The following is a 69,432-nucleotide window of genomic DNA, read 5'->3' on the forward strand; positions in this document are numbered from 1 at the left end:
CTAGGATTTCTTCGCAGTCTGGAGCCATCCCTACACCCCCAATCAGGACCAGAGCTGCCAGGTACCTGCAAACATCTCCTCCCATAGTAACAAGACCGACAAAAGCTTGTGAGGCTTTTGGCAGGAGTGTGTGCCTGAGTATGGTCTGCAGCCCCTTGTCCACTAGTCCCTTTAGAACAGCAAAGCCTCCTGCCTGGGGCTCTCAGGGAGAAGGAGTCTACCAAAGGGACTCCCCCCCCCCCATGCATCCATCCATCCATAGGGGAGCAAGAATGGGCATTTAGGGGCATGCTGGTTTGGGTGGGGTAAGCAACAAGCTAAGACACAGCAAGCCTATGTGTGGAATGATAGGGAGTGTGTTCACAAGGGTGACTGTCTATTCCAGGTTCTGGGGGTACAGGAGGGACACCGTGAGCAGGTGTGAACAGGCACAATCAGACCACAGTAGGGAGACTGGGAGTGTGTTGTGATCAGGGCATTGTCGAGTTGAGTATGCTGTGATCTGTGATGGCTAATGTGAGTGCTTAACTGTGCCTGAGTGTATACTCAAAGCTCCCACTCGGTGAATTGGGTGGGTACACAGGTGGCTGTGTGTATGAGTCTGATGGAATGACCAAGGGCCACAGCGGGTGTGTGTGTGTGTGTGGACCTGTGGCCTGGCCCAGGGATGGGGTGATCTCCAACGCAGTGTGTGACCGTGTCCCAGAGTGTGTGCCACACTGGGTGTGCAACAGCGAGTGTGCTCAGTGGTGCCAGTGGAGCCACTCAAGCACCGCGGAGCTCACTCTGGGGAGGAGATGAATCAACGCGGGTGGACCCCCTCCCCCCCGGTGGCGGGAAGCGCCCCCTCCCGCACTGCCATGCGGAACAAAGCAGCCAGCAGCGTCCAGGCCGGACGCGGGGCCCCAGTCCTACACGCACCGCGGCCAGGCCCGCAGGGCCCCTCGGGGGTTCGGGCCGAGGATGCCGGACCCGCCCCCGCCCCGCCCCAGCGAGGAGCCTGGAAACAGACACCTGCCGCCCCCAGCCGCGCGAACACACCACCCGCCCCTCGCCTTGCGCGGTGCCAGAGCCCCCAGCGGAGGGGCTTTGAGGACCCTGGACAGCGGCTGCAGAGCTGCCGCCAGCGAACCAGAGGGGTCAAAGCCGCGCTCCTGGAGGGAACCGCAGGTGCGGGCGCGGCGCTTACCCCGCGGGGCCGATGCTCCGGCTCTTCGGTGCGCCACGTTCGGGCTCCCGCTGCTGCCGCCGCCCAAATGGCCTCGGCTGCCTCGGGCCGGGCTGGCGGGTGGACCCGCGGACTCCTCGCTGCCGTCCCCGGAGCCGGTCCGCGCTCCCGCCCCGCGCCCCGCCCCGGGCATGCGCGCTGGCCGACTCGCGGCCTCGGAACCCGGGAGGGGGCGGTGCCGGCGGGGAAACGGGAGCTGGGTGGAGGGAGGGGCGCCCCTCGCCTGCCGCCCCTCACCGTCGGCCCGGTCTTCCAGAGTGCCCCGCCCTTCTCCTCCGGGTTCCCATTTCACAGACCCGGAGACTGAGGGGCGGAGTGGCTGCCCATTTGCTGCGCGCCAGCAGAAGGCGGGGCGTGTTGCTTCTCAAATCTCAATAAACGCATCCCCGCGAACGCTCTGTAGTTTCACCGAGGAGGGAATTGCTGCTCCGAGAGCGGCAGCCACTGGTCCGAGGACCTGCGGCGCCTGCATGGGGACCCAGCTCGTCGGGATCTCCAAGCTCCCTCGGAGAGGAAATTTCCCGCCTCCCCCTCGGCCGCACATCCGGCCTTCTCGGCCCCCGCCCCCGCCCCGCCCCCGGCCCTTTGTCTCGCCGCTGCCCACGCTCCAATGGGTGGAGGGGACGCCAGCGGTGGTGGTGCTGGAGAGGAGCCTTTCATTCCCCCTCTGCCGTCCTCCCCAAACAGGGTGTCCGCCCACTCTCCGGTCTGTGTAAGCTGGGTTTTCCTCCTCCTGGATACTCCTGAGCAAGTCATTTCACCCCCTTTGAGCCTCAGTCTCCTGATCTGGAAAATGGGGCTAACATTAATCAACTCAATAGTTTTGGAAGGCCGAAGGCGCCCGAAATAGGAGTCCAGGGACTTCAAGTTGAATCTGAATTGCCAAAGACATGAGGATTCGCTGCTCTCCTCCTCCACGTTTCCTGGCAGAGAAGTGGTCCCCTGATCTTTCAATTTCCCCGAAGAGAAAATAACTGTAATTGTCCTGGAGGTGATAAAACCCTCTCTTGCCTGTACTATGAAACCATCTACTAAAAATAGTAACAATTAATGTAAATGAAACTCTTAGGCACAAACACAAACACTGTATTAAGATTTTGCTTACAGGTTTCATCTAATTTCCATTTCCAATCATTCAGGAGAAAGATTAATGTATTATATCCCCATTTTCAGATAAGAAAACAGATACAGATAAGTGCCTTGTTTGTGGTCACACAATTAATAGTGGAAATGGGATTACAAATGTATGCAATTTAACTCCTGCAACTTCACGTTTCACTGTTTTAGCCTTCTCCCTTATCCGGTGAACCATAAGTAACTGTGACCTTAAAAGAAATTTTTATTTTTAAAATCCGATGGCAAATGAAGAAAATCCATTAAACTGGCATCTTCAGCCTGGATCCCAGGAAAGGGAGAAAACGGCGAAGTGCCAGACCAATTTTCAGCACCACGGACAGCACACACACAGCTGGGATGCTTCCTTGTATTCCTAGTCCTAAAAATTATTCACTCACTGGTACAAGGGCACCCTTCTGCATCCATCATTTCATTCCTTCCAGTCCTTCAAGGCAAATATTATCGACTCCATGGTGAAGATAAACACATCTTGGGGAGGTTCACAAGACATGAAAGGTGGCAGGAACTCAACTGATCTAAAAAGTTCCCCCTCTGGCAGAAGGAGAGTGGACAGGAGCAGATCCCACACACAGATGAAGAAGCCATGGCAGGTGAGGTTCGCTGACACATGAATCATGGTGACATTTCTTGGTATGGAGAAGAGGGGCCAACTAATATACTTGATCATGGGTTGGAGGTTGGCATGGAGGAGAGAGGGTTCTGCTGCCCCTCTGAAGTTTTGCCTTAGAAATCCCGGTGGATGGAAGATCTATATCTCATGAGCCCAGGGGAAAGGAGGGGCTCATGTTCTAGCCACAGTGAGACATAAGAGCCCAGAGCTGGACTCTGAAGTGGCCACTGCTGAAAACGGACTAGGAAGCCCACCCCCTGAGACTGTTAATGGAGGCCAGGAGAGACATGTCAGCCTGTGGAGGGAAAGTATCAACCAAATAGGGAGACGTGCAGGGCCTGGGTCAGCCGGAGGAAGGAGCACGGAGGGAACCACTGAGAAGAGGAGACTGCAAAGGATGAGAAGCACAAAGTCTGAGAAGCCAGTAGAAACCCAAGAGAGTGTGATGTTTCAGAAGACAAGGGGAGAGAATGTTCCAGAAGGAGGGCAGTGTCAATCACATGGGAAGACAAAATGTGGCCTGCAAGGTGCCCTCTGAATTTGAAAAGAAGGTTAACTGGAAACTCGATCAGAGCCCAGTCAGTGGAGGGGTGGAGAGGAGGGGGTAGAAGGCCAAGTTGGTGTAGGGGAGTTTGATGATCAAATGGGAGTAGGGAGGTGGAGTTAGGCTGGGGACATAGCTTAGTGGTAGAGTCCCTGCCTAGCATGAACCCTAGGTATGATACCAGGCACTGGGCAGGGGGCAGGGAGGAGGAAGTGGAGAGAGCAATTAGATGCCTTTCTCAAGAAATTTGGGCTCTGAGAGAGAAAAGAGGGATGCTGATCTCTATGGCGATACAAGGTTAAAATGGAGGAGACTTAAAGGCATTGAAATCCTGGTGAGAAAGGCCTGGGGCAGGGGGAAAAAGGGAGGAGGCCATCAAGGCAGAGCATGAGGGCTGGGCCAGATACTCAGGATGGAGGGACAGGTGGGATCCAGATCCCTGGGGTGGCTTGCAGAAACTGACATGAACACCGAAGGCATGTGGTTTATTTGTGTGGTGCAAGGACACCGGTAGGGGAGTGAAAAGGTGACCCAGGAAAGGAAGGCAGCCAATGAGAGGTTGTTATTAAGCCAGCCACCACAGTGGGTGAGTGAAACTTAATTCTGCAGGGAAGTCTTGGAAAATGAGGCAAATGTTCATTTCAGAATTCCTCTGGCCAAGGAAAGAGATCTGGGGAATGCATATCCCCACATCTGGCAGATGTTGCTTAAGTGCCATCCCCAGAGTTTGTTGCATGGGGCTGTGCGTTAATTCCTGGACAATTCTGGTCCACAGTGCATGGGGGTGATATGTGTTCAACAGCAGCCCGAGAGTGTCTTGGACAAAGAAAATCGTACTGACTGTTGGGAGTCCTTCTGGGGGCACAGAAATGGTCAGGGCACTCAAGGGGATGTGTAGAGCTCTGTCCATGTCTGCTGCATGGGCATAGCATCTGTGTCCTTCTCCATGCTCTCTGACCCCTCTTGTTCCAAAGGGACTTGGTGATAAAACCATTTTTAATGGAAATCTTCAGACAACAAAATAAATCATTTATTCAGACAGGAATGGAGCTCAAATGGGCAGGGAGGCAGTCTGGGTTCAATCCTGGCTTTGTCAGTTACTAAATGTGCGGCCTTGACTGAGGTCTCTGTGAACTTCACTTTACCACATATAACACTAGCGATCTGAGAAAAAATACACTACGTGCCTGACATAAGGTAGCCACTGTAGAGGATGCTTCTGTTCGGGTGACCCCAGCTCATACACCCTTTTCTGACCACAGCACCTCCATTTTCCTGGGGAACTCCCCACTCTAGTTTATGTAGTAGGGTGGGGTGGACTCCATTGCCAGCTCTGGGGGTGGGTAGTGACCCAGGCCTGGTCAACTGATGTCCAAGGATTTATTCTGAGGGTGGGAGTAGAGCAGGGGACCAAACTCAGAGCAAATTACTCTCTTTCCTGGAACTTTGGGGATAGCTGAATTGTTGATGTGTCCACATGCTGGAGGGGCATCTTTGTTCTCACGGGGACAGATTCTGCCTAGGCCTGGGGCTTGGGACCCCCCTTTGACAACCCACATGGTCACCCGCACCCATATGAGTGTGTGTGTGCGTATAGCTCAGGTTGATCTGCTGCTGGGGAGCCGTACACACGCGTGCGCACAAGAAGATAAACAAGGGCCTGCAGCTCCTTGGCTGGCGCCCAGGCCGGGGGTGGAATAAACAATCCTGGTGACTTTCTGAAAAGCAAGCGTGTGTGGCAACAGGCACCATGGAGACAAGCAGACTGTACCAGAGCAGACAGCCGACAGCCCCCAATGCCACCCCTGTGCATGCCTCTCTGTGCACGCGCACGCACACACACACGCTGTCCTTTCCTCTTTCATGTCTCTATCAAGTTCATATCCATTCCATCAAACACAATTCTTCTTTCACACCAGGACCACCCACTCCTGCGGTCTAGCCAGCCACCCCCATTCCAGCTTTGTTTGATGCTAAAGGCTTTGGAGAAGATCTGAGATTCCCCATACAACAGCAGCCATGATTCCTGACCCCTTCACCTGTACACTGGTCCTTGTCTAGGGTGGAAAGCTGTGTGCTCTGTGTGTATGTGTGTGTGTGTATAGGTAGGGGTTATCATAGTGGTCAGTGACAGATAATCCTAACTTTCTGTAAAGTTCTTGCATAACGTTGTTGCGCTTCAGGGATACAGGTACAACACACATTGACTCCTTCAAGAAACACCCAGAGCCCACACTACCTGAGGGTTGTCCAGATACTCAGATGCATAACTCTACATGCTTGAGATGATGATGTGACGGTAGTGTTCCTTACTGACTCCCTAAGTGTTCTATAGTCATCATCTCATTTAATTTAATCCTTGAGGAAAATCACCTGGGACAATACAATTATTATTCTCATTGAATAAGTGAAGAAATGGACATTCAGTGAAGTTCAGTAAATTGCCAGGGTCACACAGCTAGAAGGGGACCAATCTGGGAATCACTGCAGCCACACTATTAGCCCCACCCAGATGTACATGCAATACCGCATGCCTGGGTGCATACGTGCAAGCACACACACACTGCCTCCTGTCAACCCAGATAACTGATGCCCATGGAACCGTCTTCCCATCCCTGGCTTCTCACTCCCAGGCTCTCACTTGGCTGCCCTCTGATTCATGAGACTCCCTGGCTTGGGACTTTATGAGCACAGCCTGATGCCCACACAGACCCCTTCCCTCCCCTGCTGCAACCCCCTCACCCTCCCCAAAGCTGCAGGCCCTGGCCCAGCTGGGGGCGGCCCCAGGATTTGGATGGGTGACTCAGGCTGAATCACGGCCCAGCTGCTCCTTGGCAGCCCCCTCCCCCATTCTGCCCAGAAAGCCTATTTGGAAGGCAAAGGTGGGCCTTGGAGTGGGGGGCAGGGAGCGGGGGATGGGGCATTTGAGAAGGAGGACAAAGCACAAGAGGGCCTTTCAGGAAGCCCTCACCCTGACCCTCATTCTGCCAGGAAAAGGTGTCCTTTGTTTGGACTGAGACCAGGGGCTCCCTCTCGAATACCGGGGCCCATTTTGGCTTGCCTCCTCAATGTCTGGGTTCTAATAATAACAGCAACAATAACACTGTTCACTACTCTAGTTGATCACTCACATTTCACAGTAGTGCAGTTTACAAAGCTCTTTCTCATCAGCATCACATTTAATTCTCCTACTGGTCTTAGGGGATGGAAATTAGCATCTTTGCTTTGGAGCGGAGGAAACTGAGGCTCAGAGAAGTATATGAAATGACCAGTGTCACATAGTTAGTGAGATGACTGAGCCAGGATGAAAGCCCAGCCCTCTGGTCCATTCTGTGGGAAGTAAGCCCTGGAGCTGCGATTCGGGCAAAGTTAGGGCATGGTTGGGGGGCGTGCAGGGTAATATGGCAATTGCTAGGAGGAAGACATGGTGGGGGTACTACAGGGGCATGACGGGGACATGGTTGGGCATCAAAGGTGCATAGTAGTGTGGCATGGTTGAGCCATGGCAGGGCCATGGCAAGGGCATTGGGGGTATGTGAGAAGGGATGGCAGAGGTATGCCTGGCAGCAGGGTTTGTGGCAGAGATGTAGAAACATTTTTCCTTTACGTTCTTGCAATTCATGAATTATGGAATTATTTATGCTTTCAAACCTTTCATGTTTCAGACTAATATATCAAGACTAACAAATTTAGAGCCTGGAGTTTCTTCTGAGAAAGCATTGGTTGTGGGGACCTTTGCTTCCTGAAGCCTCAGTTTCCCCATCTGAAAACAATGGGTCCAGTCCTGTGGTAGGATACAGGCTATTAAGAGGCACGAGTGAAGCCACTCTCATCAGGCGCTGGAGAAGCTGTGAACGACTCCACAAAGGACTGCTGGTTCTCACATTTTGTTTTATCTTTTAAGAAACACTTGTGGGTGCTGGGCAGAGGGCTGAGTGGGCTTCTGGGAGCCAGGGGGCGGTGCTGCGGGGGGAGTGGGTGACATCTCTTCCTTTCCCCCTGCCTGGGCTCCGTCTGGCTTTCCCCCACCCTCAGCCCAGAGCCCGTTTCTAGGCAACAGAATGGATGCAGGGATGGTTCGGAGGGGAGAGAGCTATAAATAGGGAAGGGAGAAAACAAAAATAAAGTTCCAGAGAAAGCTGGGAAGCCGCATTACTGGGGGATGGGGATGGGGAGACGCGGGAAGACAGACAATGGCAGGGATGCAGGGATGACCCCCAGGCCCCCATTATTTTCTGCTTAGCTGCCCAGCAAGGGTCCAGAGAGGGCTGACGTGGGTGGGAAGGGGACTCTGTGTGCCGAGCTGAGCAGAATGTACTTCTGGTCAGAGGAGTAGGAAAGCTCAGAAGAGGGAAGCATTTCTTCAGGCACGGTTGAGGGCAGCTTGTCTGGATGCGGGAAAGAGCCCAGGCAAAGGAGGAGACAGCACAGGCCAGGAGGGGTGGGGCTGGTGCAGGATCTCAGGAGGCCTGGTGGGGTGAGCCTTGCCGACCACACTCCCTCTATGCACATGCCCAGGCACAGGGGTGGGCACTTTCTCTGGTGTGCAATTCTGGCTGTGCCCAAACTACCTCTTTTCATTCAGGTTTTAATTCCACCTCACCTCCTCAGACACCTGACCCAGCCACCTTGTTTTAGTGTTGCCATCGCCCCCTCCCTGTGACTTTCTATCACATGGCTCCCTTTTATGTGCTTCATAAAACTAGAAATTATCTTGTTGATTGTTTTGTGATCTCTGGGAGGTGAATTGTCAGAGCATTGACCTGCAGGGCTATTCCCCCAAAGTCCCTCACTTCTAAGAGGAGAACAAGTGTGTAAACACACTATTGGAAGACTAAATGAACTCAGCACACACGGGCAACATCCGTGTACACACATGAACACAGATACAGACATAGTCCAAATGCATGTCCATATCTCAGTTGTAAGTGTGAACACCCCACTAACTCACACAGTGTTGCTCCTGGGTTCCATGACATTGCACAAGTGTCTGTAATCTCCACATTGCTGCTTCTCTGCATTTTCCTATTGGTTTTCGTTTGTTTGTTTCTCCACAAAGCCACAGAAAGCCTATTTTGGAAAGGTGTTAGGCTTTGGATTCAGGTTTGGGGCTCAATATTTCTTTTGCCACTTCCCAGCAAGATGACCAGAACATGTGGTTTTACCTCTCTGAGCTCCATTTCCTCATTCACAAATTGGGGCAAATAACAAAGAAGCCTTGAAGCTGGCTTCAAGTGAAATTAATGGAGTTAAGGACCACATGCCTGGGCCCTTGGGAAATGACTTTGTGCCTGTCACATGAGAGGAGACCATGATCTGTGTGGGCTCACACACACATACACACACAGCCAGGACTGCCTTCTGACACGGGCCTGGCATCCTCTGCTGATGCTTCTGGACCTGTGCCTGGAATGCATTTAAAGTAACCCTGGCAGACGAGAACATTGGTCTCTGAGCAGAACCATTCTCAGTAGGACCAGGTGTAGGTAGGGGTTGGCACCCGGGAATGAGGAATAAATTTCCCCACAGACCAGATGGTGAATACGGTTTTGTCATCTAAAAATGGGGATCAGGTGCTGGTCGCTGGATCAGAGGTTGCAAACTTCTTTAGAGGCCAAGCTGTTCATGAAATAGAGGATAGGAATAACACAATAAGGAAAGGACTATGGCAAAATGGAAAAGGTGTGCTCAACCCAAAGATACTCAATTTATTATTTATTTATTTATTTATTGGTACTGGGGATTGACCAGGGGCGCTTAACCAATGATCTACATCCCCAGTTCTTTTTGTTTTTTGAGACCGGGGCCTCACTAAGTTGCTTAGGGTCTTGCTAAATTGCTGAAGCTGGCCTAGAACTTTCAATCCTCCTGCCTCAGCCTCTCTAGTCTCTGACATTACAGGCACACCACCGTGCCCAGCAGATACTCAAATTTTTAAAGTTTAAAACCTTGTGGTAGCAAATTAAACATAGCTAGAGGCCAAATTCAACTAAGGGCCACAAGTTTACAATCCCCTAGGACTGTGGGTTGTAAGTAATGTCTTAATTCAGCCCAAAGGGATTTGAGCTCCTCCTTGCACCCTCAAGAGAATCACAAAATCCAAGGCCACCAGTTTGTTCTACACACACACACACACACACACACACACACCCTCGGGTCTGTCAGATGCCTCCTGCCTCAGGGCATAAAGGCCCCTACATTGCAGACCAAGGTGACCGGAGCAGACTGGTCTCCAACTTCATGACCTTCCCAGGTTTGACGTCGCCTCTCGCCTGCAATAACTCAGGTAGGAAGAGACGCTAATACTTCGGACTTATTAAATAAATCAAGCTTGCGGTTTTGCAGCTGGAGAGTAAGGCTTGGGCTTCGGCTAGAAACAGGGATCTATCAAAGCATAAAAATGGGCGGGGTCTTGCGCAGTCAAGGTTGCGGGCCTCTGCGGCAAAGCCGAGCCGGCTCCCGCACTCTGGGGGTGGAGCCTCTGCAGGACGCGGTGGGGCCTGTACAGCAAAAGAGGGCAGGGGCGATGCACGGATGGGGGCGAGGCCTAGGAACCGGAGTTTTTGCGCCAATAAAGGCTGGGCTTTCGTGCTGGCGGGGGCGGAGCCTCTGCGCAGAACCCGCGGTATCTCCATCCCCTTCTATTTCACTCTGAGGCGGTGTTTGGGGCCCCCTAGTGCCGGTCCTGACCGGCGAGGGCTCCCGGACCGCTTTTCTACATTTCTATCGAGGCTCGCACTCTTCAGCCGAAACCTCAAAATTTTCAGGCGCCCTTCTAGGAGGGACGGAGACCGGAGCTCTGTCCCCTTTTGGGGGACAATGGCTCTTTCCCGCCTGCTTAGGGATTTTGTTTTTGTTTTTCTGCTTTGGGCAGGTGAGAGCAGGGCTGTGTGCGCATTGACATGTCTCTGTGTCTGCGCTGCTGGTTTCCGAAGGTTTCTGCGTGGCTCGTGTCCAACTGCGAGAGCACACGCGTGTCCCCACGTGCGGCTGCCCAGGGTTCGTACTCTTCGGGTTCAGTGCAGGCACCGGGCACGTGCATGCTGGTCTGCGCGAGCGTGCGCATCCGCGCACCCGCGCTGCCTCTGCGGCGTGGAGCTCCCCTTGACCCCGCACCTCAGAGAGCTCTTTACAGCCCAGCAGGTGGCGCCCCAAACCACTTTCCTATCTCACAGTCCACTGCTTGTCTCAGTCCTGTGGGGTCCCCTTTCCCCGGCCAGGTCACGTGCGGGAGACGGAGAAGACAAGGTCCCAGGTGGTCAGCTTCGTGGGCTGAGCGTACTAGACTCCACCGAGTGAAGAGCAGCCTGGGAATCTGAAGCCCATCTGCCTCTGCCCCCCGACTCCCAGCCCAACCCTGCCCTTGCGGCGCTGGCTATAGACAGATTGGCTTTATTCATGGACACACGGGGGGCGGCCACGCCTGCCCGCCCGGGACACGCTCACACGGTGGGGTGGGGGACTTTCCATGCCACAATCACAACACATGACGCCCGCGCTCGGACCGGGCCGGCTGGGGGAGGGGGCATGGCACAGCCTGGCTCCTGGTTTTGGTTTAAAAAAAAAAAAAAAAAAAAAAGTTCTTGGTGTGATGTGGGAGTGGGGTGGGGTGCTCTGGGGCTGCCCGGAGGTCCCTGGGAGAGCCTCTTTCGGGGTGGGAGAGGAGCGGTCGCTTTCCTATTTTTGTTTAAAAATACATAAAACATGCGACATCCACGTAGACACCAGACGGGAGGGGCAGGAAGGGGCAACCCTGGTGAGCAGAGACTCTCAGCCACAGCTGCAGTCCCAGCCCCAGCCGGGTTCACGCCCCAGGGTTGGACGCGGGCAGGTAGGACAGACAGACAGACACAAACACAGGCTCTGAGAGGGCTCCTCAGAGCAGAAGGAAGATCTCGTGTTTGGGGAGACGGGGTAGAAGGACAGCCCTGGTTCTGGGGACGGGCAGGGACAAGGAAAGAATTGTGCTGCTGGTGGGGGGCCGTTCTGGACCCTTACGCCTCTGGCTCATACTCCTGATATTCCTCCTGCATCAGAGGGTTGGGGGTGGAGTAGAGAAGAGCAAATGGGAGAAGGGGTTGGAGACCAAGTGGCCGAACCCTGGTCCCCAGATCCCCACCCCTTGAGGAGGAACAATGCATGCGCCTCCCCCTGGCCAAGGGAGGAACCCCAAGTTGGGGACAACTGGGTATTTCTAGGCAGGGGTTGCCTGGAGCTCAATGCTAGGCCCCATCTGACCTCCCCTCCCTGCTCCCACCTCCTGCAGCCTGGATTCTAAAAGAGGCAAAGGCTGAATCCCCCTGGCCCAACCTTATCATGCCAGTGACCTCCCACCCCAGTTAGGGACGGCAGCAATCATCCTGAGTGCCCAAGGCCCCGCCTGACTCTATCGCCCCCTCACCTGAGGTGGTTCCTCATAATTCTCCCCCTCTGGCTCCATCAGGGGCTCAATCAGCGGCTCCTCAGCAGCTTCCTGGGCCACTTCCTCTGGCTGAGGGCAGAAAAGGGTAGGGCTGGTGAGGGCAGCCAGGATGCCCCTAAAATCTTATGCTGGAAGAATGGGGAAGGCTAGGTGGGGTTGGCAGTGCAAGGAGAATTTTTAATTAAATTGTTTATTTGGAGCAACTTAGAATCAGGGTGGAGGTGTGAAGGGTGAAATCCCTTCAAATTATGGCTTGAAGCTGAGAGTGTGGAGGGGGTGCTAGACTCTCTGCACCCCTCCCTCCAGCACTTGGCAGCCTCCTCCATATCTATCATTTGGACTGGGTGGGGTAGGGGGATAGACAGCACACCCAATCAGTCACCCATTTATCCCTAGCTCCTTTGTGTCTGGCTCTGAGTCAGATGGGGAACTCAGACAGAACCCTGGAGACTCCCCTCCAGGGTAGAAGGGAGATGGAGACTCAGGGACAGGGCTAAGCAGGGGCTCTGAGCCATTCCCCTGCTACCTTCCATCATCCCTCCCCCAGGGCCCAGCCTGGCCTGATTTCTTCGCTGTTGCTATTTTAAGATAAGCTGGAAGCAACAGCTCATGGTGTTGCTTGGATGTGTGAGCTAAGACTCTCCCCTCCCCCCTGCATCTGCTGCCCAGATGGGCGCAGACCAGCGGGAATGCATGTGGGGGGCTGCTAGGCACATGGCTGGCCTCCTGCAGGTGAGTACATATATGTGCACACACAACAACTGAGGGCACCTGCGTGGCTGTACAAAACCCTACAAAACCCTACGTGGGCTAGCACACAGCTGGGACCCTCAGTTGGCCCTGTGATGTTGGCACTCTAATTGCTCTAGCACTATCTAAGTAGCTTCACTCCTTTCTAGTACCTGTTTAGGTGGACCCTGTGGGAATATGAGGTTTTAGATCCTGACCTGGCTTATTCTTCCTGTTGTAGAGATGGGTACACCCAGGAGGTAGGAAAATGTTAGTTTGCCCCAAGTTACCCAGCTCTGACCATAAAGAATCCAGGTGAAAACTACAGTGTTAAAAATGCCAGGGCTGGGGATATACTCAGTTGGTAGAGTGCTTGCCTCACATGCACAAGGCCCTGGGTTCTATCCCAAGTACCACACATACACACACACACAAAAAAAAAAAAAAAAAAGAAAGAAAGAAAGAAAGAAAAAATAGCCAGCTTGAGCACATTGTTTGGAAACAACCAAAATGTGCAACCAACAGCAGAATGGATATGTACACTGTGATCCAATCACACAGTGGAATAGTACACAACAAGAATGAAGAATGAGCCAGGCATGGTGGCACACGCCTGTAATCCCAGCGACTTGGGAGGCTAAGGTAGGAGGATCTTGTGTTCAAAGCCAGCCTCAGCAACATCGAGGCACTGAGCAACTCAGTGAGGCTCTTTCTAAATAAAATACAAAATAGGGCTGGGGATGTGGCTCAGTGGTTGAGTGACCCTGAGTTCAATCCCTGGTACCTGCCCCCCTCAAAAAAAAAAAAAAAAAAAAGAATGAATGAAGAATGACGGCACCTCTAAGAGCAGGGCTGGATCTCAAGAACTTCCCGTTGAATGAAAGAAGCCAGATACAGAAGAGCATGCACTTTATGACACTGAAGTGGAGTTTAAAAACACCACAACTAATTTGTGGTGACAGAAGTCAGGAAGTGTGAACCTCTGGAGGGGGTTAGGCAGGACCAGGACTAGGGTAAGATAAGTGAGGTGCATAGGGTGAGTGTTAGGGAGGCACTCGCTCCCAGAATCCTGCAAAGGAGACCCTATGTGTGAGTGCCCCCATACCTCCCTTGCCTCACCCTAGTATCGGCCCTAAGGGTAGGGACTTGGAAGGGAGCACAATAGGAGGGGCTGGGGGTGCTGATATTCTGTGTCTTGAGCTGGTTGCTGATCATTATGGGGACATTCCTTTTCTGAAAATTTCATGGAGCTGCATGTATGTTGTAATTCAATAAAAAGTCATTTAAGGGCTGGGGGTTTAGCTCAGTGGTAGAGCATATGTGTTCAGCATTAGTGAGGCCCTGGTTTTGATCCCCTGTACCCCCCGCCCCAATCACATAAAAACACATCCCAGCCTGGCCTCACTAGCGATTTGGAATTAGACAAGTCATTTCACCTCTAACCACAGCAGCCTGGGGTGGGAAGGAGGATGCCGTGTGCCTTGAAGGAATGCGGCGAGGACCTCATGGTCATGTAAGAAAAGCATGTTGGAAGCTGGAGACTTGGAAATGCTGACCCTGTGCTTAAACAGGTTCCCCCACCCCAGGGAGCCTCAAAGAGCTGCTGTTTGGACCATGAGCCTGATCTTCACCTCCCTGAGAAAGCAGCCTTGATGTGTCCACAGGCACCACTGGGAGAAAGGTGGCTGGAGAGATGATTCTCTGCAAAGACCTTTCACAAAAAGCCTAGAGGCCAACAGGTCAGGCCCCCATCTGCCTCTCTCTGCACCTCAGCACCCAGCACACACCCTGGCCCTGGGCCAGCACCTGAGCCTATCCTCCCAACCACCTCATAAAGGAAGTGGGCAGGAACTGGGATCTTGGGCAAGTCCCTTCACCTTTCTGAGCCTAAATTCCTCCAGCTATAAAATGGGATAGTTTGGTACCTTCCTCAAAGGGACATGGTGAAGATTTGGTAAGTCACTCCGTGTTAATGTCTAGTGATCAATGAACGGGAGCAACTAGTGCTAACATAATTATTGGAAATGGGACATGAGTTCCCATTTACAGTTGGTAAATGCAGAGAAAGAACTTGAAACTCGAACTTCTAAGCTAAGACCCAGACTTCTGACAGAGGAAGGAACCAACTGTGCAAAATGTCTGGAGTTGGGGGTGTATGGGGTCTCCCCAGCCCGATGGGTATGGTCACAGAATACATACTGATCACCCAGCCCAACACTGAACAAGAAGCTCGACGCCTACAGCCACAGATACACAGGGGCACCCACAGGAGGGATGTAGGTATACGTGAGGTTAGGACCACAGGGCACACTGTCATGGGCACACTTCTCTGCACACCTGTGATGCCATGATCTCCTGCAGGTAGTTAGCTACTGTTTACCTGACCATGACTGGGCACTTACTTTATCTCAATGGTTCTCAAAGTGTGGTCCTAAACTGTAGCATCAGCATCAAGGGCAAATTCTCGGGTCCCACCTCAGATCTACCTAACCAGAAATTCTAGGGATGGGGCCAACCCTATGTATTTTCATCTGGCCTCCTGTGATTCTGTGCATGTTTGAGTTTAAGAATCTCTGATCTATATCATCCCTAAGAGTACTTTTGGGTTTGTTTTCCGTATTGCAGGCAGATAATGAGGCTCAGAGAAATGATAGGACCCACCCAGGGCCACAGAGCCTGGGAGTAGAGGATCTGGGATTTGCACCCAGTTCCATGGGGCTCAGGAGCTCACCACTCTTTCCTTACGGGGTGTCTTAATGAAGCCTTCTGTCTCCATTCATACACGAGTAGCCACCACCACTGTACTGAGGAAGCATATGTGCACAAATGTGTGACAGACAGGTCATACCACTCTGACCCCATCATGGCTCATTCTTGCCTCAGTGCTCCTACCTGCCTGAAATATAATTCCTGCACATCTTCTTTCTCCTCCCTTGGGTGCCAGCTCAAACGTCATCTTCTCAGAGATATTGAGAAGATATCTTCCCTCCTCAAGTAGCCCTCTCTTCTCTTGATTCTATATCATCACCCACATCATCTTTTCTTTTTCTTTATGGAGGTACTGGGGATTTAACCAGGGTCAATTTACCATGAGCTACATCCATTATTTCAAGACAGGGTCTCAGTTGCTTAGGGCCTCACTAGGTTGCTGAGGCTGGCCTTGAACTTGTGATCCTTCTATCTCAGCCTGCTGAACTGTTGGGATTACAGGCATGTGCCATCCATGTTGTCTTTTCTTCATAGCACTTATCCTGTCTGAAATCACCTTATTTATGGACTTGGGTTTTACTGTCTTCTCCTGCTACAACATCAGCTGCACAAATGGAGGGAATGGAGGAACCCTTTCACATGGGAACCTCTAGAACAATTCCATGGATTTTTGTTCCATGAAAAGAAATGAATGAACAGTCAGTGGCCCAGGCAGACGTAGCCAGAAGTGATCTGGATCACACTGGCAAGCAGGGGACACCCAGCCAGCTACATCCATGGATGCAGGGCACCCATGAAGACCTTCAGACTTCATTCCTAGCTGAGCCTAGTGTAGTCTTGCAGAACAGGAGACAAAGACACTTGTTCCCCAGGTTAGCAGGGGCAAAGGGGAACATGGTGGCGGGTTTATTTGTGTGCCTTGTGTGTGAGAGAGAGAAAGAGAAAGAGAGAGAGGGGGCAGGGGGAGGGAGGATCACTCACCTTCAGGTCGGTGGGGAACTCCTCCTTCTTCACCAGGCCTGTGGCTGCTGCGATGTTCCCAGCCCCAGAGAACACGGCTCCTCCCAGATGTGATGCCTGCTCCTTGGTTTTCTCAGCCACTGGAGCAGGGAGGGGGTGAGGAAGGGATTTGGGGGCCAGGGTGAAGGAGGCATAGATGTCCCCACACAATATCCCAGGGCATGCCCTTCCCAGGGAGCACCCCTCACAGAAGCTTTGGGAGTCCCCTCCTGCCCTCTGTACCCCAGCCAGACCACAGGCTGGGTGAGGGAAGGGGCTGTGCCAGAGCTGGATGGGTACCTGAGGCCACACCTTGTACCACCCCCTCTCGGGTCTTGCTTCCTGCAGGGAGGAAAAAGAACACATTTAAGGAGTCTCCATGAGAAAACAGAGGCCAGGAGAGCACATGGTGGACAGGGGGACCCAGGTGATAGAGAGTACCTCCATCCCACTATTTGCTTTCTTGGGTCCCCATTTCCCCCATGCTAACCACACTGAGCCCTCCATACCTACTTTCTCAGGTTTCCCAGTCCCACCCCACTTCCACCACCTTCCCAGGGGATGTTGGTTGAGTGCCAGCACTGTGTAAAGCATGTGACTTGCACCGTTTCATGCATTACTCCCCCCCCCCCCGGAGGGGGACGCTGTTGTCCCTATTTCACAAGATGGGAACGAATTTAGTCAAGGCTCTGCAACCAGTAAGTGACTGAGTCCTATAGGCCTTTCTGACTCTAAAACTCCTGCTACCCACTCTGTTCTGTAAATATTTTAGCCCAGGATGGAGGCAGGTGGAGCTGGGGGACTATGAATTTTGAAAGGTGTCCCTGGTACCCTTGATGTATGACTGCTCATGTGCCACTGCCTCCAACTCCATTTCTTCTAGACTCTTTCTTCCTATCAAGGGTCAAAGCCCTCCTTCTGGCCAAAATGGGGAGTCTTAGGCGCAGGGTGGTTCTAAAGGTGATATGCATATAGTGATTGGCCGTGCCTTCCCAGGAGGGTAGCAACTTGGTCACATCAAAATGGGGGGTGGGCACTGGGAAAAGTAAGAAGGCCTGATCTGCTACAAGGGTCCTACAGGGAGAGAGTGGGGTGTGTTTCATGCTGAGAATTTAGCAATCCAGACAACCTCTGATAAATTCAGAAATGGGCATTTGGGCAGGCGAGGCATGTCGGGAGAGGAGCAGGGGTTCACATGGGAAGACAGGTTCTCAGGGCTAAGGTCCTCTGGAATCAGGAGATGCAGAGCATGGGCTACATGCCCACCCCTCATTCCTCCCACAAGTGCCTGGTTTGCACATGCTCTGAGCCAGGCAGTGGGCTAGCGGCTCACTGTCTGAGGAAGTAAGAGAAGAGCATGTTCAATTTCTGAACCTCAAGTAGTGGTGAGAGGGTCTCCAGCCTCCAGGGGTTGTGTGAAGTGGGAGGGGACACTACCTGGACCTTGAGAAATGAATGAACAGGTGGATATTCAGGAAGGAGATTGGAGAGAGTGATCCAGGCTCAGGGAACCATGCAGGTAAGACTCAGGGAGGCATGATTTTGGTCCTCATGCTAGGAGCAATGGGTATGGTGAGAGACAAAGCTGGAAAGGTAAACTGAGGCAGGACAATGAAGAGCATTGCAATGCCAGGCTACAGGGAGCTGAGCTGAGGCTTTAATGTGTGAGGACTGGGGTCCATGGGGGTTTCTGGGCAGGGGGAGGAATAGAAGTTACCAATCTAAGAAGAAGGGCAGCATGGCTTGGGGGGGGTCTATTTGCAGAGAGAATAGTGCGAGGGGTCAATAGGAGTGAAAGGGCTGGGGAGGAGGCAGAAGGGAGGCCAGAGCTCAAGACTTTTCCTTGTCTCCATCGCCACTGCCACACTCATTTGGTGGCTACCCTACTTCTTAGTGGGCTTCCCTGTAATTTGTTCCATCCCCAGGGGCCTGAGAGGCCTTTCTAATCTGAAGTCAGATCATGTCAGTCTCTTGCTTACAATCTCTCCCCACACTTACAATTAACCACCAGGCCACCTCCCCAGGCCTTTTAAATATTTTATTTAGAGACAGAGTCTCAAAATAAAAGTTGCTTAGGGGCTCACTGCTGAGGCTGGCTTTGAACTCATAATCTTCCTGCCTCAGCCTCCTGAGCCACTGGGATTACAGGCGTGCTCCACAATGCATGGTGCCTTGGTCCCCTCTTGAACTGACTCTCATCCACAAACTTGACCTTATCTCCTATCACTGCTTCCTGCCCTTGGCTTTCCAGACGATCCCCCTTGCCTTTTCTGCCTCCCCTGTTCTCCACTTAGCTCTTTATTATGAAGGGCTCAGCTCAAATGTCATCTCCTCTTTTTATCTTATTCAAAAAATGAACCTAACCAGGTGTGGTAGCATGTGTGTATAATCCCAGCTACTTGGGAGGCTGAGGCAAGAGGATTGCAAGTTTGAGACTGGTCTTTGTAATTTAGCAAGACCTTGTCTCAAAAAATTGAAAGGGTTGGGGTGAAGTTCAATGGTAGAGTGCCCCTGGGTTCAATCTAGTACTGAAAGAAAAAAAAATTCCCCATTCCTGCCTTTGGATATCAAAAATTCCACTACTGAAATGCTCTTTATCTCCATCAAGAGATCAGACACTTGTCTGCTGTTCACTAATAAAGCCCCAGCATTCACACAATGCCTGTCACATAGTAGGTGGTCACTAAATAGTTTTAAGATTAGCATAATCCAAATCTGCCATGACCTTGGGCAAATTATCAACCCCTTTGAGCCTGAACAGGGGATAATTATACCTGCTTCCCACAAGCAAGTCCTGAATCACCATATGGGCTAAGAAAATCAGCAAACATCAATTTCCAGCTTTTCCTCTCTTTATGCAAATGACTCTAAAGCTCCTTTTACACTTAGGGTGAAGATTTTAAGCACTTGGCCTTTTTCCTGACTCCATCTGGTAGCTGCAAGGATGGTGGACAGGTGGAGAGATGGCAATGGTGAACCCATAGGCACTGGGAAGCAGGGGGAGCCTGGAGAGCAACTTGGCCCTGGAGGCAGGTGGAGAGAGCCCATACTAACACAGGAAGGAGGGTCCAAAGAGGAGGGATGGGGCTTCCCAGTCTATCAAAGTAGGGTCAAACCCCAGCTTCAGGTTTTACCAGTTGTGACCTTGGGCAAGATAATTAGATAGCCGGGAGCCCCAGTTTTCCCCATCAGTGGAATGGGCTGGGAGTGTTAAATGAGGTATAGGGTCTTATGTTATTTCACACAGTGCTTGGCTAGAGTAGGGGTTCAACACCAGGTAGCTTGTTATCAATAACAAACAAGAATAAGAAAAAGGAGTCTGTCTGCTTTCTCTGATTTAATCACTGCATTGGCCCCTGGATTTTCAGCTGAATCCTCGCCTCATCACACGGCACTCCCTGACTCCATTGGTCTGTCACTGACCCAGGCTTCCATGGGCAAGCCGTGTCCCCAGTGACCCCTGCTGACCCGCCCCATCTGCTGACTCATATTCCTCTGCCCAGAACCCCTACTCCCTCCGAGGACTCTGTCCTCCTCCCGTAGGGGGACACCCGAACCCTGCAACACCAGAAACTCCGCCCCTCGCCCACCGACGTAGAGGACTCCCTCCTTGGTCTTCTCTGCTGCCTCGGTGACCCCCTGCTTGGTTTTCTCGGCTGCGGCCACGACGCCCTCCTTGGCCATGGACAGGCCCTTCATGAACACGTCCATCCTGGCGGCCTGGGGAGGACGAACACACAGGAACCGGTGCTCTGGCTCCGCATCCTCACTCCAGCCCCTCCCAAGGGACGCAGGTGTCCCCTCCTCTCCCTCCCTGAGACCAGGGCGCCCTTCTGGTCCCGTATCCTCTCCCACTTCCTCCCAGTCCCCCGTGCGAGGCCTCAGGGCCTCGGTGAGTCCTAGCGTCCTTGAAACCCGGGGACGCGGGAGGGGCCACCGCCTCGGTTATCCGGAGCCCTGCAAGCTGCAGCCCCGCGGAACCGGGATGCTGCGCTCGGCGGCGCGAAGACTCGGGACCTGCCTATACACACAAGACAGTGAGTGACACGGTCACATGCACACAAACATACCACGGACACGCTCACGTGCACATACAGGACATGTAGATGCTCAAACGAGCACGGACCCCCCCGCCCCAGCACACACGGTCGCGGACGCAGGTCCACACGGCCACCCAGACAGTTTCAGAGAAGAAGACCCGTCCCCCAGGGTACGTCCACACCAGCCCACCGGTGCCCCGTCACCGCCGCACGATCTCCATTTTCCACCCCCTTCCCCATCTCCAGCCCCAGTGAAGAGTCCATCCTGCCTCATCCCACCCGAGGCTCCTCTCATTCCCGTTCCACTCCCCGGCGCGCGGCCGCCTCACCTGGTTGCGGGGCCCGGGCTGGGGATGGAGCGGCGGCTGCGGCGGCTGCTGCTAGCAGACGCGGGGGCTCGGCTAGGCCGGGCTGGGGTGGGCTCGGGGCCAGTGGGGGTTCTGGCCGTGATCAGGAGCTACAGTCACGGACCCTGAGCAGGGGCGCAGCGGTGCCCGGGTCTTGGGTGCGTTGCCACCAGGGGTGCTCCTAGCGCCCTGCTAGCTCGCGCGCTCCGGCTCGGCGCTGCGGCAGCTCTGAGCTCAGCGCCCCCCACCGGCGGCCGCACCGCCCCCTCGGTCTGACTGACAGGGGGCGGGGAGGGTGACATCTCCGCGGAGCCAACGAGCCTCCAGGGACCGGCCTCTGCCGCGCCGCTGGGGAACCAGGGTCGTGAGATTCGTGTAGTGTTTTAGGGGTGAAGGAGGAGGGACAATGCGGCGTGCTAAGAGTAGGGAAGAAATAGTACGGTTGGCTTTGAGGTGCAACTGGGTGCTGATCCTAGTTGTGCTTGTTATTTAGCTATGGGATCTTGGGCTGCTTAGTTTTTTTTTGTTTTTTTTTTTTTTTTCTGTAAAACACGGTGGTTAATTCAAAGTATGCTTACTGAGCACTGAGGCAGGGGTGCAGGTTCGAGGGTGGCCACAGGAGGAAAGGAAAACATGATCCCCTCCGTATGTATACGTGCTTGCGCAGATGGGAGGCAGAATGGAAAATAGATGCTTCTGCATCAACTCTTAAGCCAAACAAGATCATTTCACAGCTTGTGAGACGTGTTACGAAAATAATAAAATAGTGGCCTAACAGAGTGACCAGAGGAGGAGTGCTTGAGACAGAGTCGTCAGGGAAAGCCTCAGCAAGAAGTTGCATTAGAGCAGAGACCCCAGAGAAACAGCCAGGCCAAAGTGGGTGAAGGCAAGATCTATAAAGAGGGAACTGCAAGTGCAAAGGCACTGAGGTAAAACCTGCTTTGGAACAGTTAAAAGGCAAAGCAGCCCAGGAAAACCAGAGTGGAGAATGAGAACGTTAAGATTGCTTTTTATGGTGGGGATTGTAAAAGTGGTCATAGAATGCCACAGTAGGTCCTCAGTCAGTGCAAGGACAGAATTATTTCTAAGAAAACATAGGATTCTCAAGGAAAGGGACTCTGACAGTTTAGGGGGTTCAGGAAAGGCAGCAAAGAGGAGGCAATGTCTGAGTTGGGACCCTAAAGATGAGAAGACAAGGAAGGAAGGGAATTCTAGGCTATGAATATGACATGGCCAGACATACTGTGGCCAGAAATGCAGGGTATATAAGAGGCAGATGATGAGATTTGGGGGTGGAGATGTTCACAGGACTCTGGTAGGACTGCAAGTTGGCACAGGGTTTTGGAAGACAATTTGGCAATGTTTACCCAAAGCATAAGTGCATGTTCCTTTTGAGCCAATAGCTCCCCTTCCAGGAATTTATCCTGTGGATCTCTACTCACAAAGTGCACACAGATTTTTGTGCAGGAATGGTCACAGTTTATTGTAGCAAAAGAAGAAAAAAAAACTGAATTGAATATTAAGTGCCCATCTGTAGAGGACGGGCTAGTTAATTGGGTTTCAATCACCCAGTGACATGCTATGCTATGGTTAGAAAGGATGAGCTAGACCCATGTGTACTGATATGGGAATGTGTCAAAATATGGTGTTAGGTGAGAGAAGCAGGATGCTAAACAGTTAGGTGTTGAAGAAGCCAAATAAAAATATAATTTTCTACGTCTCAGAATATAATCATATATTAATATATAAGTATATATTGGTATATACACATTTACTTATCCCATACTATACATTATACACAGGCACCAAATATACAAATACATACATATAGTTGACCCACGGTGACAGAGATTTCCCATTTCAGATTCAAACAATTATAGAATGGGGAGCTGGGGTTGTAGCTCAGGGGTAGAGTGCTTGCCTAGCACATGTGAGGCACTGGGTTGTATCCTCAGTACCACATAAAAATAAATAAAATAAAGGTATTGTGTCCACCTACAACTAAAAAAATATTTAAAAAGACAATTATGGAACAAAAATGATTAGGAAAAACTTGCATCTGTATTAAATATAACTGACATTTTTCTTGTCATTATTCCCTAAACAATACAGTGTGACCACGATTTATGTAGCGTTTACACTGTACTGAGTGTTATGAGTAATCTGGAGATGATTTAGAGAGCATGGGAAGATAGTGTAGGTTATATGCAAGTGCTTTGTCATTTTATAGGTCTTGAGCATCTGCTGATTTTGGTATCTACAGAGAGTCCTGGAACCAATCGCCTGCTCAGACACCCCCCAACACACACACACACACACACACACACACACACACACACGGGTGCGGATGCATGTCCACACGGCCACCCAGACAGTTTCAGAGAAGACCTGTCCCCCAGGGTACATCCACACCAGACCACTGGTGTCCCCCTCACTGCCACACGATCTCCATTTTCCACCCCCTTCCCCATCTCCAGCCCCAGTGAAGAGTCCATCCTTCCTCATCCCACCCGAGGCTCTGCAGTACACATCTGCAAAGTCTTCCAAAAAAAAAAAAAAACCTGCAAACAGTAGTTGCCTCTGGGAAGTGTGACTGAGAGGGCTCGAGGAGGGGAACTTTTAAATTTTACCACCTTTCATCTTTGGGCTGTTTTATTCTTTTGCCTTGGAGAGCATTTACCTGTATAATTTTTAAAACTGGAGTGGCAGAAAGCTGGAGTTATTTTTGGCTTTAAGGGAAATTGGATTTTTTCACTTCCGATGTTTGGGGGTGCCCTACCTTAGGAAGCAGGGACTGCTTCCCCCTCTGACAATGCCAGATACCTGCTTTCCCAGTCTTCCCTGTAGCCCAGACACATGGCTGACACACAGCCTTCGACCTATCACCCTGGGTGGAACCTGAGGCTGGTGCCAGGAGGAAGCACGGAAATTGGCCAGTCTATTCTGATGAGAGGAGGTGGGGTTGGTGGTGGCAGCTTCTGCTGGGAACCATGGGAATCAGTGACAACTGGCTCCCCAAATTCCTGAAGCTTTAACCACTGGTTCCATGAGCCAGACCAAGCCAAATTATTAGAGTACTGGATCTGGAGTCATATTGGCAGAGAGGTGGGAGCTGACGTCATGGATGGAAAGTGAGAAGAGAAGAGCCCCCCCCCCCCCCACCCTCGGACAGAACCCTGTGGCACTGCAGCCCTCAGGGGTGGCCAGAGGCTGAGGAAGCTGGGAAGAGACTGAGAAGTGCAGTGATGAAGACAGAAGTAGAGAGTGATAGCTCAGCGCCTAGGATCTGGAGGTCAGCAGAGAGGACCAAGGAGATGATTCAGCTTTGGATTGACAGCAGGTGGGCTGCTGGGGAGCTTAACAGCAGCATAGTGAGTTACAGAGTCCACAGAGGGAAGGGGCACCAAGGGAAAGCCTCCAGGAGAGAGTGACATTCAACGCTGGGATTTGAAAGAGAAGGATCTTACAAGTGGTGCAGAGAGTTCCCAGCAGAGGATCTGGGGAATGGGGAAGTCCAGAGGGCGGAGAAGAGGTTGGATTCCAAATCAGGTGGGAAGTTTGGTTGCTGGCGCAGAAGCTTAAGCAAGGCAGACAGGCATTCCTTCACTTAAAAAAGCCCAGGGGTAAGCAGTCCACAGATGGTGTGGCGGCTTCACAGTCATAGGAACCCAGGCTCCTTCTACCCTTCTGATGCAGCCTTATTATGTGAATTTCATCCTCAAGGTCACTTCATGGTTGCTGTGGCTCCAGCCATCATCAGCCTGACTGTGCGGAAAGCAGGAAGAAGGGAAGTAGGGTACAAACAAGTATTTCCTGAGGAGTTTTCTCAAGTCAACAACTTCTACTTCTGTCCCCTGGCTAACCTGAGCTGCAGGGAGACCAGAAGAGGGTGGCCATTTAGCTGGGCACATGACTTCCAAGAATATAATTGTGAAAAAGGGAGAATGTTTACAGTGAACCACTAGCATCTCTGCCACTGTATCTTTTTTCCTTATTTTTGGAAATTTCAAACCTAGAGAAACATTGAAGGAATAGTAAATAAAACCTACAGAAAAGTTGCGCCACGAGTATAATAACTACCCCAAACATACTTTGCCTAGATTCACCAATTGTTAACGTTTGCCACCTTTTCCTGTCTCTTCATATGTACAGTCCCAAGAAGGGGTCCTGGATACTGGGTTGTCACTTTCTAGCACGACAGATTCCCCATGCCACACATCTTTAGGGCACCGGATGGCAAAGGTCAGTCTTCCTGGTCTCTCTTGGTCAGGCCCTTTGCTTGTGAGTTCTCAAGGACGTCTCATTGTTCCTGTTCTCTCTCTCCCTGGAAAATGGCCCTGTGCATCCTTCTCTTTCCTCTCTCCTTCCTGAGGGTGTTCTAAGGAGAATGACTATTGAAGCTTTGGAGGCAAGAAGTGGGGCAGGATGTGGGGAAGGGCTTGGGAGAAAATCCCAGGTGGAAGAGCCGGAGCAGAGAGCTCTCAGAAGAGAATCGCAGGGATCCTGGCCCTGCCTGGCTTCTGTCAACACCTGTGCCTTTAGGACTCTGTGTATGGTGCTTGACTGTGGGATTAAAAATGTATCAACATTCCTGCTGTCCAGAGACCTCAGGATGGGCAGGAAGACAGGAAGGCAGGCAGGCTGGCACCCTGCAGGGTAGGAAGGATGGGAGGCTGAGAACAGGGAGGAGCATGGATGATGTTTATTGAACATCTACTGTGTGCCAGGTGCTCCATCCACGACATCAGTAAGCACTGAAAGCAATCCTTCCAAGCAGGCATGGTCATCTCCATTTTACAGATGGGGGCACTGAGATGCAGAGTCGGGAGACCACTGGCATGGTTCTTTTCAATCAGTTTTTCCTGAGTGCCCACAAGGTGCCTGGCATAGGAAAGTCAGCAGAAAAAAAAAAAAATGAAGTCCTTTCTCTTCTGGAACTTAACCTTGTATTAGAATGGACAGATAATTAACAAATGAATTAGAACCACATAAGACCACTGGGAGCCAGGCACAGTGGCACATGCCAGTAATCCCAGGTACCAGAGAGACTGAGGTAGGAGGGTTGCAAGTTCAAGATCAGCCTGGGGAACTCAGCAAAACTCTGTCTCAAAATAAAAGTTGAAAAAAGGCTGGGGTAGGGGGTAGCTGGGGGGGGGCAGGGTTGTGACTCAGTGGTAGAGTGCTCGCTCACCTAGCTTGTGTGAGGCACTGGATTCGATCCTTTAGCACCACATAAAAATAAAAAATGAGGCTATTGTGCCACCTAAAACTAAAAAATAAATATTTTTTAAAAAGAAAAAAGGCTGGGGATATAGGTCAGTGATAGAGCACTCCAGGGTTCAGTCTCTAGTACTGTAAAATAAAACAAACCAAAGCGAATTTGGATTGTGTAGCTATTGCCAAAGTTCACAGTGATGTTCCTCTTGCTAAATCTTTATTTTATTTTATTTTATTTATGTGGTGCCCAGCACCTTGCACGTGCTAGGTGAGCACTCTACTGCTGAGCCACAGCCCAGCCCTCATCTTGCTAAATCTAATAGTCACCTCTCCTTCCTCTCCTGAAGTGAAGAAGAGAAGTGCTGGAGTAGGGTTAACCACACGGGCAGGGAAGGCCCCACCTGAGCCAGGTTAGGCAGGCAGAGCAGCCAATGAGAAGTCCTGGGGCAGCAGTGGGCCTGGCCGGTTGAGGATCTGCACACTTGAAGGCCAGTGTGAGTGTGGCAGAACGAGGGAGGGGGACAGTAGGGGAGGTGGGTCTGAGAGAAGATGGGACTGGTGGTGAACGGAGGAGACAGGATGCTCAGGAGCCTGTGAGGCTCAGTCATGCAGGCCCTGGATGTGCACTTTGAATTACATCTTGGGTGTCCCGGAAGGTTTGAGACAGAGAAGTGATCAGATTAGTAATTTAGATGACCCTGAGACGCTCACAGAATGTTCTGTAGGGGACAGGAGTGGAAACAAGGAGAGTGACAGAGGGACTGAGACAGAGGCCAAGGCCAGGGACGCTGAGGCTTCTCTGGGATGAGGACAAGAGGGAGGGAGGGGAATGGGCAGAGCGGAGATGTTTTCAGAACCAAATGGCAGGATTGGGATTCAAGAGCCCCCCCCCCCCCCCCCTGCTTGCTCAATTCCACCGGGAAGGTGTTCCTGTTCCCTACAGACAGGCCAGGGTGGTCCTGGGGAGGGGCCAGGACCCCAGCACCCAGGAACTTGCCTTTAAGGTCTCTTATCAGTCACCCCAACCCCAGACTCCAGGGGCTGCCCCAGGCTGGAAGATGTAGAAGCTGGAGGGAAGGGGCGCTGTGGCTGGGAGGGTCCTTCCAAGCCAGGCATGGGGCCAGGACTCTAAGGCAACTGAGATGATGCCTGTGATCTCTCCTCAAGCCTGGCCTCTTCCGGGACTGCTTCTGTCCCCTGCCTTGAATTTGGGCCCTCTGACTCTAGTACAATACAATGGAACCGATGATGAGCCAGGTTTTATTTTAAGCCCTGGCCTTAAGACACTGGCAACGTCTACTTTCAGTCTCTTGGGACACTCACCCTGGGAACCCAGTCACCACGCTGGAGGAAGCCAAGCAGCCACGTGGAGAAGCCTCGCAGAGCTGTCCCAGCTGACATCTCCAGCTGAGGTTCCAGGCGACAGCGTCAACTGCCCCATGTGTGAGTGACCAGATGCCTGCAGCTTCAATGAGTGAGCCAGCCCAGCTGGTCTCGCTCCAGAGTAGAGCATGCTCTCTTTCTTTGGTGCTCCCCAAATTTCAGATTTGTGAGCATAATAAATGATGCTTGTTGTTTTAGGCCACTGAGTTTGGGGCATTCTGTGCTTCCAGGGCCATCTGTCACCAAGTATCACTGAGTTTTCCTTTTCAGTATCTCTTAAATCTGTAATCTCCCCTCCATATTCTCTGTCACCTGGACAACTGCATTAGCATACTAACTGATGTCCTCTTGCTCACATTTTTTTTTTTTTTTGTACTGGGGATTGAACCCAGGGGCACTTAACCCCTGAGCCACATCCCCGGGCCTTTTTATATTTTATTTAAAGACAGGGTCTCACTGAGTTGCTTACGGCCTCGCTAAGTTTCTGAGGCTGACTTTGAACTTGAAATCCTCCTGTCTCAGCCTCCTGAGCTGCTGGAATTACAGGTGTGCATCACTGCTGAGCTCTCCTGCTCACTCTTGCAGCCACCGGTCCCTACATGGCAGTTCAGAGAACTTGCTGAAATGCACATGTGGTCTTGTGCCCAGCCCTGCTGCAACCACTTGAAGCACTCGGTGGCTCTGTACTGATCCTGGCATCAAGACTTTCCCATTTCTTTCCTCCTTTAGGCTTCAGCCACACTGGCCTTTCTTCTCTTCCTCCAGCACCTCATGCTCCCTTTGCCCCAGGGCATTTGCATGTCCAATACAGTTTGTACTCCCTGAAATGCCCTCCCTTGTCCATGTTGAAACCTCTCGCTCGTGCTTTAGGTCTCAGCTCAGTGTAGAAATTGCCTCTAAGCCAGTGATTTTCAAAATGGGGTCCTTGTCTAGCATAATCAAGGAACAGGTTAGAAAAGAAAATTCTCAGGCTCAAGCCCATGCCTAAGGAATCAGAAATTTCTGGGGCAGAGCCCAGCAGTCTCTCTTTAACAAGCCCCGCAGGTGAGTCTGATCCCTGCACTCCAGAATAGCTGCTCCAAAGCAGCTGAGGTTATGGAGTTTGTTATCTTCTCTCATCCCTGAATTCCTGTTCTTCAGAGGGCTGTGCTTGTAAGCACTCAGGTGAAGCATGCTAGGAGAGCACCCCACCTCTCGGCTCCACCCCAGGCTCTCATGTTTTGCTCATTTCATCCTGGCACCTAAGTGAGTGCCTGGTACATCCCAGGGAATGGCTGAGGATGCAGATAGAAAAACAGTGGACTATCAGCCTCCAGGGGGGCATGTGCTGAAGAAAAGGTGTTGTTTAGAAAGCCAGGAAGGGGTGTCCTGAGCCAGAGTGTCCCCCATTTTCCTTCCCCTTCCTCATGCCTCCCTGACCTGGGGTAAACCTCAGCTGACTTCTGTTGAGCACAGAACCAGACCTTGTTCTATGGGCCCAGAATGATTATGTCACACAAGCTTCGGGTTGTGTATTGATATTTCCATTCTACAGATGGGGAAACTGTGGCTCAATGTGGTTCAGTAATTTGGCCAAGGTCAGGGCAGGACTTGACCCCAGGGGTGTGACTGGCTCTCTGCCTCACCCTCAATGTCCTGCTGGACAACACTCAGAGCAGGATACAATGTGGGACTCCATGGAACTCCATGTGCCCTTCCACAGGACAGCCCCACAGCAGATAGTGGACCGTCAAGACAGAGGGCCTAGTGGTGCCAGACCTTCCCAAGTTTACAAGAGAAGGCAAAAGTGTGGATTTTAACATAAAATCTTTTTGTTTCTAAATGTTAGACAATTATTACATTTAAAAAAAAAAAAACAAGTCAGATGCTTTCAGAGACCAGATAAATATCTTGTCACTCAATGCCTTGGATGACATGAGGTGGCTGAATTGAGAGTATGAATGGTACCCAGAGACCCCCATGCTTTTGTCAGTGTGGCTGCTTTTGTCATCTGTGGGGCAGACTGCTTTAAATTCAGGGGTCACCCTCAGCAGGATGCAGACCCCAATTTTCCTAAGGACAGATTCCAAATACTGATCCTTACCTTCATTTTTCAGCCCCCACTGTGAGAGGCTGGGTCAGCCTGGTCACAGGTGTGTCTCAACTCCCCACCTGCAAGCTGAAGTGCTCACTAACTAAATGCTTGTTGATGATGGAAGGATTCTGATAAGCTTCCCACCTCCCCGCATGCTGGCCCCTCCCACAGGCATGCAGGCTCCTCCCTCTCCCCTGCCGCAGGAGGGTGGGGCTAGGGCTGATAGGTTAAAAGCCAGCATCTGGGGACCCCTGACATGCTGGGTGCCCCGTGGAGCTTGAGCCTTAGCATGGCTGCCTCCAGCTCTGTAAGTCCACCGGCTGCCCTTTCTGGAGCAGGGGCCCAGCTGGGGTGATGGATATAGGAGTGGGCTGCAGACAGAGTCAGGGCTCCTAGGTGACCCTGACTCTTCTTTGGTCAGGCAAGTGAAGCCGAGGGTGGACTCCAAACCTTGGAGAAGAAGAAAGAGGAGGAGGAGGAGGAGGAAGAGGAGAAGGAGGTGGCAGAGTCGGTGTGCCTGTGGGAGCAAGAGCAAGAGGAGGCAGCTGTGGCGGCGTGCTTTGGAGACGACGCTCTAAACTTTCCTGGGTCTGGGACTTTGCTGTCTCTGAGGACCAAAGCTCAGGACAAGGGGCCCGTGGAGAACAAACTAGAGTTGCACCCCCTGCAGAACAGGTAAGGAGGAGAGTGAAGAACTGGACTGGACCCCTGTGGCTGGGCCATCCTCTGTGCTCCCTGGTCGTGTGGCCTCGGACTACCCCTTCTGCTCTGGACTCAGTTCCACATCTGTGAAATGTCTGCGCTGGCCTAAGCACTGGGCCTGTGGACTCTTCCAGCTTTACCCAGCTGAGATTCTGGGCTTAAAACTTCACTCCTTCCTCCACCTTTCAGGATAACTAACTTTAGTCACCATGTGGGGTGTGTATGGGGGGGGGTGTGCTCCCAAATCTCCTATTTTGTCCTTAAAGGGCAGGGACCTACCTCCCTGTTAGCCCAGGTGCGGCTGGGGGTAGACATGGGGGTGTCTCTGCTTCCTCTCCCCTATCAGGTGGGCTCTATGGTTCTTCAAGAATGACCGTAGCAGGGCTTGGCAAGATAATCTGCATATGGTCACCAAGGTTGACACCGTGGAGGATTTCTGGGCGTGAGTGTGTGTCCCTTGGGGCCAGGCCAGGGGATTCTGAGCTGGGAGTTGCTCGTCACACATCCGTGACACCATCTCTGGGGCCTTTCAGCATTTGTTGAGGGATGGGGGAGGGTGTTCCTTTCCAGGAGGCATTGGGATTGGGCCACAGCCCCCCCCCTTGAAGCTTCTGAGGGCTTAGGGAGAGAGCTTAGGGAGTAGGAGAAGCCAGGAGCAGCCCACGCTGCCATGCCATGGCTTTGTGACCCTGGGCAAGTTCCTTCTCTCTGAACAGCCACACAGCGAGGATCAGGTTGCCTCAGAGTGTCTGGGGGCGATCAAGGGAGGTTGTTTGAGAAGCGTGGTATAAACCCTGGGGGGCCTTCACTGGAGGGGTGCACCAGGAGTCTCCCCAGGGTGCAGTCTTCACTGGACTTGGATGGTTGAGGAAGCTCCAGGGGGAAGGTGGGCTTTGAGGGAATTCCAAGCAGCAGGAACAGAGTGAGCACCAGCAGGGAGGCCCCAAGGTGGTGGGAATCAGTGGATCCCACAAGGAGTTGAGAGGGTGGGGGATCAGCTGGAACCCAGCCTAACAAACTTGACTTTCAGCATGGGGTGGGGGCTCTCTCCAGGATGTACAGTCATATCAAGCTGGCTAGTAAGCTCTCTTCTGGCTGTGACTACGCCATGTTCAAGGTGAGTTCTGTTCTCATGCCCTCCTTCCCCCCAAAAGGACAAGGGTTGGATTCTACCCAGCTTCTGCAGCCATCCTCCCTCCAAGGAGAGGTTTTGGGGTGGAGGGAGCCGTAAACAGTCTTTTTCAGGGCAGAGGTGTGATTTCTGATTGGAGGGGCTGCTCTACAGAAGCCCAGACGAAGCATGTCAGGCCTGAGCTGCACCTTGGAGAACACCCGAGTCTGGAAGGGTAGGGGGAGAGGGAAGAGTCCAGCTTTCTTGCTTGGCTTCTGAACACTCTCCTCCAGCCCTACCCTGGAGGTGCTGACATAGGCGTTTACAGATTTCCCCGGGTGACTTCTGCCCAGTGAGGTTCGGGGACGTCTATCACTGCCCACAGAAATGTCTGCCCCAGAGGCCTCCTGTAGTGCTTCCGATTGAACTCTTGTCTTAAGGAACCTGAATTAGTAAAGGAGATGCATGCACATATAGACAAGGCTATGAACAGTGACAAATTGGGTCAGGGTCCTGTGGGGCTCCAAAGGGGTCTCTCTGGTGGGCTGAGTGGCACCTGGTGGTGTAGAATGGAAGCTAGTAGAAAAGTTGGCCTATTTAGGGCCTGAGCAGAGGGCAGAGAAGGCAGCACGCAGAGGCAGCTGGGTCCCGCTTCCCTTTGAAGGAAGGGAGGTAGTTGACCTGCCGTCCGCCTTCCAGGATGGCATCAAGCCCATGTGGGAAGACAGCAGGAATAAGCGGGGTGGCCGCTGGCTGGTCAGTCTCTCCAAGCAGCAGCGCCACATTGATCTGGATCGTCTGTGGCTGGAGACGGTGAGTGGTGGTGGCGGTGGGGGAAGGGTTCAGGGGAAGTGGTCTCAAGGGTGGTAGGGGCTGTCCCTGTGCCCACCTGGAAAGCTCACCATCCCCACTTTGAACCCAGCTGCTGTGTCTGATTGGGGAGAGCTTTGAGGAACACAGCACCGAGGTGTGTGGGGCTGTCATCAACATCCGTACCAAGGGTGACAAGATTGCTATGTGGACGAGGGAGGCTGAGAACGAGGCCAGCGTCTTGCACATTGGGTGAGGGCTGGGTCCAGGCATGACATGGGGGTTGGGGGCTGGCTTGCAGGTGAGACCTCTGGAACTCGCAATGCCTTCTCTCCATTCTTTTTACCCGCCAGTATAAAAGGAATGGGAATCTTCTGACTACTCATGTCTTCTTTGCTCTGTGTCTCTCTGCCCAGGCATGTATACAAAGAGCGCTTGGGTCTTTCCATGAAGACCATCATTGGGTACCAGGCCCATGTAGACGCGGCCACCAAGAGCAACTCCCTTGCCAAGAACAAGTTTATGGTGTGAGGGGGGTCTTGGCATCACTCTCAGTCATGTGGGGCCACCACCTCATAAGCCTCATCGCTGTGGTGTATGCAGGACTACACCATTGATCCTGGGCTGGGGGAGGGGGCAGACAGCCTGATTTTTACATATTCTGGAGTGCATATGAACACTTTTTCTTTAATTTTTTTTTTTTTGAGATGAGACCTTTCTATGTTGCCTAGTTTAGCCTTAAACTCCTGGGTTCAAACAATCCTCCCACTTCAGCCTCCCCAGCAGCTGGGACTACTGGTGCTTACACCATGCCTGGGTTCATAAAAATACTCTAACAGGTATTAGGCCCAGGCCCAGGGGCAGCTAGGTGGAAAAGTTGAGTCCTTCCTTTTGCCTGGGGACAGCGCAGCAGCAAGGTGCAAGAATCTCTTGGGTTTCCTTCTTTTACCTGGGGGTGGGATATGGGGTGGTCTTGTTAGGGGGCTTGGTGACAAGATGACAGGAGAATTCTATGGTCCAGTACTTAATCTGTGCCCACTGGGAAGGGTGCTAGGTGGCCTGAGGGGGCAGCCTTTTCCATTTTGATGGAGGAGCTGGAGACCATGATATGCTGAGAGTGGGAGTTCAGAGATGGGGTGTCTCCTCTTTGTGACGAGTCTCATTGGATCTGTCGGCATGCCCTTCCTGTATCCTGTCCCTTCCCTAGGTCACCTGTGCTTGGGTCCCTGGAGTGGGGCAGCCCTTCCTGCCCCCCACTTCAAGTGTTGGAAGGCTAGAGGGAGAACCCAGCTATTTGTGTATATATATGTATATAGAGAGGTGGATTCTCACCTTCAGCCAGTGGTGTCTGCTTTGCCTGATTTAGGCCCAGGCCCTAGGACAGGAGCTTGATGGTAGTGGACGCCCTGCTCTAGTTTTGTTAGACAGGTGGATTCACCTGAAGATGATGAAGCTTAAGTTAAGTACTTGTTCTAAATAAATACTTCTTAACAAACTTGGGATTATTATTATTTTTTGTTGTTGTTGATGGACCTTTATTTTTTATTTGCTTATTTTATATGTGGTGCTGGGAATCGAACACAGTGCCTCACACGTACGAGGCAAGCGCTCTAATGCTGATCTACAACTCCAGCCTCAAACTTGGAATTATTTTTAAAGAGGGCTCCAAAATTTTAAGATTCAGGCTCCCTCAAGCCCCCGCCCTGGAAGAAGCTCATGTGAGATTCTTAGGTACCAAGGAGGCCCACCAGGGTCCAAGCTGATATGAGGGAGAAGGGTTAAACTGGGAGACCTCAACTACCAAGGGGTGGGGGACAGGTTCCCAGCAAAGCTGAAAGAGCAACAGGCTGGCACTCATAAGATTCAGGTCCTCGTTTGACCTGTGTCTGAGCAGGAATCAGCTGAATTTCTGTTGAATGCAATGCACGGTCTGTAATTAGACTTGCCACAGGTGTGTTAACCTTCGCCATCGCTCACCAGCAGCTTTTACTCTGGACGGCAAGGGCGAAGACGGGGGTGCCTCTGGAACTGAGCCTTGCAGGGGCTGAGGGATCTGTAAATCTTCACGTGGCGGTCGCCGGCGCCCTCAGTATGCATCTCCTGCAGGTCTAAAGGACGCCAGGAGGTTGGTGCGGCGGTCTGTGAGAGGACTCAGAGGCCGACCTCCAGGGAGACGAACTCTGGCTGGGAGCGGAGCCAGGACCAGACGCAGGGCTCCGAGGGGGCGGAGTCGGGCTGTGGGTAGAGCTGACTCGGGGGCGGGGCCTCGGGGACATCGAGCCGGGCTGTGGGCGGGGCGGGACGGGGGCGGGGCTCCGAGGGGACGGCTCTGCGCTCCAGGCGGGGCTGCCCGGGCGCCGGGGGCGGTCCCTGCGGGGCGGGCGGGGTCGGCCGGCGCTCTGTGTGGCCGCGGCCATGAAGCCGCAGCCGCCGGGCTAGGCCCGCGGCGGCTCGAGCCCAGGGCGGCCCGCTGGGGGCTGGGCCCGCTCGCCGGCTCCGGTTCCCGGGCCGGAGGGTGGCCGCTCACCATGCCCGGCAAGCACCAGCACTTCCAGGAACCCGAGGTCGGCTGCTGCGGGAAATACTTCCTGTTTGGCTTCAACATTGTCTTTTGGGTGAGCACGGGGTCGGCTTCGGGCCCTGTGCTGGGCTGGTGGAAGGAGGTCCAGTCCCCTACTGGGGGAGGCCACTTCCTGCTCCGAGAGCTCGCGGCTCGGACCGTCCCAGTCTCCTTCCTCTCACCCCCGCTCCGAGTCCTCGGACCACCCGAGGGAGCCCCGAGAGGCCTGGATTGCTGGGGGGCGGGACCCTCCGCGGCGGGGCTGCGGAGTCTCCCGGTGTGACCCCAAGGCCCAGCGGCGGAAGAAGTGTTTGCCTCCAGACCCCAGGGCCATGCTGTACGTGGGTTGGCCCCTCTCTTGCCCCACCCCCTCGTGGGGAGAAGAATCCCTGCCCGGATTTGTCGGAGGGGACAGTCTGGCCTGTCCTCCCCTCCTAGCTCCTCCAGCACCCGAGATGGATGCCTCGCCCTAGGCTTCCGCAGAGTGGGGTGGGTCACAGCCCTCTCCCTACTGCAGCGGGTACCAGGAGGCAGGCGGGCAAGGGCAATAGCCGAGTCCTCAACTGCAGAGTGAGGAATCTCCCCTCTTCGGAGTCCGGGTGCTGTTCCTGGGGAACGGAATGCAGCATTCCACAGCTGACCGAACCCAGGCTCGCAAGCCGCGTTGCCCCTGCTCACAGAAGGGAGCTGCTTGTGCCTCTCCCAGAGTGGCATCCGTGCCCCTGGCCCTGCCGAGTCATCTTTCCTTTCTCCCTCCCCCATCCCATGTCCAAAGCTGCCACCTCTGCAGTCTGTTTCCCAAGCCTTGGGTCAGAATGTCAGGCCTTTTCACTTGTGGTCAGTAGGATTCAGTGACACCGTCTTTCACCCATGTGATGCTGAAGCTTGCTTCTCTGGTGGATGTCCTTCACTGGTGCTCAACTCTGGAGGGTGTGGGCAGTGTGCAGGGAGCACTGGTCAGGGTCAGGAGGCCTGGGTGTAGGAGGCTTAGCTGGGAGGCCTTTGGCAAGTCGCCTCTCCTTTCTGAGTCTCAGCTTTCCAACCTAGGAGCCAGTGATTTGAAGTTTGCCCCCTAGGTTAAATGAGTTTTAATGAGTTGTATTCTCTCAACTACCTTATTGTTCATATTTTGTAGATGGGGTAACTGATGGGATAGACATAGAAAGGTTAAGTCATTTATCTATGGTCACATAGCCAACTAAGGTGACAGCTGAGTAGCAGTAGGTGCTGGTGAGGGAGAGTAGTGATCAAGAGGTAAACCCCAGTGTCAAGGAGGAGAGGTAGGAGAGACCCAGCTTTGTTCTGGGGACCTGGGCAGGGGATTGAGGATGAGTTGAGCATTTGGATTTTGTGTTAGGGAAGCATAGAGTAGTAAGGGCTTCATGGTGGGATTAATGGTCTGACCTGATTTGTACTGAAGCAGCTATGTCTGGCTTGGAGGGGCAGGCCCTGGAGATGGGGAAGACAGGCAGCCTGGGACATAGCTTCATAGCTGGCAGACCAGAGAGGGGCAGTGGCATTGGGAAAGGTGAAGAAAGCTCCAAGAAGAGCCCAAGGCTGAATTGACAGGACTGGGCCACTTATGAGGGAGGGGATGGATTTTTAGCTTTGGTTCAAGGTGGCCCAAGGGAGATGCCTATGAAACAGGCCCAGGGACTTTTATCTTTTTTTGCCCTGGTAATGGAACCCAAGGCTTCATGCATACAAGATAAGTGCTTTACCACGGAGCTACATTCCAGCCTTTATTTGTTTTATTTTTAAAAATTTCTGATGTCAAGCAGATCTGGTGTTGCCATGCTTGGAATCTTCTCATGGTTTTTCACTGTTCTAGAATACAGCTGATAGCCAGTTGTCATGGCGCATGCCTGTAATCCTAGCAACTCGGGAGATGGAGGCAGGAGGATGTCCTGCCTCAGCAACTTAGCAAGGCCCTGTGCAACCTAGTGAGACCATGTCTCAAAAATAAAAAGGACTGGGGATATACTCACTGGTAAAGTACCCCTGGGTTCAATCCCCAGTACCTATTACCACTAATAGTCCACATTTTTGTTCTGTGCCCTTCAGTGCCCTGTGGCTTCTGGCCTTGGCACCCTTCAGCATCACCACACATGATCTTACTCAGGCCTTTGCCGAGCCCTCTGCCTGGAATACTCTCCTCCCTTCAAACATCTTTCAAACCTCAGCTAATGTGCCCCTGTCTCTCTAGTCATCTAAAGCATGCCTAGAGCCCCCCGGTCACTCCAGTTTGCATCCCCTGGTCTGATTTTCTTGAAAGGATCTGTGGGTACCTGACATGTCTTTGTTTGCTCACGTCTCTTTCTCCTGCATGGCATAAGCTTCATGAGGGCTGAGAGCTTGTCTGTTCTGTTGGTGGGTGTATTCCCAGCACTTGGAACAGTGCCCGGACACCGAGGTGTTTGCAACAGGAAGTTTGAACATAGGGGTCTGAAACCTGGGAGAAGTTCGTGTGGAGCTCTGGGATGCCAGTGTTATGGAAGGGTGGGAAATGGGTATGAGGAGGAAGAAGGGTGGAAGGCTAAGTTTGGACTTTTGGGGGCATGGCTGTATGTATGGGGTAGGGGAAGGCAGAGAGTCCTGGGAAGGAGTCTGAGAAGAAGCAGTGGAGGAAGGGGGTTGAGTTAACCAAGGAGTGGTTTAGGAGAGAGAAAGTGTTGGCTGGTCCCCAGTCCAAAAGCTGGGGGCTGGTTAAGTGTGGTGAGGCAGAAGAGGTAATATTTGCTTGCATATCTTTGGACCCAGTGTGGAGGAGGGAAGGAAAGATGTTTCCAGAGAGAGTACAGTAGTGGGTGGAACCTACTGTCAGAGAAGGGAAGGGTGGTCGGGGTGCCTTTGACAGTTTGACAGGCCCTTTGAGAAAATGAGAAGGCCACAGAGCAGTGGCTGTCTCTGTACTCTCTGGTGGAGTCTCCTGAATCTGGATGTCTAGGGACTTACCCAGGACCAGGCATGACAGAGTGGTTGACCTTAACTTTCAGAGCTCTTTCCAGTGAGGAATTGAGGCAGGTGGTGGGAAAGATGAGGGTGGTGCCAGGGGCTGTCTAGGTGGACATAGCTGGTATTAAGAAGGCCCAGGCAGAGCTGTGGTGAGATGTTTCCCAGGGGTAGGCTGGGGCCCCTTAGCAGGACCCTACACTGCACTGAGATTCCTCATCATTCAGGGGTCACTGGGTTGTGAGTTTTGGACGCTCTCATCATAAGATGCTAGGGTGTAGTTTGGTGCTGAGTATGTGCAAGGCCCTGGGGTCAATCCCCAGCACTGCCAAAAGCAACAATAGAAAACCCATGATGGGAGATGACCTGGAAGCTATGGAGGAGGGTCAGGTGGCAGTCTCAGGGCTGCAGGGCTGCAGGAGGGCTGGGTTTTGGAATGGGCAGAGAGGAGGCTAGGGGGGTGGCGCTGCAGCATGGGCCTGGGATAGGAGCAGGGGCTCAGTAAGCTGCTCTTGCTTCTGGGCAGAAGTATATGTTCTACTTTAAAGTTCCAGGAAGGGACTCCTGAGGTCCTTCTCGAGGCTATGGGTGGCTTCAGTCCTTCACGCTGTGGGGAAGAAACACTGAGATGTGTCCTTGGGAAGGTGGACAGGACTCTAGATTCCATTCACAGCCCAAGTCCCTCTTTCTCCCCTGGCTTTCTGAAGGCCCCTGAGTACTAGGGAAGGATGAGTGAGTGTCCCGGTGCTAATGCCCACCCCTGAGCTCTCTGCTGTTGGTTTTTGCAGGTGCTGGGAGCCCTGTTCCTGGCCATTGGCCTCTGGGCCTGGGGTGAGAAGGTAAGGTATTGGGGTAAGGTTTGGAACTGCCCTTGGGGTGAGGCTGTGGGAAGACCAGCCTCTCATACCTGCCTCTTCTCCCCATGCACAGGGAGTTCTCTCCAATATCTCAGCGCTGACAGATCTGGGAGGTCTCGACCCAGTATGGCTGTTTGTAGTGGGTGGAGCTGTCATGTCTGTGCTGGGTTTTGCAGGCTGCATTGGAGCCCTCAGGGAGAATACCTTCCTGCTCAAGTTTGTAAGTGTCCCCATCCACTGGAGACCCAGCCTTTTCCCATCTGGTCCTTGTAGTATAGTTGGTGCTTAGTAACAGGTAGCTTTGTTGTTATGCTATTGTCATCATTAGATTCATGTGGTCTATATTTGTTAGGATTCTTTTTGTTGTAAGTGCCCACAATCCAGTGGCCTAAGCATGAAAGTGTATTTATCGGCTCATGTGAAAAACAGCAACAACAAAAAACAAACCAGGTGTATGCTGTCCACAGGTCACTTAGCCAGGTCTCTGTTGGTTCCATTCCCCGTGGGTGGAAAGAAGCTCAGGAACAGGTGCTGGCTTCACCCTGACCTTCCAGGAACTCCTACTGGAGGCTGTGGGTACTCTTCTCTCAACTCCTCTCTGACTGCTTCAATTGTATGTCCTTGGCTCTGATTGGCTGTCTCTGGACCAATCCCTGTGGGCTAGGAGGAGGTAGTGCTCTGATTGGTGGGATGATGGCACTGTCTGGTTCAGTATCTGGGCAAAGCCCAGTTCAGTGCCCCCGGAGTCAGAAGAGAGCTGGAGCTGGCGCCATTTGAAACCTAGAACTGATCTTATACACTAGGGTGATTTTTCAGGAAAGCAGGTGTAATTACCAAAGGATGGGTAGGTAATGATAGCACTGTCTTTTACCATCGTAAAACTACACTAAGGGGGGTAGGGGTGGAGCTCAGTGGCAGAGCGCTTGCTAAGGGTGCATGAGTCCCTGGATTCTTTACCAGCACCAAAAACAAAACAGAACACCCCCCTCCAAAACAAACAAACAAACAAACAAACAAACAAACCCAAAACCTCTCTGCCAATATCAGTGCCTTCCTGTAATTTGCCAAAATGATAAACCCAAAGGGAAAGAGAGGAACCCGCTGTTCTCTAGGCCTTTTAGGAAACACGGAGTTGTTCCTTTGGCCATATGTATGTGAATCTACAAGAACCGTGATATTGTGAACATTAAGGGAGTGGATACTGTTCAAAAAAGAATGCCCTACAAATGTTACCATGACAGAACTGGAAGAGTCTACAGTGTTACCCAGCATGCTGTTGGCATTATTGTAAACAAGCAAGTTAAGGGCAAGATTCTTGCCAAGAGAATTAATGTGCATATTGAACATATTAAGCACTCTTAAGAGCCAAGACAGCTTCCTGAAATGTGTGAAGGAAAATGATCAGAAAAAGAAGGAAGCCAAAGAGAAAGTTACCAGGGTTCAGCTGAAGTGCCAGCCTGCCCCACCCAGAGACACAAACTTTGTGAGAACCAGTGGAAACTAGACTGAACTGCTGGAACCTATGAATTCATGTCATAATAGATGAGGGGGAAAAAAAGTAAACAGTACTAAAATAATGGAGGATGGGGACTGGGGACTCTGGGGATTCTGGGTTCCCTTGAGTTTTGGTGGTAGAACTCTTCCCCCTGGCAACCTCAGAGCCCTGTATCTCTGACCCCCACCATATGTGTGTCCCCAATCCAGTTCTCTGTGTTTCTTGGCCTCATCTTCTTCCTGGAGCTGGCAACAGGGATCCTAGCCTTTGTCTTCAAGGACTGGATTCGAGACCAGCTCAACCTCTTCATCAACAACAACGTCAAGGCCTACCGGGATGACATTGACCTCCAGAACCTCATTGACTTTGCTCAGGAATATGTGAGTGCAATATCCAGCATGGGCCAAATGAAGGAGGTGCCTGACGGGCACGAGAGAGAGAGAGAGAGAGAGAGAGAGAGAGAGAGAGGGAGGGTGGGTTAGTTCTCTGTGTGATAGGACTGCCCCCCACTGATCCAGGCCAACACACCCCAGGGAGGAGATCCAGGAGTGCTGCCCCATCCCATTAGAAGCCAGTTTCTGGTGATCCCTGAAGGACACAGATTTGGGAAACAGAGACCGGAGGGTCATAAATAGCAGCTTTCAGTTCAGGGCTTATGACACACTTAAATGGGGGAAATTTGACATTAAAATATTGACTTTCTCTTCTGACTCTTGAGCCCAAAGTATCAGTCAGGACTACATTGCTACTACCACCTTTAATGGAAGAGGGGCTCTGTTTGCCACTGATCCTAGCACTTGTGTTTTGTTACACCTGTCAGTCTTCTCTCATTTATATCATACTCACATTACTTAAAGTTGGAGATACAGTCTGAGAAATGCATTGCTAGGTGATTTCATCATTGTGCAAACATCACAGACTGTACTTACCCAAACCTAGACGGTCCACACAGGTCAACTTGACATGGCCTCTTTTTTTTTTTTTTTTTTAAGAGAGAGGGGGGGGGTAGAGAGAGAGAGAGAGAGAGAGAGAGAGAGAGAGAGAGAATGAATGAATTTACTTTTAATATTTATTTGTTTTTAGTTCTCGGCGGACACAACGTCTTTTTTTGTTTGTATGTGGTGCTGAGGATCGAACCTGGGCCGCACGCATGCCAGGCGAGCGCGCCACCGCTTGAGCCACATTCCCAGCCCTTGACATGGCCTCTTGATATAAACAAGAAACTGAGAGAACACAGATGGGTTATGCTGATGCTAGTGTAATATGGTATAGTATTTTTCAGTGATTTTTTTTTTTTTTTTTTTTTTGAGATGAGGTCTTGCTATTTTGCCCAGAGTGGCCTCAAATTCCTGGTAATCTTCCTACCTCAGCCTCACAAGTAGCTGGGGCTGCAGGTATATGCCACTACACCCATCTTTAAACTTTTTTTTTTTTTTTTACATAGAAGGAATTGGCTCTAAAATAATGATAGTATAGTCAATATGTAAACCAATAACATAGTTGTTTATTGCCACTACCAAATAGTATGCACTGTACATAATTGCATGTGCTGTCCTTTTATATGACTGACAGTGCAGCTGTCAGTGAACTATGTTCAGCTTCTGAACATAGTTTGAGATCCCCACTGCAGCCCTGTTCTCAAACTTAAGCCCTGTAGGGAAGCAGCCAGAAAACAGTTCCCAAAATCTTAGATGCCTCCCACTTGCATGTTCTTGTCCACTCACACCCACACACAGTCACACACTCACAGTCACCTGATCACACCCACTTACACAGTCACATGTCCTTGATGTCATCTACCACCAAGAGTCAGCTCTGGGACCCAGAAATGGACTGGAGCTGGTGCCTTCCTCGAGGAGCTCAACCTAATGCAGAGGCAGACATGTAGGCAGGGAGCTGCGGTGGGATTCACTTGTTCATTCAGCACAGAATTGCGAAGGGTGCACCCTGTGCCAGGCCCTGGGCCAGGTGCTGGGAATTCAGTGGTGAAGAAAGATGGAGCCTGTCCCCTTGGGAATGGCGTCAGGAGAGACCGATGATAAATAAGCAAAACAGGTGCGTGTGTGTGTGTGTGTGTGTGTGTGAGAGAGAGAGAGAGAGAGAGAGAGAGAAATCATGGTAAGGGCTGAAAACAAGAAGGGTGAAGAGAAAACCTCTGAATGGTGACCTGGAAGCCTCTCTGTGAAGAAGCAGCGGTGTGGAGAGTGGGGACTGTTGTCCTGCAGGAGGGACAGCAGGCACCGAGCCAGTGAGAGGGCACAGGTGCAGGCTAAGCTGTGCCCTGAGACCTGCACACACACAGCCACATGGCCCTGCCTCACTCCTGTGGCTTTGCCCTTGGGGCCTGCCTGTGTGCCCCTGAGCTGCCTTTGAGCCCCAGCCTTTGTGGGTGGCTTTCCTGCGGCACATGTTGTCTGCTTTCAGTTGAGTGCAGGGCCCTGGTCAGCCGCCAGATGGTGGGCTCTTGGGTTATTGCAGGCCTCGCACTGGCCATTGCCCCTGCCTCGGGGGCAGTGTGGAATATTCTAGGAGAGGGGATGGGGCCTCGGGGTGATGCCAGCAGGTGATAATGAAGTGGAAACGGTGTGTGTGTGTGGGAGGGCTGGGCAGGATTCCTCTCCTGTCCTTGCACCATAAAAAGAGAACTTTGTCAAATCTCTGGAGCAAATGTGGCGAGATCCAGTGCAGTTCAGTGGATCAGGGTGCCTCTGTCTCAGGGGGCTTGGTCCAGCTCCTGTCTCAGGGTGATTCGGAAGAAGCCATGATCCTCAAGCTCCCTCCGTTCCTTTTTCCAGCCTCTTAGGTTAGGGGGACAAGCTGAGGCCCCCTTCCCTGTACCCCATGACTCCCACCAGCCTGGAGCTCTAGGCTTCTGTCCACTCTGATCCCTGTGGATCCTAGCCTGTCTACTGTGGGGATGGGGAGGTGCCCACTTGCCTGGCTGTCTCTAGACCCCTTCCTACCCAGCCTTGTCTCCCTGTGGCCTGGGCTTCTTATCCCCAAACAGAACCAGGCACCCAGGGTGGGCCTGGCTCCCAGCCATGGGCCTGGCTCACCTGGGCTCTCTTCTGCCCCACAGTGGTCTTGCTGCGGAGCCCGAGGGCCCAACGACTGGAACCTCAATATATATTTCAACTGCACTGACTTGAACCCAAGCCGGGAGCGCTGCGGGGTCCCCTTCTCCTGCTGCGTCAGGGACCCTGCGGTGAGTGGGGCTGGAGGAGAGGTGGGGGCGTTACAGGGTACAGACTCTGTCTGGGAAAAACCCACCCTAGGGCCCCACCTGGCTCTGCCTTGCCCTGGGGATGTGGGTATTGGGGGAGGTCACTTCACTGGGGCAGTTGGTGCTGGTCACTGAGGCCTGCTGGGGCTGGGCCTTTCCCCACTTCAGCAAAACCTGTGTCTGATTTTACCAAGACAGTAACAGAAGGAACCTGGAGGGTAGGGACTGGTCCTGGGGCCTTCCTGCAGCCTGTATTACTAAACACAGCTCCGGGGACCAGCTGAAGGCTGCCTTAGGGCTGGCATCACACTCGGTCACAGGTGTGTGTGGAAGGGGTCTCCCTAGCCATAGCCGCCACCACCCCACCAGGCCAGCAGGCCAGTATGACCAGGGGCAGGCAAGGGATCTGGGGTGGGACATTCTGACCCGTTATGGCTTTGTTTAGAGCAGAAATTTCTCACAGTGACATGCATGCAGTAGAAGTTCATCTGTGACCCCCAAGGACCAGGTATCTCTTCATTCCTATAAAACTCAAGGAGACAGGATTCCAGATAAATAGGCAGCAGGCCTAAGCTGCAGCCACACGCCCTGGTGTCTGGGAGAGAGGCAAAGGGGCCGGGGGAGCCTTGCTTCAGCGTGGTGCGCCATGGCACAATCCCTGGTTCCCTTTGCTTCCCTGAGAAAGAGAGACCATTGTTTTGCTCAGGCACCATGGGCCCCTGTGGGATGCCCCTTACTGAGGCACTAATGGCTTATTTCCCCTCAGGAGGATGTCCTCAACACTCAATGTGGCTACGATGTCCGGCTCAAACTGGTGAGATGGTTGGGGACAGGGCTGGGGCCAGGTGGGGACACTGAAAAGCCTCAGGAATTCTATGGGACTGGGGGGGGGGGCGTGCCGGAAATCCTGGACACCAGGGCAGGGTACTGAGGGGACTGGGCCTGTGGGCTCTGCATGGGTGGCGTTGCTCATTTCGCTCTCTGTGGACCTGCTATGTGGCCAGCATTGCCCTAGACTTAGAGATTCAGTGCTGATAAGACAGAGTCCCTGTGCTGGTGGAGGGAGAAAGGCACCAAGCTCATGGATACATAAGACAGTCATGTGCCAATTTGGGCTGAGAACCTGGAAGGTGAGGGGAGAGGGGCTGGGTGCTCAGGAAAGGCCTGTCTCCAGAAGAGGCATCCATGTTGAGACCTCATGGGAGAGCTGGGGAGGCAGAGAGCCTGCAGCAGAGCTCTGGGGAGCAGGTGCTGCAGGCCAGGGACCTGGGGCAGGGATGAATTTCGCAGGCTGAAGGAAGGAGGGGCGAGGGGCGGAGGTGAGGCTGAGTGGCAGGCAGGCCAAGCCTGGTTTCCGTGTGCCGTTAGGAGCTGGAGCAGCAGGGCTCCATCCACACCAAAGGCTGTGTGGGCCAGTTTGAGAAGTGGCTGCAGGACAACCTGATCATTGTGGCTGGCGTCTTTGTGGGCATCGCCCTCCTCCAGGTACTGCCATAGCCCCATGTGCCCCTCCCCTTGCCCAGTACCTGCTGCCCCTCCCTCACCTGCCCTCTGTCTTACAGATCTTTGGCATCTGCCTCGCCCAGAACCTCGTGAGTGACATCAAAGCAGTGAAGGCTAACTGGTGAGGGTGCTGCAGGACATGGCCACATGCCTGGCCTACCCAGACCTCTGGTGGGGATCCCCCAGGACCTTCTTACTGTATGGGCAAGGCCACAGGAGGTTTCTACTTGGACCTGAGCCCCAAAGATTTTTGTGAGCTGGGTTGCACTGTGTGCCCACAGAGAAGGCCATTTTGGCTCTACTTGGGCTGCTTGTCTTAGAGCTCTGTACGTGGAGGATGTGTGTGTGTGTAAGTGTGCATTTGTATTTGTGCACAGGGAAGCCACCATGTCTGGGTGCTGGCATAGTGGGCTCTCCAAGGGACTAGGAAGGGTGCAGTCAAGGGGGTGCCGGCCAGATCAGTGGGAGGTGCTGCTGTGGTACTCTGTGTGCCTGCTCCACCCCACGCTGGGACACACGTCTCTGTGCATGATTGTGTGGGGTGGGCTTTGGGGCTGCTGTTGCCCGGGCCACTGCCTCACACAATTCCAGAGCGCTCTTCTCTATAGCTATGCTCTTAAGCCTGCCAGAAGCCCACCTCGGCCTCAGTGTCTGACTCTGAAATGGGTCCAAGAATTTTCTTTCTCTCACTTGCCTCTCAGGATCAAACATGATGATGGCTACAAACTACTCAGATAAAACTTTGAAAACCGCTGGCTTGTGCCCACCAACTTGGAGGTTCTGTCAGCTGTGGGACCTCAACAGAGCTCTCCAGTGAGGGCCTTTGGCCCAGACCCAACCTCTCTACAAGGTGTCTTTGGCCTGGGTAGTTTGTGCATTTGAGACAACCTTTAAAAATTGGTACATTTCACATAGAAGTCCAGATTCCTCGCTTCTCTTGAAGAATGACCATTGGGCCACACCAGCTCTTCAGTGGCAGCATTACCTGGGACATAAAGCTTCCTTGGTCACTGAGGTCCCGCCTGGCCTATTCTCACCTAAGTGCCCTGCCTCACCCCCAGTAGGCTGGGAGTTGGCTTCCCCTGCCTCTGGATTATTCCCTGCAAATGTCACAAAGCTGCTGTGGCCAAGACTCGAGCAAAGCACAGGGATATGAAGAACCGCGATGCTGGACCCCATCCCGAAGAGGGTCTACCTGGAAGGAGTCTGGCCCTGCTGGGGACTGAGGTGGGTGACAGAATGCCCAGGGAATGGCTGAGTGGTGGGATGGGAGTCAAGAAGATTTTGCAAAGGAGGCAACTGGAAGCCCAAAATATGGCCCCATGGAGTTGAAAGGAACCTGTTTTGGGGTTGGTTCCTGGGCTTCAAGTCAGGTTTGAAAATCTTCCCTGTTGCCTGCAGAGCTATCTGGTGGCCACCAGAGGGCGCTCCAGCACAGCATTCCGTGGGTCTGGCTTCTTCCTCTTGCAACCTCGCTCACCCCAATGGAGCCAAGGGCCTACCCTGCTTACTAGTGCTTCCAGGCTTGCAGATTTGAAAACCTCTAAAGGAGCAAACTAGCTCAGGCTTGGGAAGTCTGCCTCTTATGTGAAGGGGTGTGTGTGGAATGACTCTGCAGCACCCCTTCCTGGGCCACAGATGAAGAGGGGGAGGTGGCGGGCTAGTACAGAGGTCTGGATTTCAGAGGCCCTCAGGGCCTGGTGGGTTATACAAGTGAGTGAAAATGGTTTTAGAGTCTGAGGCTTGCTTCAGTCTGACTTGACCACCTGAAGACCAGACACAGAGACATTGTACGTTGTGACCAAGAGGAACGTTTGTGCAGTCCAGTTGAAAATGGCACCTTGCCTTGGAGAACAGTACATTGTGGGAGCTATGGCAAAATACAGGTCTTCATCATAAGGTGGTAGCTGCTATTCAGTTGTGGCTGGCTCCTGTGACATGGGAGCCGGCAGAAATACAGAGAAGCCACAAACCCAGATTTCCATGTGAGATAGTCTGGATTTTAAGTTGTTGGCAACTAGTTAAAAAAATCAACTCTGTAAGCCAAACAAACAGCATAGGACCCAACTTTGGTCTCTGTGCCACCGTAGATCCCTTGGGGACAGTCCCCACTGGGGCCCTGGCTGCTTAGCCACTCAGGTGTGCTGGGAGTTGCTATCATGCAGGAGGTGTGAGGCACACACCCAGCACTGTTGTTCACCGCGCAGGCTGGACGGGGCCCCAGGGTTCCTGACAGGCATTAACTGGGTGGTTTTGTTCATGCTACAATAAATGCAGCTCAAAATACTCGGTGTGTGCCTTGCATTTTCTAATTTCAAATGTCTTTGCTTTCATTTTCTTCCGCAAATCTCACAACACCCTTGTGAGGTGAAGTTTCTTTTCCTGATGAGGAAACAGGGACTTGGACGGGGAGGAAGGTCATGCAGAACACACAGCGGGGAGGAGGCACCAGCTCTGACCTTGAGCCAGAGATTTGCACCACACCCATCATGCCTTCTCGGTACATCTAGGTGAAACCTGTGTACTCAGAGTATCCACCACCAAGGGCTGTAACGAAACCTTCATCTCCTAAGGGGAGTAGGACATCTACTTTAGATCCTGGATACACAGAGAGGAGAGAAGGGCAAGGTCCCTACCCTGTGCTGCTGTCTCATGGAGGAGAGAAAACATGAGGGCACACAGTTTGGTTAGTAATATGTGCTGTGAAGAAAATAAGTGATTGCCAGGGAGCCTGGGAGGGGCTGGGGGAGGAGGCACCATCTCTGGGAAGCTTTGGGGGAGGTGTTCTAATTTTGGTACCAGCTTCCACAGAGTCCCTGAAGCCATGGTGGGCTTGTGTAAGAGAGCCAGGGGAGGGGGTAGTGGATGAGGGGGAGAGGGAAGTGGTGGAGCCAGGATATCTGGAGACAGGATTGGTGAGATGGGGTGGTAATGCTGGGTAGGACTGGTGCCCTGGCTGGGCCCAGAGTTCTCCAAAGCGCAATTACTACAAGACATCCATTCTTCATCCACCTGTCGAGCTATTCATCCACCCACTCGCCTGTCCACGTACCTGTCCATCTATCTGTCCATCTATTCACTTGCTTGTACCCAACCTGCTATTATCCACTCAGGTGCTGACCAGGGGCAGGGTTCTTGTGCCCCTGCCCTCCCTTGTGTCACAGGTGCTTGGCAGAGGCAGACAGGGAGCAGTGGCTAGTGGTGCGGTGAGCTCATTGAGAGCATGTGATGACCACGGCTAGCTGTGGTTTGGCTGGTTACAAACTTTCTGTTCCCACAGAGGGACATGGAACAGTTCCCTGCACCTAGGGGCCCTCACCTGCAGGCAACACCTTTCCATATATACAGAAAGTGAATGTGCAAGGCTGTCCCCTATCTATTCCTCTAGGTGGGTCCCTGGGCCGTGGGGACCAAGATCACTCTCTTGCCCTTTGTCAGGTTGGAATGCACATTGGTAGGTGTCAGGTTATGTCTGCTAGCCTGGGAGCTCTGGAGCTCTGGACCTGCCTGATCTAACCACAGGGGAGGCTGCCAGCAGATTCCCCATCATCTGTGATATTAGGCTACCCCAGACGTCTGCAAGAGCTCAAGCACTGGAGTGAAGAACCAGACGGGAATGAGAGCTGGGGCGGCAAGGCCCTGTGAGGTGGGACTGAAGAAAGTTTACCACTGGTGAAGGCAAGCATGTTCCTTGGAGACGCCACTCCAGAAGGCCACCAGGGGGCACCAAAGCGCAGCCCATGCAGCACAGTGGCTCCGCTCAGCAAGCTGCTCTCCAGGTGTAGGGGTCATTGTGGGGCGATCCCCATAGCCAAGCAAGGCCGCACCACTGTTCTAGAGTCCTGAGAGCCCACCCGGTTAGTAACAAATCCAGGCTTTGCCACCCTCTGTCTTCTTCTGGGACTTGGAGCAAACAACACTGTCAGCCCCATGGATGCCTCTCGCAATGCCCAAGGAAACCCAAGCTTGCGTCAGGGCTGTCAGTGATGCCTGCCAGACCTAGAGAGAGTGTGTGCAATGGTGGGTGTCACTTTACTTTTTTGAGGCTGAAGTAGCACTACACATCTATTTATTCATGTATTTCTCTGTTTATTCACCCAGACTTATTAAGTACCTACTATGTGCCAGGCACCATTGTAGGCACTTGGGATACATAAGGGAACAAAAGAATGATAACACATACACACTGGCTACAGAGCTGTGCAGAGCAGGCATTTCGGACTTTGTCTGCAAGGGGTCAAAGAGATACATTTTAGACACATGCTGCACAATCACTCAGTTTCACCTTCGTGGAAGAAAGCAGCAAGGTGAGCCTGGTGCAGTGGCTCATGCCTGTAATCCCAGTGGCTCAGGAGGCTGAGGCAGGAGGATCATGAGTTCAAAGCCAGCCTCAGCAATTTAGGTCCTAAGCAACTCAGTGAGACCCCTGTCTCAAAATATAAAAAAGGGCTGGGGATGTGACTCAGTGGTTAAGTGCCCCTGAGTTCAATTCCTAGTACAAAAGAAAAAAAAAATCCCCAATAACAACAACAAACACAGCAAGGTGTAAACAAACAGGCAGGATTTTGTTCCAGCAGTGTTTTATTTAGGATGCTGGAATTTGACTTTCATCTAATTATCATCCTTCTTTTAATTTTTTTTGGGGTGGAGGGTACCAGGGATTAAACTCAGGGCCACTTGACCACTGAGCCACATCCCCAGACCTTTTTTTTTTTTTTTTTTTTTTGTATTTTATCTAGAGACAGAGTATCACTGTTGCTGAGGCTGGCTTTGGATTCAAGATCTTCCAGTTTCAACCTCCCGAGCTGCTGGGATTACATGTGTGCACCGCTGCACCCAGACTTCCTTTAATTTTTTATCATTAAAAATTAGAAAACTGTATCTTTAGCTCTCAAGCTAGATTAAAAGAGGCCAGGGGTTGGATTTGCCTCATGGCCGAGTTGGCCGACCTCTGCTCTACAGTGAAGATCACAATGGGGAATTGACCTGTGGGGGGCGCTGTGTGCCATGGAACCCTCAGAGCCGGGAAGGAGCGTGGGGAGGGCATCTGCCGGGTGGTGCAGGCCTTGAGGTTTGTGGGGTGGTCAGGATGGGCCTTGTTGAAAGAGCAAAAGGAGCAAACACCTCTTATTTTAATTTTAAGATTTTTAAAATAACACAAGTAAAATAGGAACCCATTCCATTTTAAAAAATGGATGAAACTAAAGTCTCTTTACTATTCTCTTCTGGCCCCTTTCAGGCTCTCCCAGTGTAGGCTATACAGTTGTCCCCCAGTATCTATGGAGGGTTGGTTCCAGGAACCCTTCAGATACAAAAATCCATGGGTGCTGAAGTCCCTTTCACAATAAATGGCATAATATTATATAGTATAACCTATGGGCATCATCCTATTATTATTATTTTGGCGGGTACTGGGGATTAAACTCAGGGGCACGCAATCACCCAGCCACATCTCCAGCTCTATTTTGTATTTTTTAATTTGTATACTGGATCTTGCTGAGTTGCTTAGCACCTCACTTTTGCTGAGGCTGGCATTGAACTCACAATCCTCCTGCCTCAGCCTCCAGAACTGCTGGGATTACAGGCATGTGCCACCATGTTGGGCTATATATTTTTTTTCATTAATACATAAAAAACAAAAATTGTTCATATTAGTGGGATCCTATAATGCTTCAATACATGTATGCATTGCATAATGTTTAAATCAGGTTAGAAATATTTCCTCAGAATTTATCATTTCTTTATGATGAAACTTCCAAAATTCTTTCTTCTAGCTTTTTGAAATCTACAATACATTATTGTTATTTGTGAGATAAACTTTTTTTTTTTTTTTTTTAATGAAGTACTGGAATCAAACTCAGGGGTGCTCTACCACTGAGCTAGGTCCCTAGCCCTTTTTATTTTTTTATTTTGAGACAAGATCTTGCAAAGTTGCCCAGACTGGCCTTAAACTTGCAATCCATCTATCTGCATCAGCCTCCTGAGTAGGGAGAATTAAATGTGTACATCCAGGTATCCAGCTTATGAGGTCAACTTTTCAATTAATTTAATTATTTTTGGTACTGGGAATTGAACTCATGGGGAACTACCACTGAGCCACATCCCCAGACTTTTTTTTTTTTTTTTTAAATATATATTTATTTATTTTTAGTTTTCGGTGGACACAACATCTTTGTATGTGGTGCTGAGAATCGAACCCGGGCCGCACGCATGCCAGGCGAGCGTGCTACCGCTTGAGCCACATCCCCAGCCCGCCAGACCTTTTTTCTAAAAAAGTTTTTGTTTTTGAGACAGGGTCTCACTAAGTTGCTTAGGCCCTTGGTAAATTGCTGAGGCTGGTCTTGAACTAGAAATCCTCTTGCCTTAGCCTCCCAAGTCTCTGGGATTGCAGACTTTGGCCACCATTAAATTTAATTAATTTATTAATGATGTTGGTGCTGAGGATCAAATCCAAAGCCTGTGCCTCTAGACAAGTACTCTGCCACAGCCCTGAGATCAACTCAGATTCCAATATGGGTGAGGTCACGCAGTACTTGTCTTTCTGTCCCTTTCTGTCCTTTATTTCACTTTACATGATTTCCAGTTCCATGCATGTTCCCATAAATGATAGGATTTCATTCCTTTTGATGGCTTCTCCCCTATACTTCAAGTCATCTTGGGATTACTTATGATTCTAAATATGACATAAATGTTGTGTCAATAATTATTATACTGTATTGTGTGGAAATAATAATGAGGAAAAATGTCCGTACCTGTTCCGTGCAGACACAGCCTTCATAAGCCTAACTCCACAGTCCACATCAGGAACAAGGGAACATTTTTTATCAAACATTTTCCATTTGTGGTTGGTTGAGCCCTTGAATGCAGAACCCGAGCATGTATACAGAAGGCCAACTGGACAAACTTCAGACTTTTTACCTTTAAAAAATCTTGTATTCATGGGGCTTGGGGTTATGGCTCAGTGGTAGAACACTTGCCTCACACCTACAAGGTCCTGGATTCAAGCCTCAGCACCACATATAAATAAATAAAATAAAGTTATTGTATCCAACTACAACTATAAAAAATAGATATTTTAAAAAAATTTTGCACTCATATTGTATGCCATAGAAAAATGTGTAGTATTATTTCCTGAGTGTTTAAAGTATCGGGACACTGTCCCCATCTTGCTGTATCTTGTTTTTATGTCTCCAAGATGTGTTATATCTTAAAATTTTTATTTATTTTTGGTACCAGGGATTGAACTCAGGGGTGCTAACCACTGAGCAGCTCTTTTATTTTTATTTATTTATTTATTTTTGGTATTGGGGATTGAACATTTAACCACTGAGCCACATCCCCAACCCTATTTTGTATTTTATTTAGAGACAGGGTCACACTGAATTGCTTAGGGCCTCACTAAGTTTGCTGAGGCTGGCTTTGAACTCAAGATCTTCCTGCCTCAGCCTCCCAAGCTGCTGGGATTACAGGCATGCACCACTGTGCCCAGCTCCAAGATGTGTTTTAAAGACCTAGCCCTGTGCACACATATCAAGCTGGTTAGTGTCTTGGGGCTGCATAGGTGTTTCTTAGCAGAGATAAGCCATGTTTTCCCTCTTCACCCATTAAGAGAATTACTCTGTTCCCACTTTGTCTCTTTTTCCCACACCTAGATTAGTGAGAGGCCTAGCCAAGCCTTCTCCCCTGGGATTCTGGCTGGAGCAGCCACAGCTTTACTGGGCAGGAAGATGAAGGATGTGAGTGAGGGGAGGGCCCCAAGTCAGACTGAAGGCAGAGGTGACCCCAATAGGTCTCTGCTGGGGCCTGGGGGGTGGGTCTCATTTCTGCTCCTCAGCTTTGGATGGGCAGAATCACCACGTATCCGGGGACCTGGAACTGAACCCATCAGGCATGTGCAAGTCACACAATTAACACTGTGGCTGTTGCCACGGTAATGCCTCCTTGGTCCCCTCTGCTGTTGTATGGAGAGATGGAGACATCAGCTTGCATACGGAGGATCTCTGCTGCAGCCCAAGCCTCCAGCCCTGACTGGAGGCTGCCTCAGGTGCCCAGAAGCCTGGATGCATCTGTACACGCGAGTCCTACTTCCAGGGATGGTCCTTCCTGGGCATTGGCTCTCTAGGTCTGCTTCCCACTCCAGAGAGCGGCTTTCTTTGAGGCTAACCCTTCCCCGACCGCTGTAGCACACACGCCACCAATCCAGGGGCATCTCTCTGGAATCACCCCTGGGCACATTCTGCAGAACTCCACGTGGGATCCCAGTCGGCTCAGCCCTTGTGCTCAAAGAGCTCAAGTCTGATGGGAGACACAGGCACATACCAGTCTTTCACAGTGATTCATTTGTTCAGATAGACGGTGCAGGGGCAGGTGGTTAAAAGCCACAAACTGCATGGAAAAATAAGCGCAAAGCCCCTAGTCACCCCTGTCTCCTTCTGGTCCCTAGGGGCAGCCACTGTCCCCAGTTCTCCCTTTACCTCCCAGAAAAGGCTTGCTCGTTAGAAAGTGTATCTCAAGGAACAAAGCAAGCCAGAACCAAATCCACATCCCCTGTGTGCTTTTCACCTACCAGCATTTGGGGAGATAATCACACATCAGTGTGTTCAGATCCACCAGTTCTTTTCCACAACAGCGAACCCATAATGGCAGCAAGCACTCAGACTTGCCTTGTCTGGACACTCCTTGGCACGTTTCATTTGTGTTAATGACCTAATCCTCACAACCACCAGGTGAGGAAGCCACACTGTGTGGACAGGGTGCGATTGCCTATTTGGCCTCTCCAGATGGCCGGTGAGGTGTTTCCAGGCACTGAGTATCCCTGTTCTGTGTGTGGACACTTGTATCTCTGCAGGATAAATGCTTGGGAGAGAACAGCCGGGTTAAAGGGCACCTGCATTTTTCATTTACATAGCTATTGCCCGATTGCCCTCCAGAGAGGTCACACCCATTTACTGTCTCGGAAATAAGAGAGGATGGGACCTTCCCCTCCTGACAGCCCCTACCAGAGCCCGCACTGCCTTTAACCACCCTTTCCATCTATGCCAATCTGATAGGAGAAAACTGTTTTCTCCTTGCGGCTCTCATTATGAGAGGGGTTAAATGTCTTTTCATACAGATCAGTACAATCTAGTAGAGCTGGTTACGCAGAGCAAGGGCCCACGGGCTGCGGGAGCCCGAGGCTGCTGTGGTTTTTCTGCCTGGGGCAGGGGTGGGCCGAGGGTTAGGAGTGCGGCTGGTCCTTGGTGTGTGGGGAAGCAGGGAGACGAAGGCAGAGGGAAGGGGGCAGGGGACACTGAGGTGGGAGACAGGAACAGCCCTATTGTCCACCTGGCCCACCCTAACTCCCCAGCCCAGGGCTGTTCTCACAGTTGAGCCAAAACCCAGTTCCAGGGGATGAGGGTGCCTGTCTACCCCGCAGAAGGGATCTTGCAGAGGGTGGCTGTCCCCAAGCCTTTAGTGAGGTAGCCCCCGGGCCTCTCTCCGCCCCTCGCCCCCCTTGGCCCTCCCACTCACGCTGCCACCAGCCCAGGGAGCGTACATCCTCATTAGCACGGTTCAGCGGCCAGCACTGGTAATTGATCTCCCTCTGGCCTGGTGTGGACAGCGGCTAATGGGGATGAATGGGGCGGGAGGTGTCGCCCAGGGATGATCACTTGGAGGCCCACGCAGAGAGGAGAGGCGGGCAGGAGATGGAGATGCTCTGGGCAGGTCTGCGATTCCGATGTCCACAGCTGCCTCTGCCCACCCTGACCCTGGCACCATCCCGCCCCAACCCCAGCCCTGGGGCAAGACACGTGGGTAGGGTGGCTTTGGAATTCAGCTGCCCGTGGTTGTGTGTGTGTGTGTGTGTGTGTGTGTGGTGGGGGGAGTAGACCTTGGGGACAGGAGGATGGAGGTGGGATGAGTTTCAGGAGGGCCTGAGGGTGAGTTGTCAGCACTGGGACCCCAAGATTAGGCAGGCAGTGCCGTGTCTCCAGTTATATGTGGGGGAGGGAAGAAGAGACTCCAAAGATGGATAGGGCAGCCATGGAGCAGACCAATGACAAGGAACCGTGACAAGATTCCATTGTTCAGTCAATCAGTAGATATTTATTAAGTGCTTGCTGTGTGCCAGGCAAAATCCTCGACTGTGGGTGGGAGATAGAGATAAATGCTCAGAAGAAAATGAGCAAGGTTATGTGATGAGGGGGTGACTGGATAAAGCTGCTTTATAAGAGGGGATCTGGGAGGTGTCTCTGAGGAGAACACATGTGTGCTAAGACCTTAATGGAGAGAGAGAAAAGCAGTCCAGGCAAAGAGGATGAGCAGTGCAAAGGTCCTGAGGAAGAAGTGATCTTGGAGCACTTAAGGAAAAATACAAGCTGCTCACTCTTTCTCATAGACTACTGTGGCTTCAAGAAATTGTTGATAGGAAAGCAAGGATAGTCACAGAAAAGGCCAATCCCAGCTGCCAGGTCTGAGGGGTCATGATAGGCCAGATGCCTTTCCTGAGATAGTACTGACTGATCACAAAGGCAAAGGAAGGTTTTTCCTGGACAAACGGGGTCTGAGGGTCCCAGAGAAGCCAGGCTTGGGGAGATGGCAATCACTACCTGGTCACTGTGCCTGCGAAGGAAGGGAGGAGCGTCCAGGTGTGTCTGGGCCAGCTTCAGCCAGACTGAGAAGAGACAAAGGGGCCTTCTTGGCCCTCTGGGACAAGGCGTCCACTCTCTGCAGCATGCACGGCACAGTGGCCTTCCACGTGGTGAAACTTCTGGCCAATTTGCAGGCTCAATTCAGGTGACCCGCCTAGCAACTAAGAAATCTGCTCATGTGCATTAAGGTGGCACTGCAAAGCTTCATACTGAAGCAGGACAGTCAGCCTGGCAGGCAAGCAGGAGCCTTCTAAAATTCTTTCTGAGTTTTAGACATAAAATCTACGTATGTTTTTTTTTATGGGCAATTTAAGCAATTTTCGAGGATAATCTTGACTGTTCTCTTGATTTTTGCCATATGTGCTGACTTCTCTGTTGAATACCCAAGTTGGATTTGCCGTTATGGTTCCTATGGGGCTGAGGCATGAGCTGAACCCGCCGTGGGCAAAAGTTCCCAAACCAGGGTAGGGTCTTACCTGGAAGGACCATGCAGATTAGTTCCCTCTGATGAAATGTTTACATCCTCATCTCTTTGCTTAGATCGTCTCTGCAACCAAAAGGCATCATCTGCTATCGACCCCTGCTCTGTTTCTTTGCATTCTTGAAGGATCTGTGACCTGATCCTCCTTGCTCCCTCCTCGAGGTTTCCGCACACTCTACTACAGAAAAGGGCAGTACAGCGGGTGCCTGTATCTGGGATTCCACATCAGCAGATTCAGTCATAAGTCATAAGGTCAAAGGGTTTTTTTTTTATACTGGGAATTGAACTCAGGGGTGCTTTACCACCTAACCACACCCCCCAACCCTTTTAATTTTTTTTTTTTTTTTTTTTTGAGGCAGGGTCTCCTTAAGTTTCCCAGGCTGGCCTCAAACTTGCTATTCTCCTGCCTCAGCCTCCTGAGTGGCTGAAATTATAGGCAAGCATCACTGCATCTAGATCAAAAGTATTTTTAAAAACTGCATTTGTACTGAACATGCAGACTTTTATCCTGTCATTATGCTCTGAACAATATGTTATATCAACTGTTTACATAGCATATTTAGGCATTATAATTAATTTGGAGTTGATTTAAAGTATACAGTAGGATGTTCTATGAAAATACTATGCCATTGTATTGTATTTTAATTTATTTAGACATTTGTGGTACTGGGAATTGAACCCAGGGTCTTGTACATGTTGGGTAAGTTCTCTCCCACTGAACCATAACCCAGCTCTTTGTTTTATTCATTTACTCAATTTTTGCAGCACTGGGAACGCTCCACCACAGAGCTATATCACCAACCCCTTTTATTTTTTACTTTGAGGGAGGCTGTCATTAAGATGCCCAGCTTGGCTTCAAATCTGTGATCTTCCCTCCTCAGACTCCTGAGTAAGTGGGACTAAAGGTGTGCACCATTTGCGTGTAGTACTATGTCGTTTTATATAGGGACTCGGCACCTACAGATTTTGTTCTTAAAAGGGTTCCTGGAACCCAGTCTGCTGCAGATACTTAGGGATGGCTGCACAGCTTTTGGACTACAGATCTCAGCAGACTATGATGTAGAAAAAGCACTAGCTAAATTTCATCCTCAAGTTATGATTTTTAAAAATCACCATTCTTGGGAGCCAGAAATAATAGGAGTTTTTAATCTGATAAAAGACACCTATCAGTCATATAGAAAAAATCTTTATTCTTGATATTTAGTAGCAGGAATAGAACAAAGATACTGACTTTCACTGCTGCAGTTAGGATTGTATTGGAGTACTGGCCAATGCATTAGCACAAGAAAATAAATAAGAAGTATAAAGATGAGAAGAAAAGACAGGGCAGGACCCATCTCTTATCTCTTGTTAGCAGATACTTAATAAATTTTTATTAAACTGAAGAAAATTCAGTATGTCTATAAAGAAAGTTCTTAGAGGATGTGGGGCAGAACAACCCTCTAATAGCAAGAATCTGAGAAAATTCACGGGTCCTCAAGAGGTTCCACTGATCATACACTTGTCAAAAAGAGACATACAATATTCCTCTAAAGACAGAGTGGAATGAGAGAACTCTTGTTCTGCTGAGAAAAGACAGTTTTCAAAATAATTGGTGTTGGTCTAAAAATATGGGCAAGATGTTTAGGTCAATGGGATCTCTGTGACAAAGGAAATAGGTGGTACCTGGATTCTGGAGCAGCAGGCTGGAGGAAGAAAACCAGGCAGCATTCTCTAGCCAGTGTGGGCTGCAGCAATCAGAGGCTTGGACCCTAGGACATCTTTCTGCTCTTTCCCTTGGGATAGATAGTGTCAGAATAGCCTGTTCTTTTCTGTAGGGTTCTAGAATATTGAGCTACCTCCGATCTGTTCTCTCCCAGGATTGTTGTTGTTCTGTTTTGTTTTTTTTGTGCCAGAGATTGAACCTACAGGTGCTTAACCCCTGAGTCAAGTCCCCAGCCATATATATATATATTTCTTGCTAAATTGCTTAGGGCCTTGCTAAATTATTGAGGCTGGCTTTTAACCTATGATCCTCCTGCCTCAGCCTCCCAAGCCACTGGGATTACAGGCGTGTGCCACCATGCCTGGCCAGGATTGGGTTCTTGATGTGTTTCAGGAAAAGTAGCCCTGGCTCACGGTACACTGGGCCTGGGCATTTACTGTTTCTGCCTGGTCCTCATTTTTTTTTTCTATATTCTGGCATTGGCACTTGGGTATTCCTTTGGTGGGATCCTCTCCTGGAGCCCACAGTCCGTGTTCTTCAAAAGAGTGGGCACAGGGCCCAGACTGCGCCACCAGCAATGGTCTACTCCCTTGGCCGTGGAAAAGTGGGCAAAGGATGATGTTTGGGTTTTGCTGGGACAAAGATGCTTCTGTTTGATGTTACAGAGTTGCTGCTGGCTGTACCTTCCTGCCCATGGTCCCCAAGTCAGGATAGGTGGCCAACCTTGATCTGGTGACTAGAATTGAGCCTCTATCTGTAACCATGTCTGACGGCAGAGCTCTTTTTGTTTTTAATCTAAGGTGGTCAAATTTGGTTTCTATCATCTGAAACAAAAAGAATCCTGATTGACCATGGCAGGGAAAGGAGGGAGAACTTGGAAGCCTGGGTCAGACATGCTGTCTCATGGGAGCAAAGGATGTAAATGGATTTTCTAAATGGATCTTGAGGTGGCAAGCTCTGCCCCTTCGTCCCTCCTACACTAAACACCCCAGCGGGCTGGCTACAAGATCCCAAAAGGAATTGAGGAACAATCAGCTTCATGCTAATTACCCATTTTTGAATCATCCACTTAATTGAGGTATAATTTACAGGTCATAAAATGTACCCATTTTAAGTGCATATTTCAGTGAGTTTTACAAATGTATTCCTCTGTGTAACCACCACCTGCCAGACAAGATAGACATGATCTGTCACCAAGAAGTTTCCCTGCGGGTCTTTCATATCAATCTCCGCTCCTCCCCACCTGCCAGATAACTGAGCTGCTTTCTGTCACCTTAGGTTAATTTTTTTTTTCCTCTAGAGTTTCATATACATTTGGCCCTCCATTTCTGCAGGTTCTGCAGCCTCAGATTCAGCTGACTATTGACTGAAAATGTTTGAAAAGAAAATTGCATCTCTACTGAACACGTGCAGACTTTTATCATTCTTCCCTAAAAATTACAGTAGAACAACTAATTAATAGAATTTACATTGCATTAGGGATCATAAGGAATCTGAGAGGATTGAAGGTATCTGTGCATAGATCAGATGCAGATACTGTGCCATTTCTATAAGGGACTTGTGTGTCTATAGATTTTGGCCTCAGGGGCCTGGGAATCAATCCCTGTCACTGATGGAGGAGCAACTGCATATTTAATCTTAGATGTTCTCAGATTCCATATTTGCGAATTTGTCTACCCACAAAAATTTATTTGTGATCCCTGAATCAATACCGGTGGTGATTTCGTGGCCAATCATGGCCACTTGCAGAGTGGTGAAGATTTTGATTCCCTTCTGTACAGGTTTCCAGCTGGGGTCAAACCAAGAAGGGCTCTGCCTTCTTGTTTCAGGTCTCAAACCAAACAAGTGTCTTTTTTGCAATGCACCATATTTTCTGCATTTCTGTGTTATTTCTTGGAAATTTCACTGTTTAAAATGGTCCCAAGCATAGGGTGAAGGGCTGGTGTTCCTAAACACAAGAATGCTGTGACAGCCAGGCGCAGTGGTGCACACCTGTAATTCCAGCTATTTGGGAGGCTGAGGCAGGAGACAAGGTTTGAGGCTAGCCTCAAACTTAGACCCTATCTCAAAATGAAAAGTAAAAAGGGCTGGAGAAGTGGCTCAGTGGTTAAGCACCCCTGGATTCAATCCCCAGTATTGCAAAGAATATAAAAAATAAAAATAAATGAGTAAAAATGAAGAGGGCCGTGATGTGGCTTTTACGGAAAATACGTGCATTAGACAAGCTTCTTTCAGGCAGGAGTTACGGAGCTGTTGGCCATGAGTTCCGTGCTTGTAAATCAACAATATATATTAGAGAAGGTGTCTTTAAAACAGAAACACATATACTACAAAGCTTTGATCGGTTGACAAATATGTTGTGATCAGAGGCTCCCAGAAACCTCATCCTGTGTTTTCCTATCAGTAATATTTTAAAACTGGCAAATTTAAAGTGTTCTGGGGGACTTTATAGGCATACTGCATTCTGGGACTCACCCGTATATGGGTATATGGAGTTCTACAGATATAGCCTTTTGAATTTGGCCTCCGTCACTTAGCATAATGCTTTTGCGATTCATCCGAGAGGTTGGGAGTTTGTTCCTTTTACTGCTGAGTAGTATTCCACCATGTGTCCACACCATCATTTCTTTCTTTATCACCAGTTGATGGAGCATTGAGTTATTTCCAGTTTGGGGTGATTGTGAAGAAAGCTGCTATGAACTTTTGTGTGTAAATCTTTGTGTGGACATATGTTTTCACTTCTGGTCTAAGTATTTTCATATGGGTAAATAAATTTAGTGTTGAATCCTCATAATAGCTTGGTAGTGTAGCCTCATTTTATACCCAAGGAGGTGGAGCTCAGCCCTCGGATGGCCTGCATGTGGCTCACAGCCACTGTCATTGGTACTCACTGCTTCTTCCCTGGAAGAGCCTGAGGGGCCCTATTCAGAGCTGGCTCCATAGTGGGGCAGGAAGGACTTTGGCTCTGTCCTGTTGTGCTAGAGGTGGGTCCTGTGGGAGGTGATTCAGCTTAGAGGACCTGCCCTTGGGAATGGATTCATCCATTCAGGCTTTACTGGTTTATCTTGGGAGTGGCTTTTTTTTTTTTTTTTTCCAATAAAAGTGAGTTCCGCAGCATGCTTGCTCTCTCTCACCATAGAAGGCCTTACCAGGTGCCAAGCAGATAGCAACTCCATGCTTGTTTTAGTTAGCTTTTTTGTGACCAAAAGATCTGACAAGAACACCTGTGGGGAGGGAAAGTTTATTTGGGGCTCATGGTTTTAGAGGTCTCAGTCCATTGACGGCCAACTCCATAGCTCTGGGCCCAAGGTGAAGCAGAACATCAGCAGAAGGACCTGGGAGAGGAAAGCAGCTCAGGACATGGCCACCAGGAAGGGCGGGGGGAGAGAGAGAAAGAGAGAGAGATCAACGAGCAAGAGAGCAAGAGTGTGTGTGCTCACCAGGGATAGAATATAAACCCCCAAGTCACGCCTCCTGTAACTTACTTCCTCCAGCCCTACCCTACCTGCCTACGGTTACCACTCAGTTGATCCATATCAGTGGATCAATCCATGGACTAGGTTGAGGCTCTCATAACCCAATCATGGCATCTCTGAAAATTCTTGCATCATCTTAACAGGAGTTCCGGGGGGACCCCTCATATCTAAACCATGATAGTACTCTTGGACTTCCCAGTCTCCAGAACTGTAAGCTAAATACCACTCTATCCTTTGTAATTGTGCAGTCTGGGGTGTTCATTTATAGCAACAGAAAATGGACGAAGACAGTGGGCCTTGCGTTCCCTGGCTGCAAAATGTACAGTCTGCGTTCCCTCCAAGGACCCAGCAGCTTTCCAAGCCTGTGATTCTAACCCAGCTATAAATCCAAGCTCTAGGGGCAGACCGCACCCCGAATCCCAAAGCAGCCCTCGGGAGGCCAAGGGAGGCTGGAACCTGCCTTGTTGACCTCAGGTCGGGGCTTCACCAAATCCATCCACCGGCTGGAGCTTTGGGGCTCCTCCTCCTCCTCCATGGCGCGTGCTCAGGTGGGGAAGCCTGTCAAGGCCTCATGCTGTCCAGAGGAGGAAGGCATGTCTGGGACTCGGCCAGCTGGCTCATCTCTGTCATAGGGCCTTGAGCGCTGAGCAGAGACCGATACAGGACTGAGAGATGGCTGGAACAGTCTCCGAGGACCCCTTGCTCCTGGCTTTCCCCAGGCCTGGTTTTTGGCCTGTTATCAATTCAGTGAGCTGCTTGACAACCTCCTGATGCAGCCAGAGCTCTCTGTTCTCCAGTCAGTGAACCTCACACCATAGTTGACATTCCCCTCCCTTGCGGACCACAGGCCTCAGCGCCAGCTTGTCTCCTGGGAGACGCTCCCTTTGGACTCTGCTTCCTGCCCCTTTCTTGGCTCCAGGAAACCCCAGGAAAGGGACAGTCTGGTACATGGGAGTTACTGGTGCAAAGGCTCAGTCCCAGGCTTGGGGAGCAAAGATGAAGATTTTGGTCCTGAGTCACTGGCTGCTTAGGGCTCATCTTCCTCATCTCTAAAATGGGTATCGTTATCCCTGTTTCACTCGTTGTCATCAGTCTCTTCTAGCAAGCCACCATTGTCCTGGAGTTGGGGAGCAGGGGAGTGGAGGACGGGGGGAAGGAAATGGATCCAGACCTATTGGGGATACAGACAATGAGTTGCCACAGTTAAGCAGATAACAATAAATCCCAATATCAAGGGGGGGAGCAACTTGGGGCCGTTTTCCATACCTCGATCAGTCCTTGGGCCAAAAGTTGACTGTCTACTTTATGGGATTCACTGAAAGAAAAGGGCAAAAGTCAGGACAGCACTGGGGTCTAAACCTGCTCCTCAACTTAGAACGGGGTCACCTCCCCATAGACCTGCTAAAAATTGAAAATCAAAACTGCATTTAATACTATGAGTACATGGAACGTCGTAGCTTAGCCCAGTGGCACAGAAATGGGCTCAAAGCCTCCCATTAGCCTACATTAGCTGCGCAAAATCGTTAACGCAAAGCCTACTTTATTATAAAGTGCGGCTCACGTAATTTATCGAATAACGAGCTGAAAGTGAAAAAAAAAAAAAAGAAGAATGTACGGAGTACACTTTTGCATCACTGTGAAGTTGAAATCACTGGGGATGATCTGTGGTGAGAAGTTAAAGGAAAGTCTTCAGCATGTTGTCACCAGGATGAGAAATTCTGATGAAGATGTGAAATCTCAGAGAGGGGTCTTCCTGGCCTCCCCGGCCTGGGTCACTCCATGAGGGTGGCAGGTGGGGCTCAGGAGTGACAGCCTGCCCACCTGACTGTGGTTGGGAAGGGGTAGGCCCCCAGGTGCTGCTCCCTGACAAGAGGGGATGCAGAGAGGACAAAAGCCACAGGTGTCCTCTGGTTGGGCGGGGGTGGGGAGTGGTGGCAGGCAGCTCAGAGGAGCACTTCAGATTCATGCAACACTGAACTGCAAACTGCAAGAGGTAGAAAGGACAGAAGGCTTTGTTTGGAGTTGTGGGGCTCAGAGAGGAGGTGGTCTCACCCTCAGCCAGCACTGAAAGGCCAGGTGGCCCCTGGAAGAACATTCTCTGACCCAGCCTCCGAACATAAGAGGGCTTCTCGCAGGTCTGAGAAACGTCCATGAAATTAGTGAGCTCAGCACAAGCCTTAGGCTGTCCTCCTGGGTCTGCCTGCCAGGAATTTCCAGTTGAACAGCGCAGACAGAGGCAGACTCAAAGCTGTGGTCCTGTCACCAGACAGAGCAGTGACAGCAAGGACATGCCCAGGATGGGTGATCCGGCTGAACAGGCGGTGGTCAGGGGCTTTCAGAGGTAGTCAGGGCTGGGAAGGCCGAGCAGGGCGGTGAAAGGCGGTGGCACAGAAGCACGTTCCTGGGGGACCCTGGCTTATTCTTCTGCCCTGTGGACCTTGGGGGGAGCTGGTGGTGGGACAAACAGGAGCACAACTGTCCAGGGCTGAGGTGGGTGGGGGTGTGTGTGTTGGGACACAAAAGGGAGAGGGGATGCCGGGGATTCCCTGGGGAGTGGTAGAGGCTGGGGGGCTGTGGATGGAGGGAGAATGCAGGCCCGTGCAGAGGACACCCCAAGGTTACCTTGGCCTGTGGCTCTGAGGCTGGAGCTGCTGCCAGCAATGACAACAGTGAACCAGCAGCCTCTCCGAGTTTTATTATCATTCAAATGAGGATGTGGAGAGGTATTTCATTTGATTGGTAGAATAATAGGAGCCATTTATCTACCTTCTCTCAACCTTTCATATCTGTTTCACTATTTTATGGGATCGCATACATCATAGTAAAGGCAAAAATGTATTTTTTTCCCTTGACTTGGGGCTGGGGGGGCTGCGGAGGGACGGGAAGGGGCTCTCGGAGTGGCTGGCAGGAGCTGAAGGAAATGAAATCGAAAAAGACTATTATTGGTGACAGACAGTTACATCTGAAAGGGAATAAGAAACTCCCCAATGTGAGCAAGGATGAGGAGTTTTAAATGGAAGATGTAACAGCCTCCAGCTCTGGGTCCACGGAGAGGCCAGAACTGAGGGAGGGCCTGGGGGGAGGGGGAGGAGGGCGGGGAGAGGGAGCCAGGAGGGTCCCTGAGACACAGAACAAGGGGTATGTGGCCCAGCTGTTGGAATTCTTTGTCTTTCTTCAGTTAGGATAAATTACACGTGTCATACATTCTTCTTTTGAAGAAGTTAGAACATTTTGAATGTTCCAGGTGAGACTGCAGTGACCACCTGACCCCCCACCCTTCCATGGGACTGGCTGCTATTCGGATGCTTTCCCCCCTTGATTTTATAGATACATAAAGACACCTTAAAAGTGGAAGTACTCTTTTGAGGATTTTCTTCCCCGTTCTTAACAGGTGCTGTACTGTTTCATTCAATTTTTCCCCCTTGCTCGATATGTTTTGGAGCTCTGCGTGGATACACACGGGGCTGATTATTCCTGGCACCGCCACGTGGTACTCCTGTCTGTGGCTCACTACCCCACGTCCCCTCAATGAACTTGGGTCTCTTCCAGCTTTTCACAGTTACAAAATGATGCTGCTAGGGACATCCTTGTCCTCTTCCTGGGCACTGGGACAAAACTTTCTTGGGAGCAGATGAGCAGTGGACTTGCTGGAGGTGTGTGTGTGTGCTTTTTTTTTTTTTTTTTTTTTTTTTGTACTGGGGATTGAACCTAGGGACACTTAACCACTGAGCCACATCCCCAACCCTTTTTTTGTATTTTATTTAGAGACAGAGTCTCACTGAGTTGCTTAGTGCTTTGCTTTTGCCGAGGCTGGTTTTGCACTTGCGATCCTCCTGCCTCGGCTTCCTGAGCCTCTGGGATTACAGGTGTGTATGTGTGTTTTTTGACTGGAGGAGACATTGCCCAATAGCTGTCCAGTGTCTCTCCCTGTGTGGCTCCAGCCAGCTCAGCCCAGGGACAGATTCTACCTGTTGCCCAGGTGATTGTGAGTGGAAATGCCCCAAGATTCTTGCCTGGGGTTGTCTTGGGCAGGATGTGGGTGGCGGAAAGGGGAACGGCGAAGGCCTGATTGGTCAGGGTGTCAGAGCAGAAGAGAGGAGACCCAATTCATGGAAGGGTCTCTGGAGCTCCAGGCCATGACCCCACCAGATATGTGGCAGGGGTTTCCAGTGAGGTAGGCAAAGAACAAGCAGGTATGATCTGGAGAATGGTGGCCCCCAGACATGGGGTGGAGAGTGGGTAAGAGGCAGGAAATCCAGCAGGGCCGGGGTAAGAGGTAAAACCTGTCACTGGGTGGTGCCCGCAGAGGGCAGGGATATGCAGAGCTTAGGCAGAGAAGGGTCCTCTAGGGTCCTGGCTCCTGTTTGCAGCACCGAGATCAGGATTGTCCCCTGAGCATAGGGGACTTAACCCCAGGGTCCACGGGGTATGAGGCTGAGGCTCCCTACTCAGGCCCCTGTCCGTGGGACATCATGGCATCATTTGGTCCCAACACTTAGGGATGCATGTCGTAGGAGGAGGTAGGGAATGGCAGCACTGGCCTGGTGTGAATTACGTTCTCTGTCCTGAGAAAAAAGACTCACAAGTTCCAGAACTCTCTGGGGAGTCAAGTTGCAAGGATTATAAGATGCTTTTCTTTTTTTTTTCTTAACAACTTTATCGAGATGTAATTCACACGCCAGACAATTTGCCCACTTAAAGTATATAAGTCAACGATTTTTAGTATATTCACAGCTATAGGCTACCGTGATCACAGTCAATTTAGAACATTTTCATCACCTCTAAAAGAACCCCTTCAGCCATTATCCTCCTAATTTCCTGCTATGGTTCAAATATGTGTGCTAAGGGTTTGGTCCCTAGGGTGGTGCTGTGGGGAGGTGCTATGGATCTTTAGGAGGCTGGCCTGCCCAGTAGGTCATTGGGGATTTGTCAGACCCCGCCAATCCTCTTTGCTCTCTCCCTGCTTCCTGGCTCATGACATAAATTGTTTCTCCCTCATGTGTTCTTACCATGGTGTGTTGCCCTCGCCAGAGCCCAAAGCCACTGGGGCCACCCAATCTTGGCCTGGAGCCTCCAAAGCTATGAGCTAAATAAACCTTTCTTTGTATAAGTTAATGGCTTCAGGTGTGTCATTGGAGTAACTTGGTGCTGACTATCACACTCCCCAATCACTCACCTACTTACTCTTGCTAGGATTGCCCTGTTCTGGGCCTTTTGTATGAATACGATATTTTATGTCACGCTTCTTTCACTTGGTTCTTCCATGTTGGAGCAGGTGTCAGAACTTCCTTCCTTTTAAGGCTGAATGGTGCTCCATGGGTAGACTTCCTTTTGTTGGTCCACTCATCCATGGGTCCACATTTCGGTTATGTACACCTTTATTTGGCCTTTTATAAATAAAGCTGCTCTCTATATTTGTAGACACATTTCTGTGTGGACCTCTGTTTTCTCTTTGGGGTGGGTACACACCCAGGAGTCAAACTGCTGGGCCACTTGTCAGCTCTGAGGAGCTGCCAGAGTGTTTTCCGCAGCAGAGACACCATTGTATATTCCCACCAAGAGGAGGACTCTGATCTCTCTCGCCAAGTTATTATCTGACTGTTGATTCTGGTCTTCCTCGGAGGAAGAGTTGCTTTTGGAGGGCAACTTGAAGAGCTGACAGCAGCACTTGATGCACCTCTGGGCTCCTGAGGCCTGAGAATTGATCCAGGGACAGGTCAGCCTCTCTCTCCACTCCAGCCAGTGCTCCTCTGAGATGGCTTTGTCTCCGTCAGACCCTGGCCATAGGAGCAACATCGGGCCATTTTCTGATCTGATCTTGGAACTTGGAGCCTCCTGCAAAGCCCCAGAGAAGCTCTGAATGGCCAAATTGTGTCCTCTTGATCTTGAGTGATTGATTAGATAGTCACAGGGGGACTTGGTCACTTAGAATCAGAAGATACTTGATTGAAGCTGTTGGTACCTCTGAGGGGCTCAGAGTCCAGGAAACTGCCATGCTTCCTGATCTGACCATCATCCAGAATCCGCGAGTCCTCCCTCTGAGTTGGGGACTCTGCGAGGTACTCCGGCTCTCATTGAGTGAACGTGGATTCTGGTTCCGGGGTTTCAGGTCTCCCTGGGGATCTCTCCATTGGATTTCTGCACTCACCCGTCAAGGGTGCCCTCATGGACCTGCCTCAGAGGGAGACCCACCTCCCAGCCCCCTTTTCTTCCCTCATTACTGTACATCCCTTCCCGTTCTCAGAACTGAGGGTGGCCTTGTCCCCCCCAGGACAAGTGTGGCTTCAGGGGGTGACGCTGTGAAGTCTTTCCTAACGTGGACAGCCAAGGTCTGTCAGCCCCGCTCTGCCCTGTCATGTCCCCCCTGCCCTGGCCCATAGAAACAAGTTCCCAGCTTGAGGGACAGGCTGCACAGAGAAACCAAGAGAAAAAGAGGTTCCATCCTGAGCCCAGGTCCTATCTGCCCAGCCCATTTTTAGATCTCACCGCAGATGGATGAGGTTAAGAATTCTAGCTGGGAAAGAGAGAAGGTTGCAGGGATCAGACAAGCAAGGTGCCCACAGGAGTTCTCCTGTTCTGTGAGGTGGGCAGGTTTCCCTGCTCACTTCAGCCAGGTGCCCAGTGGGGGGCCGGGGACGGTAAGCCCCAGGGGCACCTGGGGACCTGGCTGCAGAAGGTATCTAATCCCAGGTGCTCTGTGTCCCGTAAGGAACGGTGACAGGGAGACAGCCCAGCACACTCCCTCACCCCAGATCCCTGAGAAGAGCAGCCCAGTCCCCAGGGAGGGCCAGGGGGCTGCCCCGTTGTTGAGACCCCAGCCAAAACAGTCTTGGCCCTTACAAACAGAGACCAGATGGGGACACAGACACCTCATCCACTGCCAACCCAGAAGGAGGTGTTAGCCAAGAGCCAGATGTTCCAGTGTATGTCGTGGGGGAGTCAGTGGGGATGACACCGACCAGTGACCATCTGTCACCTCTCCTGATGTTCACTGTATCCTGGGAATAAGGAGGTGGGGTGGCCTGGATCTGCTAAATCTAAATCCTAAGCCCTGAACCGACCAAAACTTATTTTCCGCCGTGGGGCAGAAAATGAGGGTTTGAAATAAAGAAGATAACGATAGGAGGAAAATAAAGTTGTAGCTTTGACTACCCGCCAAAGAGTGGCCCGACAACTCACGCCCACAATCCATGGCCTGATGCAGACAATTGGGGCCTTCTTGTGAGGTCCCCACAGAGACAGCTACAGCAGGGCTGTTCGCCACCTCCCCAGGCCACACAGATGGACCTGGATGTGGCCTGCAGCTCCCTCCTAGGACCGTCCATCTCACTGTGCACAGGCTCCAGGGGAACAGGGAGTGCTGGGTAGACGTGCACGGAGCTATGCATCTTCCTCCACCCTGGGAGTGACCACCAGGTGAGGGACTTTGTCAGGAGCACACAAGAGCTGGGAGGGAAGGCAGTGACGAGAAAGGAAGCAGAGGCAGCCAGAGGACCCTGGGGGACTTGATGGTCACAGGAGAAGCCTGGATAAGGCCGTCGCTGTCCAGGACCAAGGTGGCCTGGCGGGAGGCACCAGGCAAGGAATAAGCAGACTGGGGAGTAAGAGTCGACTCTGGTGGTCCAGGGGGTCCCCTGAGTCGTACTTCCTCATCCCAGACAGATGGGTTCTGCGGTTTCCGCCGGCCCACCCTGGTGCCCTCCGTGATGCTCACTTGGGGAAACTTCCTCTCCCCAGGGTTCAGGCAGGGTGCTTCTCTTTGAAGGAGCATCCCTCGAAGGTCCACGAGTTAAAGCCTGGTCTTTTGAGAGCTGGTGGAATCTTTGAGAGAAAGGACCTACCTTTGGGGAAGTCCTTAGGTCCCTGGGGGTATCCCCCAAAGGAAACTGTAGGAGGCTGGCTAGATCCCCACCCCCTCTCTCTCTCTTCCTGACTCGTGAGTTAAAATGGTTTGTTCTGCCATATCCTCCTGCCATGATATACCACCTCCACAGAAGCCACTGAATCTTGGACTGGAACCTCCAACACCAGGAGTGAAAAAACCCTTTTTTTTCTTTATAAGTTAATTGATTCAAGTATTTCATTATAGTGATAGGGAGCCGACTAACACACGTTGGGTATGCAATCGAGGCCAGCACAGCAAGACTGTAATCTTATATTTTTATTGGAACCGTTGGCCAAGAGAGGCCTGCTCTGCTCTGGGTGGCCCATTGGGATCCTTCCTTCCTGTTCTCCTTAAGCTAAGCCTATGCTCACCTCAGGTCTTTTGTACCTACTCTTCCTTTCCCTTCTCCGGAATATAAGACCCTTTTGGATGTCAGCGTCCAAGGGCAGGGGGTCCGGGGGTCTGTTCACTGCTGCTCAGTCTCAGGACAGAGCTCAGCACACCCCAGACACTTAGTAAATCCCCACTGGGACACCAAATGCCTACTGAGAACTCTGTGCCAAGCTTGGGGAAGAATTACAAACTCAGGGGTGTAAACATGG

At 51.3% G+C, this 69,432-nt stretch overlaps 3 protein-coding genes across 5 annotated transcripts; 2 read left to right on the forward strand and 1 right to left on the reverse strand.

Moving 5' to 3' along the window:
- Positions 1 to 11,513: 11,513 nt before the first annotated feature.
- Positions 11,514 to 20,089, reverse strand: Sncb (synuclein beta). Of its 3 annotated transcripts, XM_076855834.1 has the most exons (5): positions 19,969 to 20,089; positions 16,679 to 16,720; positions 16,361 to 16,479; positions 11,921 to 12,010; positions 11,514 to 11,546 (listed from the first exon to the last, which is right to left on the reverse strand). In XM_076855834.1, exons 1-5 carry the CDS (start codon positions 20,087 to 20,089, stop codon positions 11,514 to 11,516), a joined length of 405 nt encoding a protein of 134 aa, XP_076711949.1. The 3 variants fall into 3 exon arrangements, with proteins under 3 accessions (XP_076711949.1, XP_076711950.1, XP_076711951.1); XM_076855835.1 differs by lacking the exon at positions 16,679 to 16,720; XM_076855836.1 differs by lacking the exon at positions 11,921 to 12,010.
- A 9,639-nt stretch (positions 20,090 to 29,728) lies between these two features.
- On the forward strand, positions 29,729 to 32,593 carry Eif4e1b (eukaryotic translation initiation factor 4E family member 1B). Its single transcript, XM_076857624.1, has 7 exons — positions 29,729 to 29,746; positions 29,966 to 30,114; positions 30,488 to 30,583; positions 31,195 to 31,258; positions 31,952 to 32,065; positions 32,175 to 32,314; positions 32,479 to 32,593. Exons 1-7 carry the CDS (start codon positions 29,729 to 29,731, stop codon positions 32,591 to 32,593), a joined length of 696 nt encoding a protein of 231 aa, XP_076713739.1.
- A 1,859-nt stretch (positions 32,594 to 34,452) lies between these two features.
- Tspan17 (tetraspanin 17) lies at positions 34,453 to 45,495 on the forward strand. The gene is made up of 9 exons (XM_076855837.1): positions 34,453 to 34,677; positions 38,363 to 38,413; positions 38,505 to 38,651; positions 40,136 to 40,306; positions 43,006 to 43,131; positions 43,916 to 43,963; positions 44,518 to 44,634; positions 44,712 to 44,773; positions 45,354 to 45,495. The coding sequence occupies exons 1-9, from the start codon at positions 34,591 to 34,593 to the stop codon at positions 45,388 to 45,390; spliced, it is 846 nt and encodes a 281-aa protein (XP_076711952.1). The 5' UTR covers positions 34,453 to 34,590; the 3' UTR covers positions 45,391 to 45,495.
- Positions 45,496 to 69,432: the final 23,937 nt, after the last annotated feature.

Source organism: Callospermophilus lateralis, chromosome 5 (assembly GCF_048772815.1).
Source record: "Callospermophilus lateralis isolate mCalLat2 chromosome 5, mCalLat2.hap1, whole genome shotgun sequence".
Taxonomy (NCBI): Eukaryota; Metazoa; Chordata; class Mammalia; order Rodentia; family Sciuridae; genus Callospermophilus; species Callospermophilus lateralis.

Coding starts and splice junctions, on each gene's coding strand:
- Eif4e1b (XM_076857624.1), top strand. Junction 30,584..31,194: donor ACCGTGGAGGATTTCTGGGC/GTGAGTGTGTGT, acceptor GGCTCTCTCCAG/GATGTACAGTCATATCAAGC. Junction 32,315..32,478: donor GCCAGCGTCTTGCACATTGG/GTGAGGGCTGGG, acceptor CTCTCTGCCCAG/GCATGTATACAAAGAGCGCT.
- Tspan17 (XM_076855837.1), top strand. CDS start 34,591: ATGCCCGGCAAGCACCAGCACTTCCAGGAACCCGAGGTCGGCTGCTGC. Junction 38,414..38,504: donor TCTGGGCCTGGGGTGAGAAG/GTAAGGTATTGG, acceptor CCCCATGCACAG/GGAGTTCTCTCCAATATCTC. Junction 43,964..44,517: donor ACGATGTCCGGCTCAAACTG/GTGAGATGGTTG, acceptor GTGTGCCGTTAG/GAGCTGGAGCAGCAGGGCTC.
- Sncb (XM_076855834.1), bottom strand. CDS start 20,089: ATGGACGTGTTCATGAAGGGCCTGTCCATGGCCAAGGAGGGCGTCGTG. Junction 16,480..16,678: donor GGTACAAGGTGTGGCCTCAG/GTACCCATCCAG, acceptor TCCCTGCTCCAG/TGGCTGAGAAAACCAAGGAG. Junction 11,547..11,920: donor ATTATGAGGAACCACCTCAG/GTGAGGGGGCGA, acceptor CCTCTGATGCAG/GAGGAATATCAGGAGTATGA.